The sequence below is a fragment of the Anolis sagrei genome, chromosome 11 (assembly GCF_037176765.1).
Source record: "Anolis sagrei isolate rAnoSag1 chromosome 11, rAnoSag1.mat, whole genome shotgun sequence".
Classification (NCBI taxonomy): domain Eukaryota; kingdom Metazoa; phylum Chordata; class Lepidosauria; order Squamata; family Dactyloidae; genus Anolis; species Anolis sagrei.
Window position 1 is genome coordinate 19356423 of NC_090031.1, and position 60285 is coordinate 19416707.

General features: G+C 44.1%; 1 protein-coding gene across 2 annotated transcripts; it reads right to left on the minus strand.

Moving 5' to 3' along the window:
* Nucleotides 1-7741: 7741 nt before the first annotated feature.
* HEATR6 (HEAT repeat containing 6) lies at nt 7742-44025 on the minus strand. 2 transcript variants are annotated; one of them, XM_067472005.1, is made up of 20 exons: nt 43718-44025; nt 43519-43626; nt 39423-39563; nt 37387-37502; nt 35709-35823; nt 35081-35182; nt 34352-34489; nt 32081-32328; nt 30375-30552; nt 28724-28930; nt 25964-26063; nt 25439-25776; nt 21199-21321; nt 20914-21000; nt 20614-20748; nt 20301-20423; nt 15141-15265; nt 14833-14929; nt 12557-12761; nt 7742-9482 (listed from the first exon to the last, which is right to left on the minus strand). In XM_067472005.1, the coding sequence occupies exons 1-20, from the start codon at nt 43937-43939 to the stop codon at nt 8926-8928; spliced, it is 3465 nt and encodes a 1154-aa protein (XP_067328106.1). In that variant the 5' UTR covers nt 43940-44025; the 3' UTR covers nt 7742-8925. The 2 variants fall into 2 exon arrangements, with proteins under 2 accessions (XP_067328106.1, XP_067328105.1); XM_067472004.1 differs by having other exon boundaries at nt 32081-32331.
* Between the last annotated feature and the right edge of the window lie 16260 nt (nt 44026-60285).

A 60285-nucleotide genomic window follows, 5' to 3' on the forward strand; every position in this document is an offset into this window, starting at 1 on the left:
ACGTAATAGTTTAAATAATGTACCAGTAAGGCCTTCTTGCGGGCCACCATGAGAATTTTGGGGGGGGGGGGGCTGAACCCCCACAAGCCCCCCCCCCCCCCCCCCGGCTACATGCCTGGCTACAGTAAAGTCTCACTTATCCAACCTTCGCTCATCCAACATTCTGTATTATACAACACAGTCTACCTCCCACCTGGATCCACTACTGTTTCAATACATTGCGATGTTTTGGTGCTAAATTCGTAAATACAGTAATTACTACATAATGTTACTACTGTGTATTGAACTGCTTTTTCTGTCGAATTGTTGTAAAACATGATGTCTTGGTACTGAATTTGTAAAATCATAGCGTAATTTGACATTTAATAGGCTTTTCCTTATTCCCTCCTCATTATCCAACATTTTTGCTTATCCAACGTTCTGCCTGCCTGTTTATGTTGGATAAGCAAGACTCTACTTCAATGTTCCACCTCAACCAACATTATTATTATTATTGGGTTACTTTGAGTTTTCCGGGCTGTCTGCCCATGTTCCAGAAGCATTCTCTCCTGATGTTTCCCCCACATCTATGGCAGGAATCCTCAGAGGTTGTGAGGTCTGTTGGAAACTAGTGAGTTTTATGTATCTGTGGAATTATGTCCAGGGTGGGAGAAAGAACTCTTGTCTGTTTGAGGCAGATGTGAAAGCTGCAATTGGCTACCCTGATTAGCATTTAATGGCCTTGCAGCTTCAAAACCTGGATGGTTGCTGCCTGGGGGATCCTTTGTTGGGAGGTGTTAGCTCGTCTTGATTGTTTCCTGTTTGGAATTCCTGTTTTTTGAGTGTTGCTCTTTATTTACTGTCCTGATTCTAGAGATTTGTTGTTGCTGCTGCTGTTATACTGCTATGCTTTCTTAAAGACTCAAAGCGGCTGCCTCAAGATTCCACCTCAACTAGCTTTATTGTTGCTGTTATACTGCTTTCCTCTCTTAAAGACTCAAAGCAGCTACCTCAAGGTTCCACCTCAACCAGCTTTATTTATTTATTTACTGTATTTGTATACCGCCTTTCTCAGCCAGTTGGCGACTCAAGGCGGTTCCACCTCAACCAGCTTTATTTTTGTTGTTGTTGTTGTTGTTGTTGTTGTTGTTCTGCTTTCCTCTCTTAAAGACTCAAAGCAGCTGCCTCAAGGTTCCACCGCAACCAACATTACTAATATACTGCTTTCCACTCTTAAAGACTCAAAGCAATTGCCTCAAAGTTACACCTCAACTCTTATTATTATTATTATTATTATTATTATTATTATTATTATTATCTGAAACACAACTAGATGAGTCCACAGCAGACACTCTGCTGCATGTTGTAATGGATCACACATCAGACCCTTCCCAGACTGTGTGATGTATCAGCGAATAATGTGTGCAGATCCCAGTCAGGTGGTCTTCTGCAGCTGGCAGATGGTAATTTTGTCGGTGCCAATTGTGTTTAAGTGCAGGCCAAGGTCTTGAGGCACTGCACCCAGTGTGCTGATCACCACTGGGACCTGGCTTGTACCAGAGTCTTTGCAGTTCGATCTAAATCCTCATATCGTGTCAGCTTTTCCAGTTGTTTCTCTTCAATCCTGCTGTCACCTAAGATTGCAACATCAACAATCCATACTTTATTTTTTGACGCGATCATGAGAGTATTGAGAGTATTGTTCTCCAAAACTCTGTCTGTCTCTGAATTTGGAAGTCCCAGAGGAGCTTGAAGTGTTCATTTTCTGTAACTTTTTCCGGCTTGTGATCCCACCCGTTCTTTGTCGCAGGCAGATGATATTTATGGCACAAGTTGCAATGAATCATCTGAGCAACGGTGTTATGCCTCTGCTTGTAGTCTGTCTATGCGATCTTCTTGCAGCAGCTCAGGATGTGATCTCTTGTTTCATCTGCTTCCTTGCAGAGTCTACATTTGGGAACTGTTGTCGACTTTTCAATTCTGCCTTTGACGGCATTGGTTGTAATGGCTTGTTCTTGGGCTGCTAGAATCAGGCCCTCCTTTGTCTCCTTTTCAGAGTTCCATTTGTGAGCCACAGCCATGATTTTTCTTTGTCAATTTGGCTCTCAGTGTTTCCCAGGAAGTGTCCATGGAGAGCCTTCTTTTGCCAGTTTTCTCTTCTGCTCTGCATTGTGTTTTGACAGTATTCACTCTTTGTCTTTTGCGCTTCGAGCAATTTTTTACTATTGACTTCCCTCAATGTTGGTTCTTGACTGCCTTTCCCATCTTCTGCCAATGCATGTTTCTCTTCTTCTACTGTTTGTTTCACTTGCAGAAGCACTCTCTCTGCCTCCTGATTTTCTGGGCAGGTAAAGCCTGTCGACATAACTACGCGAGTGTCATGAGTAGTGGATTGTCATCAGTTTTCTTGTTTTTCTGTCCAGATCATCCAGCTCTGCTTGTGTCCAGTTCACAATTCCAGCCGTGTATCTAATGACGGGGATGGCCCAGGTGTTGATAGCCTTGATTGTATTTCCGCCATTTAATTTGCTCTTCAAAACCTTTCTGACTCTTTGGATATATTCTTTGCTAATCACAGTTTTCACATGCCCATGCTTGATATTGTCCAGCTGCAGTATGTTTATAGACTTCAGGCTGATTCAGGGTCTGGGGAACAAGCCCTATGAGGAGCGGCTTAAAGAGCTGGGCATGTTTAGCCTGATGAAGAGAAAGCTGAGAGGAGACATGAGAATCATGTATAAATACTAGAGAGGAAGTCACAGGGAGGAGGGAGTAAGTTTCCTTTCTGGTGCCCTGGAGACTAGGACTCGGAACAATGGCTTCAAACTACGAGAAAGGAGATTCCACCTGAACATCAGGAAGAACTTCCTGACTGTGAGAGCCATTCAGCAGTGGAACTCTCTGCCCTGGAGTGTGGTGGAGGCTCCTTCTTTGGAGGCTTTTAAACAGAGGCTGGATGGCTATCTGTCGGGTGTGCTTTGAATGCAATTTTCTTGCTTCTTGCCAGAATGGAGTTGGACTGAGTGGCCCATGAGGTCTCTCCCAACTCTAGGATTCTATAATTCTATGATTGCATTTTATGGTTTGTCCGTTTGGCATCTCTATGCCCTCGCTGTGAGTAATTTCCCCTTTTTTTAATGCTACTGTGGCACATTTGTCTAGGCCAAACTCCATACTGATAATAATAATTATTATTATCCATACTGATTAATTATTATCCATACTGCTTTCCTCTCTTCAAGACTCAAAGTGCTGCCTCAAAATTCCACCTCAACCAACACTCATTTTTCTATAGTGAGTAAAGACAGGCAACTTGACAGGTACACATACATATATAATGGCAGTTCCTCTCTCTGCAAGCCAAAAAACAATCGCAGCAAGCCATCAAGCATGCAAGAATGACTATATTTCCTTATGCTGAGCTCTGCAGATTCCCAGTTTAACCCCATGTAGGGTTAGACTTTGGTCCCATACCAAAACCTCCCTAAACAGCTGGCCACCATTTCTTTTTTAAAGCTCAGGTTTGCTTGATTTGAGATTAGCTGCTTGTTTGTTGCTCGGCCAATGCGAACCCCTTCCCAGTGCATCCCTCCTTAAATCGGGATGGGGGGGGGGGGGTGTAATCTCCTAAAGGGTCATGCCTTGCGTTTCCCGGATGTATCCTTTATAGGCTTTGAGGGAGGAGAAAAGACAGGGAAGCAATAGATTCCAACCTGACCTGTCTTCTTGATCCTTTTATGACTCTCTTTCCCCAAAGTCAGTCACATTTCATCGCAGGCCAGGCCTTAATGGACAGCAATTCAGGAGACCCCAAATACCACGGTAATCTCACTCTGGCAGGTGATTATTAGCATTCTGGGCCTCTCCGGGGGCACTTCGTACATTTGAGATAACCAGGCTCTTTTATGGCTTTGCACTGCAGGTGGGAAGGCAGTTGTTTCAAAAGTTAGTCAAATTGAAGCAAGACTTCTTTCAATCACCCCAATCTATGCACATAATAAAAGTGACAATATGTATGTGTGTATGTGGCTGGAGTGTCCACTTACACAGACAAGTTCATGCTTCCATAAACAGCTCTAGCTCCCAAGACTCAGGAGCAGAAACACCCCTAGGTAATTTTCAACGATAAGCAAACAGTATAACCGCCCCCCCCCCCTCCAAATCAATCACTGATATATATTTTTGTTTGTTGTGGGAGTTCTGTGTGCCATATTTGGTTCAATTCCATCATTCGTGGAGTTCAGAATGCTCTTTGATTGTAGGTGAAGTATACATCTCAGTAACTACAACTCGCATATGTCAATGTCTATTTCCCCCCAAGAGCGCCTCAAGAGCGCCCCTGCGCAAAATTAACTATACTGCAAATGCTTACTTTGCGTAATGGGTTGAGTCGCCCCTGCTCAGGAGACACCAATGGTCCTCCATCCAATGACATTCCAGGTTATAGTGTGCACCATGAACCTGTCCAAGAACCCTGCCAGTGGCCTCCAGATACACCATCCTGCCCACCACCCAAGTGAAGGCTTTCATTTGGTGACAATTTCATCCTAGATTTTCTGTTTTTTCTTCCGCCACAGGCATCCCAGTGTTTCTTACTCTCTCCATTGGTGTAGAATTAGCATCACCCCACTCACTGCCTCTCCCTTTCCTGTTCTTTTCTATGGCACACAGCAAACAGAGGAAATGATCAGCAACTGAACATAGTAAAGAGGTTTGGATATTGGATGACATGCAAAGTGAATTCTCTTCCGTAAAATGTATTCCGAGTTTCTTGTGCAATTCCTATAATAAATTCATGGAGTTGGGAGAGAGGCCATCCAGTCTAACCTCCTTCTGCCATGCAGAAGGCACACAATCAAAGCCCTCCCGACAGATGGCCATCCAGAGATACTGCGAGGCAGCATCTTCCCCTGACAAACGTTTCCCACTGTCAGGGCATTCTTCCTAATGTTTCGCTGGGATCACTGTTCCTGCACCCCCAGTAAATGTCGCACTCTCCAACTGTCCCAATTTGGGTTGCCCATCCCCAAGATAAAACAAGCACTGAACTTTCCCAGCATCTGTATGCTTCCATTTTCCACCTCCCAGTTTCAGTGCCATTTCAGAACATACTATAGAGAGGTTTGGGGAGACATCACCATGATTGATAGGGGTTGTCCACTTCATAATTCTGGCCATTGGTATTTTGAATCCTGTCTGATGGAGTAAAACTGAAACTGGCTTTTATATGTTGTGATGGTTTTAATAGGATTGTGTTTGTTTTTATAATCTTTCATTTTTGTATAGTTTTTGTGTCGTTTGGCAGTTTAATGTTTTGCCCTATGTTGGTAACCGTCCTGAGTCCTCTCAGGGAGATTGGACGGTATAATAAATAAAGTATTATTATTGTTGTTGTTGTTGGACCTGGGATGTATAGTTCATCTGCACTCGAAGATCACTCTGAACTCTACCAACGATGGACCTGGAACTAACGTGGCACACAGAACCCCCATGACCAACAAAACATTTTGGAGGGATTTATAGAGTTGTAGTTCACCTACATCCAGAGCAATCTCTGAACCCAAACAATGGATCTGGACCACACTTGGCATGCATACCCGATATGCCCAAATTTGAATACTGGTGGGTTTTGAGGGGAATTGGCCTGGGCATTTTGGAGTTGTAGGTATTGGGATGTATAATTCATGTGCAATCAAGGAGCTGGAGTGTCCACTTACACAGACAAGTTCATGCTTCCATAAACAGCAATAGCACTCACAACTCAGGAGACACCAATGCTCCTCTCTCCAATGACTTTGCAGGTCATAATAGATCATAGAATCCTAGAGTTGGAATAGACCTCATGGGCCATCCAGTCCAACCCCATTCTGCCAAGAAGCAGGAAAATTGCATTCAAAGCACCCCTGACAGATGGCCACCCAGCCTCTGTTTAAAAGCTTCCAAAGGAGCCTCCACCACACTCCAGGGCAGAGAGTTCCACTGCTGAATGGCTCTCACAGTCAGGAAGTTCTTCCTCATGTTCAGATGGAATCTCCTTTTTTGTAGTTTGAAGCCATTGTTTCGCGTCCTAGTCTCCAGGGAAGCAGATCGCCGTAAACATGTGCAAGAGCCCTGCCAACGTCCTCCACCAACACCATCCTGCCCATCACCCAAGTGAAGGCTTTCATACGGGGACAATTCCTGGGATGTATTGTTCATCTGCACTTGAAGATTACTCTGAACTCCACCAACGATGGACCTGGAACTAACTTGGAACTAACTTGGTACACACAACCACCACCCCGCTCCCCCATGACCAACAAAACATATTGGAGGTCTTTGGAGGGATTTATAGAACTTGTAATTCACCCAGAGTGCACTGTGAACCCTTAACAATGATGGATTTGAACCAAACTTGGCATGCATACCCAATATGCCAAAATTTGAATACTGGTGGGTTTTGAGAGGAATTGGCCTGGATATTTTGGAGTTGTAGGTACAGAGATTTATAGTTCAACTGCAATCAGTGAGCACTCTGAACCCTACCAAAAATGGAATTGGACCAAACTTGGCACACAGAGCTCCCATGACCCGCAAAAAATACTGGAGGTCTTTGGGGAAATTTTACCTTGATTTGGGGGAGTTGTAGTTCACCTACACCCAGAGAGCATTGTGAACCCAAACACTGATGTATCTGGACCAAACTTGGAACACGCACCTGATATGCTGAAATTTGATTTCTGGAGGGGTTTGAGGGGAACTGACCTTCCTTTCTGGGAATTGAAGTTCACCCACCAGAGAAACTGTGACCTCCACTGATGATGGACCTGGACTAAACTTGGCACGCAGAACCCCCATGACTAACTCAACCTACTAGAGAGGTTTGAGTGGACTGACCATAGTGGGAGTTGTAGTTTACCCTACAGCCAGAGAGCACACTGAACCCCACCAATGACATATCTAGAGCAACTTGCCCAAAATAACAAACTTTAAATACGGATGGAATTTCTTGGGGCTAACCTGGCCTGATGTGCCCCTGGTGGCGCAGTAGGTTAAACCCCTTTGCTGGCAGGACTGAAGACCGACAGGTCGCAGGTTTGAATCCGGGGAGAGGCGGATGAGCTCCCTCTATCAGCTCCAGCTCCTCATGCGGGGACATGAGAGAAGCCTCCCACAAGGATGATAAAAACATCAAAAATCATCCGGGCATCCCCTGGTCAACGTCCTTGCAGACGGCCAATTTTCTCACACCAGAAGCAACTTGCAGCTTTTCAAGTCGCTCCTGACATGACAAAAAAAAACTGGCCTGATGTGCGTCGTAGTTCACCTACAGCCTTATGTATTTTGTACAATTAAAAAATGACTTTTTCAAATAACCTGGGCAATGCAAGGTACCCAAGCTAGCATAGGTATATAATGCAGTAGCTGTGTTTCCAGGGATTATTTTCTTAACAGAAAAGGGGAGGATAGTGAAAGAAAAAAAATTAATCCTGAACACATTCCAGGGAAAAAAATCTCGAAGTAGTTTTTTTTTTTTTTGGTTGTTTCCTTATGCAAGGCTGATCCTGATTTGGCTATTTCATTTCCTAGACTCATTGTGGTTTTGAATGAAGTCTTGCTGACATATGTTAAACTACTCTTTTTCGTGGTGCAGGAGACTACACCTGATTTCCCCCCATGTTAGTTCTAGCCCCATATTTTTAGATTTCAAAAGGAGTACTTAGGACCTACTGAACACACTGAGGCTGGGAGGACAAGCAGGAGAAATTGTGAAGCATGCAGCTAGTGATGAAACCAAGGGGATTTAATGGAAAATATGGACTGATGGCTCCCACACAGGCTCCAGTGAGTGATATAAGAGCTATGATTTGTGATCTGTCTTGATCTGACCACGCCTGGAATCACAATGTGTCCAGCTCTGAGCACCACAATTGAAGGGAGATGTCGACAAGCTGGAATGTGTCCATAGGAGGGTGACTAAAATGATCAAGGGTCTGGAGAACAATCCCTATGAGGAGCGGCTTAAAGAGCTGGGCATGTTTAGCCTGAAGAGAAGGCTGAGAGGAGACATGATTGTTGGCTATGAGGAGATGTGTGTGTGTGTGTGTGTGGAGAAGTCATAGGGAGATAATACCAATATATGGTGGAGCAAATGGAATTTTAAATTATGAATGTGAAATAAAATGATTCAAAAATCAATGAAAATAGAATAAGAGAAATGGAAGAAAGATGGACAAGGCTAAAGAATTATATCATGAATCAATCCGGAGATCAAGCCGTGAGAAATAAGATACAAATGTTATATAGTATATAGGATGGAAATGTATAAAGATAAAGATATAAAGATTGTCTAAAAAAGAAATGAATATGTAAAAGAAAACAATCCTCATGTTAGTGGTGGGAATTGTAAATGTTGTGTGTGTGTACAATATGTATTTTTTTTAAAAAAATTTAAAGAGAAGTCATAGGGAGGAGGGAGCAGGCTTGCTTTCTGCTGCCCTGGAGACTAGGACACAAGGGAGCAATGGCTTCAAACTACAGGAATATTAGGAAGAACTTCCTGACTGTGAGAGCCATTCAGCAGTGGAACTCTCTGCGTCCTAGTATCGAGGGCAGCAGAAAACAAGTTCGCTCCCTCCTCCCTATGACTTCCTCTCACGTATTTATACATGGTTATCACGTCTCCTCTCAGCCTTCTCTTCTTCAGAGCTTTTTAAGCCGCTCCTCATAGGGCTTGTTCTCCAAACCCTTGATCATTTTAATCACCCTCCTCTTATCCACAGAACAAACGTAAAATGAAGTTGATACACTATTGGTAAGCAGAGAAGGTATTCTGCAAAAATCAAGGCTTCCTGATAAAAATAAAATGTACCCAAAGCCTCGCAAAGAGCCAATTGTGGAAAGAGAGAAAGAACAGAAAATGGACAAGTTTCAGATACGGCTTAAAGCCCCAAACATAGACCTTCCCTAAGCTTCTGCAAGTCCCATGGAACTGTGGTGGGTTTTCAAAATGTCCTGCAGGTAAGCCACCATTCCACTTTTCATGGGGCAACCTTCGTCCCCTTCTTCCTCCAGGGCTTGAATGTGCTCAAGGGCCTTCCGCAGGATCTTGTCTCTTTCCAAAAAGGGCTGGCCAGGCCCCAGATCCTTGTCCTCGCCTCCCGATTTTATGTACTGCAACAGGTAGGACCCTATGGTCTCTCCATGCTCAGCCACCGACATCCGGAGAGACAGCAGGTCCACCTCCTCAGCCAAGCTCAACAAGTGGAACAGTGTGTGGCAGAGCTGCGTCCGCAAACTGGCGCTGTATTTGAACTCCAGGAAGTCCTCTGACTCCTCACTCCGTCGTAAGGCAACCACCAACGCACTCCAAATCTGGGAGAACTGCTCCGGAGTCCCGTAACGCTTTCTTTCGGATGGGATTGCGAGGGCAGAGGCAGATTTGATGCGGACTTTGAAATTCTTGCAAGCCTGGATCGCCAAGATGAGGGCACGGTAGGCTTGGGCGCTCCAAGGGGCTTCACCTACAGGATTTAAAGTAAAATAAATGGTAAAGGTCAGGGGTCCTCAAAGTAAGGCCCGGGGGCCGAATACGGTCCTCCAAGGTCATTTACCCGGCCCTTGCTCAGGGTCAACCTATGTCTGAAATGACTTGAAAACAAACAACAACAACAACAATCCTATCTCAACAGCCAAAAGCAGGCCCACACTTCCCATTGAAATACCGTATTTGTTACAATTTGTTAAAATTATTCATTTTAATTATTGTATTGTTTTTAAGTGTTTTTTGCACTACAGATAAGATACGTGCAGTGTACATAGGAATTCATTCATGTTTTTTTTTTCAAATTATAATCTGGCCCTCCAGTTTGAGGGACTGTGGCCTGGTCCTCTGTTTAAAAAGTTTGAGGACCCCTGGTAAAGGTAAAGGTTTCCCCAGACATTAAATCTCCATTCCTAAGCTGAAGAGCCAGCGTTGTCTGTAGATACCTCCAAGGTCATATGGCCGGCATGGCTGCATGGAGCACCGTTAGGTAGGTAGGAAATGATATCACATTTGCCGTTTTCAAACTGCTAGATTGGCAGAAGCTGGGGCTAACAGCAGGAGCTCACCCTGCTCCCTAGATTTGAACCTGCAACCTTTTAGTCAGCAATATACATACAATATACATACAATATGCCATCACTTGGGGACCCCCCCCCCCCCCAGCACCAACTGCTGCTCTGGGCCAGAGTGAAGAGAGGGGGGGCAGGGGACAGTTCCACCTTGTCTCCTGTGCTATTCTAATAATATAATATAATATAATATATAATATATTGTATATACATATAATATTTATAATATTATAATGTAATGCAATATAATAGTAATACTAATATAATTATATATTTATATTACATGTAATATTACTAATATTATTACAGTATAATTGATATAGTACAATATAGCAATACTTAAAACTGATATTGTACTATGCTAATAACATATTGTATGTATATATACCTTGTAAGCCGCTCTGAGTCCCCTTCGGGGTGAGAAGGGCGGCATATAAATGTCGCAAATAAATAAATAAATAAATAAGTTCAGCAGCTCAGTGGTTTAACCCACTGTGACACTGGGGGCTATAGATAGATATAGATATAGTCAGTTAAGGAGCCCCTGGTAGCAAATAGAGAAGAATGGCTAAATGAAGTCAACAAAATAAAAGAAATGGATAACCTGACATATGCCTTGAAAGACCCGCAGGGAGGACTGATCAAGAGGACAGATTGGAAACTATTCAATGACTTTATGATAAACGTCCAGGATTGAGAAGAGACAGGAAGAAAGGAAAGAAGCAGGGACGAGCCATAAGGAGAGATAGGAGATTCGGGAGTCAACAACAACTCCCCCCACTACCCCCACCCAACCCTATATTTTTTACCTAAAACCATTCCTGCATGTCCCCATACTGACCTGATAGAATAATACTCTGAATTTTTTTGAATTAGGCAATCTCTTGTTGGACGAGTAGGATAGTCTTCCATGATCAGTATTCTTGTGGGTCCGTAGGTGGCTGTGGAGCCCTATTCTTGACCTTCTTCTTCCGCAGTGAGGGCATTGGTTTCCAGGTGGAAGGCGATCTCAGTCAGGGTTGACTTGACACGCCTTCCTCCTGGCACGTTTCTCTTTTTCACCCTCCATTGTGCCTCTTCAAATTCTGCAGCATTGCTGGTCACAGCTGACCTCCAGCTGGAGTGCTCAAGGGACAGGGCTTCCCAGTTCTCAGTGTCTATGCCAGAGATTTTAAGGTTGACTTTGAGCCCATCTTTAAATCTCTTTTCCTGTCCTCCAACATTCCGCTTTCCGTTCTTGAGTTCGGAGTAGAGCAACTGCTTTGGGAGATGGTGGTCGGGCATCCGGACAACATGGCCAGTCGAGTGGAGTTGATGGTGTAGGAGCATCGCTTCAATGCTGGTGGTCTTTGCTTCTTCCAGCATGCTGATGTTTGTCTGCTTGTCTTCCCAAGATATTTGCAGGATTTTCCAGAGGCAGTGCTGATGGAATCGTTCCAGGAGTTGCATGTGATGTCTGTAGACAGTCCATGTTTCGCAGGCATATAGCAGGGTTGGGAGGACAATAGCTTTATAGACAAGCACCCTGGTATCCCTACGGATGTCCCAGTCCTCAAACACTCTCTGCTTCATTCGGAAAAATGCTGCACTCGCAGAGCTCAGGTGGTGTTGTATTTCGGTGTCAATATTGACTTTGGTGGAGAGGTGGCTGCCAAGGTAGCGGAAATGGTCAACATTTTCTAATGTTACACCATTAAGCTGTATCTCTGGCATTGGAGAGGGGTTGGCTGGTGACTGCTGGAAGAGCACTTACGTTTTCTTGATGTTCAATGACATAATAATAATACCCTACCCCTTCCCCAATCATACCTAAACCTTTTACCTAGAATTACCCGTCCCTAAACACACATCCCCTCCTTTCCCCAAGTTTTATTCTGTAAACACTGAAATACATTCAATAAAAATTACTACAAAAAAAAAATCAAGTTCAAATAAATATTAAAAAAGAAGCCCCCAGTGGCGCAGTGGGTTAAAGCGCTGAGATGCTGAGCTTGTTGACCGAAAGGTCGCGGGTTCTAATCCGGGGAGCAGCGTGAGCTTCTGCTGTCAGCCCCATCTTCTGCCAACCTAGCAATTCGAAAACATGCAAATATGAGATCAATAGGTACCGCTCCGGTGGGAAGGTAACGGCACTCCATGTGATGCTCATCTCCATTTCTAAGCCATAGAGCCGGCGTTGTCCTTAGACACCACCAAGGTCATGTGGCCACTGGCATGAGCCAGTGGCCACATGACCTTGGTGGTGTCTAAGGACAACGCCGGCTCTTTGGCTTAGAAATGGAGATGAGCACCACACCCCAGTTGGACATGACTGGACTTAATGTCAGGGGAAAACCTTTACCTATAGTCAGTTAACTAATAAATAAACAGATCTATCTATAATCTATAATAATAAAATAAAAGGTGGGAGAATCAGGAAACGAAGGAGGCCACTGTGCCTTGTTCTTCTGTTTTCTCTCAATATGCTAATATTTTTACTCACCAAGGGGCAAGGCAGGGTTTTTAAAGACGTTCCCAAGTGCGTAACAAGCATTCCAGCGCACTTTCATGGTGGCTTCACTCTGGACTGTAGAAATGAGGGCCTGTATAGCGTCCTCAATGGGTTGGATAAACCTTGGGTTAGCGATGTGGAAGGGCTGAAGAAAATGGAGGAGGTTGCCTAAAGCTCGGACAGCATTGCTCTTCACCTGCAAGGCCAATTTGAGAACTCTTGTAAGGTGTTACAATTTGTACTGTTTTAAATAGGTCGTTCACTGCTTTGATACCCATTTATTAAGGTGTACATTTTTCTAGTTCAGAAAAATTATAGATCATAATTGAACTATAAATCTCAGCAACTACAACTCTCAAATGTCAAGGTCTATTTTCCCCAAATTCCACTAGATGCTCTTTGATTGTAGGTAAACTATAAATCCCAGCAACTGCAACTCCCAAATATCAGGATCTATTTTCCCCAAACTCCACCAACATTCATATTTGTGTATATTGAGTATTCGGGCCAAGTTTGGTTCAGATCCATCATTGTTTGAGTCCTTGGTGCTCTCTGGATGTAGGTGAACTACAACTCCAAAACTCAAGGCTAGTATTTCCAGTATTTCTGTTGCTCATGGGAGTTCTGTGTGCCAAGTTTGGTTCAATTCCATTTTTGGTGGAGTTCGGAATGCTATCTGATTGTAGGTGAACTATAAATCCCAGCAACTACAATTCCCAAATGACAAAACCAATCTCTCTCCCCAACCCCACCAGTATTCAAATTTGGGCACATTGGGTATTTGTGCCAAATTTGGTCAGGTGAATGAAAATTCACCCTGCGTATCAAGTCTGGTTACATCCCGTATAGACTACTGCAACGGTCTCTACGTGGGGCTGCCTTTGAACACTGTTCAGAAACGTCAATTGGTCCAGCGGACAGCAGCCAGGCTGTTAACAGGAGCGGCACTCAGGGAGCGTACAACTCCTTTGTAGTGCCAGCTCCACTGGCTGCCAGTTTGCTACCGGGCACAATTCAAAGTGCTGGCTTTAGCCTTTAAAACCCTAAACGGTTCTGGCCCAGTTTACCTGTCCGAACGCATCTCTTCCTATGAACCATCTAGGTCAGTGGTTCTCAACCTGGGGTCCCCAGATAGTTTTGGCCTACAACTCCCAGAAATCACAGCCAGTTTACCAGCTGTTAGGATTTCTGGGAATTGAAGGCTAAAAACATCTGGGGACCCCAGATTGAGAACCACTGATCTAGGTGTTTAAGATCATCTGGAGAGGCCCTGCTCTCGGTCCCGCCTTCTTCGCAGATCCGATTGGTGGGAACGAGAGACAGGCCCTTCTCAGCGGTGGCTCCCCAGCTATGGAATGCCCTCCCTAGGGACATTAGATTGGCCCCCTTCCTCCTGACATTTCGAAAGAGAGTTAAGACCTGGCTGTTCGAGCAGGCATTTGCAGACACAGTATAACTGATTGCGACTCATGGAACAAGAGGACGATGCGATGGGAAACTATTGTAATGATGATGATTATTATTTTTTGTCATGTCAGGAGCGACTTGAGAAGCTGCAAGTCACTTTTGGTGTGAGAAAATTGGCCGTCTGCAAGGACGTTGCCCAGGGGACGCCCGGATGATTTGATGTTTTTTTTATCATTCTTGTGCGAGGCTTCTCTCATGTCCCTGGCATGAGGAGCTGGAGTTGATAGAGGGAGCTCATCTGCCTCTCCCCGGATTCAAACCTGCGACCTGTCGGTCTTCAGTCCTGCTGGCACAGGGGTTTAACCCACTGCGCCATCGGGGGCTCCCACATTTTAATGATGAGACGCTGAGAACTGTATTTTATGGTTTTGTTAATTGTTTATTGTTTTTATATGTTTTATACTATATGTAATTTTTTTCCACTGTATTTTATCTTGTGGGGCATTGATTGCCAAATGTAAACCACCTCGAGTCGCCTCCGGACTGAGAGGGGCGGTATACAAGCAGAGGAAATAAATAAATAAATATTTACATGACGATTCATAACAATAGCAAAACTACAGTTATGAAGTAGCAACAAAAATAATGTTATGGTTGGGGGTCACCACCACAAGGGGTCCGGTCCCAGCACGAGGAAGGTTGAAAAACACTGCCTTAGAACCTCTAAACTGCATTGGAATCTCTTTCATTCCTATGACATGTTTTGCTCTGGAATAAAACTCAACACTCCAACATTTCCAAAATTTCCTGTATCTCAACCCAATAATTGCAATTGTGACAACACGCAATCTTCATGTTACCTTGTCTTTGTCTTTTGAGGCCACAGTAGCCGACCACAACATTTTGAGCAACAGAAGATCTGAAAAGTCATCCTGGAAGCTTGGTCCCATTAGTTCCCTGCAACAAAAGGTTTTTGAGAAAGCTCAACCTCCATCTAAGAATCTCAGAACAGATTCCCATTTGCAGGCACTTTGGATGACTGCTGGAATCAAACACTTAAGAGCAGAAAGGCTTCAAGGATTAATTCTCCGCTTTTTTCTCTTGGGTGGATTTTCAAAATGGGGATGCTGTTGCTAACTGGAGGAAGAAGCACTCAGAAGCCACTCACATATTGATGATCAGGGTGTCCGTCAGGTTGCCCAAGGACCATGCAGCTTTGGCTCGGACGTTTGGAGAACTGTCACCCAGCGAGTCCAGGATGGCATTGGCCGTGTCAGCAACAAACATAACATCCTAAGAATAGAGATTGAGCGTTACTAGGTGGCACTTTTCCTCTCCCTGAGCAATGCTCAGACAAAGACCAAGATCCACCCAAAGGAAAGGTGTTCTTATCATACCTCAAGGGAACCACTGACTGCATAGGGAAGCTGATGAAGAAACACAACCGACAAACTATCTACAGACCCACTAAGAAAATCCAATAAATGCTACATTCAGCAAAGGACAAGAGGATTTATCTCACTCCTATGCAGGAGTCTACCATATACCATACAGCTGTGGACAAGTTTACATACGAACCACCAAACGCAGCAGCATTGCCCAGACACAAATCAAGGAACATCAAAGGCACTACAGAATAATTCAACCAGAGAAGTCAGCCATAGCAGAGCACCTGATTAACCAACCCGGACACCACATATTATTTGAGGACACAGAAATGCTGGATCATTGTCACAACCACCGTGTCAGACTACACAGAGAAGCCATTGAAATCCATAAGCATGTGGACAATGACAACAGAAAGGAGGAAACCATAAAAATGAACACAACCTGGCTGCCAATATTAAAAAAACTCCACAATCAGGACAGTAAACAAAGAGGAACACTCAGAAAACAGGGTAATTTCAGACAAGACACAATCAGGGCCATCTATCACCTCCCAACAAAGGATCCCCCAGGCAGGAAGCAGCCAGGCTTTAAAGCTGCACGGCTTTGCAATGCTAATCAAGGTGATTAATTGCAACATTCACACTTGCCTCCAACAGACAAGAGTTCTTAGTCTAAGCTGCCCTGAGTCCCTTCAGGGAGTTAGTGGCGGGGTACAAAAACAAAGGTATTATATCATTATTTATTATTCATTCTCCCACCCCGGACATTCCACAGGTATATAAACCCCACTTGCCTAGTTTCCAACAGACCTCACAACCTCTGTGGATACCTGCCATAGATAGGGGTGATCCGGTTGCCTACCCTGGATGGCGTGACATTATGCCTGTCATCCTTGGTAAAGAGTCTGGGAGTCCTTTTAGACCCTCTGCTGACGATGGAGGCTCAGGCCTCCGCTGCGAGCAGAGACACACTTTTCCATCTGCGTCAGGCTAGGCAGCTGGCTCTCTATCTGTCCAGGGACGACCTGGCCACCGTGATCCAGGCTACGGTCATCTCAAGGTTGGACTACTGTAATGCACTCTACATATTTATTTATTTATTTATTTATTTATTTATTATTTGCATTTGTTAACCGCCACTCTCAGCCCGAAGGCGACTCGTGGCGGTGTACAGAACACAGAACATGAAGACAACAGTTACAGTAAATCAGGATCATAACACACATCTTACTAACACACAGCTAATTAAGCTAAAAATCCGCTTCGTCTTGTTTGGGTCATAATCAGTCTCGTCGTCTTAGTCCATTCCGGTGGTCATTCCAAAACATAGCACTTAATCGAAGGCCTTTTCGAAGAGCCAGGTTTTCAGGCCCTTACGGAAGGCCATGAGGGAGGGCGCCTGTCTAATTTCAGCAGGGAGGGAATTCCACAGCCGGGGGGCCACCACCGAGAAGGCCCGCTCTCTAGTCCCCGCCAAGCGTGCCTGTGAGGCAGGCGGGACCGAGAGAAGGGCCTCCCCGGATGATCTCAAGGTCCTCGTGGGCTGATAGGCCGAGATGCGGTACTCAAGGTATTTTGGGCCGGAACCGTTTAGGGCTTTGTAGGTTAGCACCAGCACCTTGAATTGGGCCCGGTAGCTAATCGGCAGCCAGTGGAGCTGGGACAGCAAGGGCGTTGTGCGCTCCCTGCGTCCCGCTCCGGTTAACAACATGGCTGCCGCGCGCTGGACTAGCTGGAGCTTCCGGGCCGTCTTCAAGGGCAGCCCCACGTAGAGAGCGTTGCAGTAGTCGAGGCGGGATGTGACCAAAGCGTGTACCACCGTGGCCAAGTCAGACTTCCCAAGATACGGGCGCAGCTGGCGCACGAGCCGAAGCTGTGCAAATGCTCCCCTGGCCACCGCCGAGACCTGGGGATCCAGGCTCAGCGATGAGTCCAGGGTCACACCCAAGCTGCGAACCTGCGCCTTCAAGGGGAGTGCGACCCCGTCCAGCACAGGCTGTAACCCTATACCCTGTTCGGCCTTGCGACTGACCAGGAGTACCTCTGTCTTGTCTGGATTTAATTTCAGTTTGTTCGCCCTCATCCAGACCGTCACAGCGGCCAGGCACCGGTTCAGGACTTCGACAGCCTCCTTAGTAGCAGGTGGGAAGGAGTGACAGAGTTGGACGTCATCTGCGTACAGGTGACACCGCACCCCGAAACTCCGGATGATCTCACCCAGCGGCTTCATGTAGATGTTAAACAGCATGGAAACATAGGCCTGCCTTTATCGGTGATCCAGAAACTTAAACTAGTGCAAAATGCTGCTGCCTGGCTTCTCGCAGGAGTTCCAGCGAGGTGCCACATCACTCCAATCTTGCAGCAACTGCACTGGTTGCCGATTGAGTATTGGATTATAATCAAAGTGCTGATTCTTACCTTCAAGGCCTTATATGGTCTGGGGCCAGAGTACTTGAGGGACCGCCTCACCCCTTACCAATCCCCGAGATCACTTTGTTCAGACGATCAGAATCTCCTTGAAGTTCCTAATTTTAGGACCATTCGCCTGATGTCTACTAGGTGTAGAGCTTTCACGGTGGTGGCTCCTTATCTATGGAATGCTTTGCCAGCGGGAACACGAGCTCTCCAAGATTTACTTGCTTTTCGTAGAGCTTGTAAAACTTATTTATTTAGGTTGGCATTCGAATTTTGTTGATCAAAGTTTTTCTTGATCTTATATGTAATGTATCACATGTGTATTTTGTAAACCGCGGCGAGCCTTCGGGGAGTGGCGGTATAGAAAATTGATTTATAAATAAAATAAAAATAAAATAAATAAATGTAGGCGAAACATCAGGTGAGAATGTTTCTGGAACACGGCCATACAGCCCAGAAAACTCACAGCAACCCTTTTGACAAGTAACTGGAGCAATGCAAGAAGTGACTATGAAACAATGAGACTGACCAATGGAACAGCCCTAGGATTATGTTTTGGTTGGTGAGATTTCAATTGTCACTTTTAATAATTCTGGTTTAAATTGTAATTGCTAATTTGATCTATATGTGTATGGCAACAAATTGCTGCCTGTTTTAAGGCCGCTTTGAGTCCCCTCCGGGGTGAGGAAGGTGGGATATAAATGCAGTAAAAAAAATTAATAAATAAGAACCCGCAATAAAGCCATACCATTCCTTTTATAACATAATCTTAGTTCTTCCAAAAACCCATCTTCCACTTCAGAGAACACATGCTAAATTTCAATACCCAACATGTCCACCACCTTGACTGGGCCTTATTTACCGAGTTTTATTAGTGCTGAAGAGGGTCTTGGTGTACATTTTCTTTCCACTGGCATTCCCACTACTGCAAAAATTGCTTACTTCGGCCTACTAATCTTATACTTGCACTAACTGCGCCCTATCGTTAAATTAATTGCTTCTCTGTACTCCCCGACGGCCCTGCAACTCTTTGCAGTCATGCTCCACTTGTCTTCTCCTTTCTTGCCAGGTTAATTTCCCTTTTTATAACTTGTCTAGCCAACTGAGTTGCCACTTGGTTGAGGCCAGCAGCCTTTCTCATAAAGAGGAATTTACTTGGGAAATAAGAGAGCATGCTTGAAAAAAGCGGTTTGGAGATTGAAGGGAGAAAGAAGGAGAAGGAAAGAAGCAAGAGACAAGAAAAGAAAGGGAGAAGAAAAGGAAGTAGGAAAGAAAAATAAAGGAGGAGGAAGGAAATGAAAAAGTTATGAGGTGAAGGAAAGAAAAAGTAAACGAAGTGGGGAAAGGGATGAAAGAAGTGAGGGAAGAAAGAGAGAAGGGAAAAATAAGGAAAAAAAGAAGGAGAGACAGGAAAAAAGGGAAGAGATATGAAGGCAGGTAATAGACAGGAAGAAGAGACTAGGAGGTGTATGAGGAAAAGCAAAGGAAGAAGGAAAGAAAGGAAGAAAAGAAAGAGGGAGAAGGTGTATGAGAGAAAGGAAGGAAATAAACAGCCACAAAGAAAATGCAAACAAGGGCAACATCAGGTATGTACGCTAGTATGCAACTAAAAGTTGAGCCTGTGCTAGTAAAAAGTCACACAATCACAAGCCAGATCTCTTCCTTTTTCTACAGACAATAAGAATGAGGAGAAGGCTCCTTGGGCTATTTATTTATCGTGTCAGGAGCAACCAGACAGTTGTACTGCATTTTTAACAAAACAAACAAACAAACAAACAAACAAACAAACAAGCAGACAAAACACAAAGTTTGCAAGCTTGATTAAATGTCCTTTGACCAGCAGCTGGCCACTTGGAGTGTCTCTGGTGTTGCCGCAAGAAGGTCCTCCATTGTGCATGTGGCAGGGCTCAGGTTGCATTGCAGCAGGTGGTCTGTGGTTTGCTCTTCTCCACACTCGCATGTCATGGATTCCACTTTGTGGCCCCATTTCTTAAGGTTGGCTCTGTATCTCGTGGTGCCAGAGCGCAGTCTGTTCAGCGTCTTCCAAGTCACCCAGTCTTCTATGTGCCCATGGGGGAGTCCGTCATTTGGTATCAACCATTGATTGAGGTTCTGGGTTTGAGCCTGCCACTTTTGGACTCTTGCTTGCTGGGGTGTTCCAGCAAATGTCTCTGTAGATCCTTGGGCTAAAGGTTGGGATTATTTATTTATTTATTTTATGATATTTCTATCCTGCCTTTCTTGAAACCGAAGGTAACTCAAGGCGGCTTACAACCAGGCGGCAAGTTGATACCTAACAATATCATTATGGTTATGTGATCATCTTTACTTTCTGCCAACTTAGAAACAGGTCAGGTACCATCTCACAACTAACAAAGGAGAGGACAGGACAGGAAAAAGGAAAGGAGAGGAAAGGAAAGGAAAAGGAAAGAAGAAAAGAAAAAGGAAAGGAAAGGAAAAAGAAAAAGAAAAAAGAAAGGGAAGAGGAAGGAAAAAGGAAAGGCGAAGGTGCCTCAAACTCTCACCTGCCGAAGACATGGGAAGACCACATAAACTCCAAGGGCTCGCGCGGCAGCAGCTTTCACCAGTGGGTTCTCACTGTGGTTGAGTCCAAGGAGGATGGTGATGCAGAGGATCTTTTTATCATTCTGCCATCAGCAATGGGGAGAATGCAAGTCATCAAATTCAGAGGTATTTCCTTAAAGCCTTGCATGCCAGGACATGCCAAAACTTTTTTCCTGCCATTGAAAACCAAGCTATTTTCATAGCTCCAAAAACTGTATTTCACTTCTCATTTTATATTTCGGTATGTTCAGTGAACACCACATACATACATACCGAGAGGCCACTGAAAGCTTCTGGTAAGATGGAGGAGAGTGCATTGCAGGTGCTGGTCTGAAGCGTTGGATGCTGGGAGTTTTGGAGTGCTGCTGGTAATGGCCCATTCAGCATCCTGGTCCAGAATGTTACAACCTATGGAGCAGACAAGGATTTTGCTGAGTAGTTCTACCCACTGGGAATGGAAGAAGACAAGGCAGATCATACAGTGAACGAGTCAGCTACTGTCTCTCCCTGTTTTCCTTATTTCTCAAAACAAGGATGGGCACAAATGGAGTGAGATCAACAGCATTTACATACCAGGTCCACAGGCACCCGCTGATCTGGACCATCCACTAGGTCTGGCTTATACTGTTGTATTATGCCTACACCCAGTTCATCGAGGAGCTGCCAAAAAGAAGAAAGGGTGAACTGAGTCAGGCAACACAGAGGATACATATAGCTTTCGTAGTGCTTCTTGTTTTCTCCATTTGGAAAAGCAAAAGGTCTGCTCACAGTATCAACACCTTTGCACTGAATGGGGAAGATTGGACAGTGTGTTGTTTTGGATTGTTTGTTTTTCATGACAAAGAAAAAAACTCTTACTTTTGCTCCATGGAGCTGGATAGCAGGATCGGCCTCTTCCATGCATTGATAAGCCACTTTGCCAAGCTCGAGCAAAGAGTTTTGGGCAACAGAGAAATAGCCCTTGACCAGAAGCACTAAGACCTGTAGACAGAAAGAAAGAAAGAAAGAAAGAAAGAAAGAAAGAGGGGGGGGGGAGGGGGGAGGGAGGAAGAGGTGGAAGAAATTAATTACAATAACATACCATAAGAATAAAGACATATTTATTAAGGACACTGCTCTTACCCAACAAAATTTATAAATGTTTATAAAGTAAAGACAGGATAAAGCATTACTATATTGTCGAAGGCTTTCATGGCCGGAATCACTGGGTTGTTGTAGGTTTTTTCGGGCTGTCTGCCATGTTCTAGAGGCATTCTCTCCTGAAGTTTCGCCTGCATCTATGGTAAGCATCCTCAAAGGTAGTGAGGTCTGCAGGAACTAGGAAAATTGGGTTTATATATCTGTGGAATGACCAGGGTGAGACAAAGAAGTCTTGTCTGTTGGAGCTAGGTGTGAATGTTTCAACTGACCACCTTGATTAGCATTTGATGGCCTGGCAGTTTTTTGGTGTGGCTTGTTAGTGCCTGGGGGAATCTTTTGTTGAGAGGTGATTAGCTGTCCCTGATTGTTTCCTCTCTGTTGTTTTGCTGTTGTAATTTTAGAGTTTTTTTTAATACTGGTAGCCAGATTTTGTTCATTTTCATAGTTTCCTCCTTTCTGTTGAAATTGTCCACATGCTTATGGATTTCAATGGCTTCTCTGTGTGGCTACATGGTGCTTGTGAGAGTGGCTCACTACACACTACATCAAGGACTCAGCCCACTTCATAGAAAAAAATCAGCAATCTCAAGCTAAATACCAATGACAAACTGATCCGCTTCGATGTGGTGTCTCTATTTACCATGGTCCTGGTAGCAGACACCATTGCACTAATCAACCAGGAGTTCCCAGAGGACATCACAGTTCTGTTTCATCATTGCCTCACTACCAGCTACTTCCAGTGGGACAATGAGTTCTACGAACAGAAAGATGGAGTAGCAGTGGTGAGCCCCCTCAGCCTGGTCATAGCTAATTTCTACATGGAACACTTTGAAAAACAAGCCCTTGAAACAGCAACCAAAAAGCCCAACTATATGGTTCAGATATGTGGATGACACTTTCACCATTTGGAGCCACGGAGAAGAAGAACTAAACAGGTTCCTGGACCATCTTAACAGCATCCACCCAAACATCCAATTCACCATGGAAAAAGAAAATGAAGGAAGACTGCCTTTTCTAGATGTCCTAGTCATCCGCAAACCAGATCAACAACTGGGTCACACCGTTTACAGAAAACCCACACACACAGATAGATATCTACATAAAAACTCCAAACATCACCCAAGTAAAAAAAGAAGCACCATTTAAGCCTTGGCTGTTGTTCATTCGTTCAGTCGTCTCCGACTCTTCGTGACCTCATGGACCAGTCCACGCCAGAGCTCCCTGTCGGCCGTCACCACCCCCAGCTCCTTCAAGGTCACTCCAGTCACTTCAAGGATGCCATCCATCCATCTTGCCCTTGGTCGGCCCCTCTTCCTTTTGCCTTCCACTTTCCCCAGCATAATTGTCTTCTCTAGGCTTTGCTGTCTCCTCATGATGTGGCCAAAGTACTTCAACTTTGTCTCTAGTATCCTTCCCTCCAGTGAGCAGTCGGGCTTTATTTCCTGGAGGATGGACTGGTTGGATCTTTTTGCAGTCCAAGGCACTCCGTGCAAAAAGAATCTGCGAACCTCACCTCCTCCAAGATGAACTGAACCACCTCAACTGGGCTCTACAGGCCAATGGAGACTCCACCTCAGACATCAGAAGAGATGCAAGACCAAGAACAAGCCACGAGAATAAAGACAAAGATCCACCCAGAGGAAAAGTGTTCTTGCCATACATCAAGGGAACCACTGACCGCATAAGGAAGCTGATGAGGAAACACAACATACAAACCATCTACAGACCCACCAAGAAAATCCAACAAATGCTACGTTCAGCAAAGGACAAGAGGGATCCTCTCACTTCTGCAGGAGTCTACCGTGTACCATGCAGCTGTGGACAAGAAGTCTCCACAGGGACCACCAAACGCAGCATTGCCCAAACACGAATCAAGGAACATGAAAGGCACTGCAGACTACTTCAACCAGAGAAGTCAGCCATAGCAGAGCACATGATGAACCAACCTGGACACAGCATGTTATTGGAGAACACAGAAATGCTGGACCACTCTCACAACGACCATGTCAGGCTACACAGAGAAGCCATTGAAATCCATAAGCATGTGGATAATTTCAACAGAAAGGAGGAAGTTATTTATTTGTTGTGTCAGAAGCGAGTTGAGGGTGCAGCTAACATGTATTTAAAAACACAAACAAAAGTTTTAAAAGTTAGTATGCTCAATCTCCTTTGACCAGAAGCTGGCCACTTGGAGTGCCTCTGGTATTGCTATAAGAAGGTCCTCCATTGTGCATGCGGCAGAGCTCAAGTTGCAATGTAGTAAGCTGTCTGTGGTTTGCTCTTCTCCACACTCACATATCGCGGACTCCACTTAGTAGCCCCATTTCTTAAAGTTGGCTCTACATCTCGTTGTGCCAGAGCACAGCCTGTTCAGTGCCTTACAGGTCGCCCAGTATTTTGTGTGCCCAGGAGGGAGTCTCTCATCTGGTCTCAGCCACTGATTAAGGTGCTGGGTTTTAACCTGTCAATTTCGGATTCTCACTTGCTGAGGTGTTCCTGCGAGTATCTCCATAGATCTTAGAAGGCTTTTTCTTGATTTAAGCCATTGGCCTGCTGGCTAATATCCAAACAGAGGATGGGCCTGAGATGTCAATACCTTGGTCCTTTCATTACAGGCTGCAACTTTCTGACGGATGTCAGGTAGTGCAACAACAGCTGAACAGTATAATTTCTCCAGCAGTGTGGTGTAGACATCCTGTGATAATGCAGCATGTCACATTAAGAGCCACATCCACTGTTTAAAGCAGTGAGATGTATTCCACACCGAGTATGTTTAGTTAGCAGCAGAGTGGCCAAGCACAAGGGCAGATGCCTTCACTGTGTCTGGTAGTGATCTCCAGGTTGTGCCAGTCAGCTTCCTTACAATGTTATTTCTAGCGCCCATTTTTTGCTTGTTAGTCAAGCAGTGCTTCCTTTTAGTCAGAGCACAGTCCAGATTGACTCCCAGGTATTTAGGTGTGCTATAATACTCCACTGGGATTCCTTCCCAGGTCATCCTCAGAGCTCGAGATGCTGGTCTGTTCTTAAGGTGAAAAGCATACATCCGCATTTTAGATGGATTAGGAATCAGATAGTTTTTCCTATAATAGGCAGTAAGAACACCTAAAGCTTGGGATAGCTTCAACCATCTCAAAGCTCCCTTCTTGAGTGATGATGGCACGATCGTCAGCATAGATGAAACACTCTGTCCCTTTTTGCAGTGGCTGGTCATTTGTGTAAATGTTAAACACTGATGGAGCAAGCATGTTCCCCTGAGGCAGGCCGTTCTTCTGTTTTCACCATCTGCTTCTCTGGCCCTAGAATTCAACAAAAAAGCTCCTGTTTTGTAGCAGATTTCCTATGGGTGAGGTGGTATTCCTTTGTGATATTGTAAATTTTTCTCAGGAGAAAGCTATGATTTACAGTATCATATGCTGCTGACAGGTCTATGAAGAGAGTGCCTGTAATCTGTTGCCTTTCAAAACCATCTTCTATGTGCTGAGTGAGCTTCAGCACGTGATGTGCAGCTTCACGTTTATCTCGCTTCCTCCTCTGCCACTGAACATTACCACCTACAAAAGCTCGATATGTCCACAAACCTTTATGCCAGCCTGGTGCAGGCCCATAGCCAGGATTTTGATTCGGGGGGGGGGGGGGGGTGAGTCTGAGTTAAAGGGGGTCTACCCTAGCAAACCTTTCATATCGTTACCCCAATACCCCCATGCATATGAGATATATTAAGCATGGTGATCAGATCATGATATGAATAAACATAACAGTTTAAATAATGTACAAGTAAGGCCTTTTCGCAGACCACCATGAGAATTTCGGGGGGGGGGGGGGTGAAGCCCCCCGAGCCCCCCCCCCCCCCCCCCGACTACATACCTGGCCTGGTGTTTCTTTTCTGCAGGATTAAATTAATTAACCCTCTGGCTTTTATGTTAGTCACTTACTAACAACCTAAGCCTCCCCTCCATACCTGTAAGGACTCCAGCCGAACTGGCGATGGTTCATAGAAGCCCATGGTTGTCTGGCAGGCACTGTCGCTGTCCAAGCAGCCTTCCTCCCTGGGCAGAATGACCAGAGACATGCAGAGGTGGAGAAGCCAACAGGGCTCTTCACTGCCATTCTCTGGCATCAAAAGGGGCTGCCCTGGGCCATCGCTATGGCACTCAGGTCCCCCAGGTGTGCTGGATGCACCTTCACCAAGTCCAGATGAACCAGTCTGCTGCAAAAGGAGGCGCACTTCTGGCAAAGGGGCTTGAGTAGAAACTATGGCACCGAGCAATGTCAGACTTGACACTCGAACATTGACATCTAGTTGAAAGAAAGGTTGAGAAAGTTAGATAGTGATAGGAAGCAAATCAACAAATTTGAAATGCCTTACTGGAGGAGAATTCAGCAGATACCAAATCGTAGTAGTTCCAAACATTGTTACCAATATGTTTACACATACTGCCCAAAGACCAAAATTTATACAACACAACAAAAAACCTCTTCATACCTTTGTGTCGAATGTACGGCTTGATCTGGTTCCAGACTTTTGTCAGCAGCCCAGGCTTTAAACGGCTGTATGGCACATTCAGCACCAGATTGGCAAGGCACTGTTAAAAGACCAACATTTTTTTTATCAAAACTTGTTTAATTCCTGGGATTAATTTCACAAGCTCATCTAATATCTCAGATAAATGGTGACCAAAATGATCAAAGGTTTGGAAATCAAGCACTATGAGGAATGGTCGAGGGAGCTGAGGATGTTTATCTTGGAGAAGAGAATGTTGAGAGGAGACATGAGAGGTAAGTGTTTACGTATTATTACATTACATTACATTCTATACACACACATACATGTTTTCACTTTTATTCTTTTATTCGACTTACACAGACAGGCTCCTGCCTCCAGAAACAGCTATAGCTTCCACTACTCAAGAAACACCAAAGACCCTCCCTCCAATGTAATGATACGTAAACATGTACACGAGCCCTGCTAATGTCCTCCAAAAACACAATACTGCCCACTACCCAAGTGAAGGCTTTAATCCAGGGACAATTTCATCCTAGATTTTATGTGTTTCCTCCACCACAACATCCCAGTTTTTCTGACTCTCTCCACTGGAGTGGAATTTGCACAATCCCACCCGCTGCCTCTCCCTTAACCCTTTCCTAGGGCGCACACATACTGAGAGGAATTGATCATCAACTGAACATACTGCAGAGGTTTGGGAAACTGACTCAACATGATGGAAGTTGTAGTTCCCCTGGATCAAGGCACAGCTCTGTGACCCCCAACGACAATGGACCTGGACCACATTGGTACAAAGAACCCCCATGACCAACGCAAAATACTGGAGAGTTTTGGTGAGAATTCACCAAGATTTATAGGAGTTGTAGGCACTGGGATGTATAGTTCACCTGCACTCAAAGATCACTCTGAACTCCACCAGCAATGGATCCGGAACTAACTTGGCACACAGAAGACCCGTGATTAACAAAAAACACTGGAGGTCTCTGGAGGGATTTGTAGGAGTTGTAGTTCGTCTACATCCAGAGCACACTGTGAACCCAAACACTGATGGATCTGGACCAAACTTAACATGCACACCCAATATGCCCAAATTTGAATACTGGTAGATTTTGAGGCAAATTGGCCTGGACATTTTGGAGTTGTAGGTTCCGAAATTTATAGTTCACTACAGTTAAGGAGCACTCTGAACTCCACCAAAGCTGGAATTGTACCAAACTTGGTACACAGAGCCCCCATGACTAGCAAAAAATACTGGAGGTCTTTGGGGAAAATTTACCTTGATTTGGGGGAGTTGTAGTTCACTTACACCCAGAGAACACTGTGTTCCCAAACACTGATGGATCTGGACCAAATTTGGCATGCATACCTGGTATGCCGAAATATGATTACTGGAGGGGTTTGGGGGAAAACTGACCTTCTTTTCTGTGAGTTGTAGTTCACCCACAACCAGAAAAATTGTGACCTCCACCGGTGATGGACCTGGAGCAAACCTGGCACACAGAACTCAACCTACTGGAGGGATTTGAGGGGACTGACTCACCATAGTGGGAGTTGTAGTTTACTCTACAGAGAGCACACAGTAACCCACTGACAATGCATCTAGAGCAAACATAACAAATGTTAAGTACTAAGGGAGATTTTTAGGGTTAACCTGGCATGATGTGAGTTGCAGTTCACCCACAACCTTAGGCATTTTGTACAATTAAAAATTGGCTTTTTTAAATTAACCTGGGCACCGCCAGATCCCCAAGCTAGTGTTTAAATATTTGAAAGGAGGTCACATTAAGGAGGGGGGAAACTTGATTTCTGTTGCTCTGGAGATTAGGGCATAATGTAGCCATGAAGCCAAATTGCAGGAAAGAAGATTCCACCTCAATGTTAGAAAGAATTTCTTAACAGGAAGAGCTGTTTGGCAGTGGGATATGCTTCCTGGGAGTATGTTGAAGACTCCTTCTCTGGAAGCTTACAAGCAGAGGCTAGATGGCCAGCTTTTGGGGGGTACTTTGAATCTATATTCTTGCCTGACTGAAGGGGTTTGGGCTAGATAACCTTTTGGGTGTCTTCCAACTCTATGATTCTATGATTGAAACCAATTAAGCCCTTGCACAATCTCTATAGATTGAGTATCTTGCAAGTAACTAGCACAAATACTCGCTTATCCAACATAAACGGGCCGGAAGAATGTTGGATTAGCAAAAATGTCGGATAATAAGGAGGGATTAAGGAAAAGCCTATTAAATGTCAAATTACTTTATGATTTTACTAATTAAGCATCAAAACATCATGTTTTACAACAAATTGACAAAAAAAGCAGTTCAATACATGGTAACATTATATAGTAATTACCATATTTACAAATTTAGCACCAAAACATCACAATGTATTGAAGCAGCTGGATGGGAGGCAGACTGTGTTGGATAATACAGAACACTGGATGAGTGAAGGTTGGATAAGTGAGACTCTACTGTACTTCTAGCAGCCTTAGCAGTTAAGGCTGATTTAGGTGTGACATATGAATTACAGCCTGACAATTGCGAACTCTCAAGCTGTGAAGAAAACCACAATCTGTCCCAAGAATCTCTTCCAAGGATTCCAGCTGGCTCGAAATAGTGCAAAATATCCCTCAAGTTTTGGTAGAACTTGCATGAATGAAAATGGCAATTCTGGAACTCAAGTTCTTTGTGAGGCAAGTATTACTTTGCAGGCCCAAGTAATAGCATAAATAAATGCTGTTTATACCTTAATGATCTGGGTGAGGGTCTGGGAAGAGGACTCAGCGACTAAAGCCAACAGCAGGCAGCGATGAAGCTCTCGGATGCTGGTGGCCAGAGTAAACGAGAAAGGTGTGAAGGCTCTCTTGTGGTCACCCACATCCTCTGCAATGCAAAGAAACTGTTTGGAGCCTTCCAAGATGGCCGAGAGAACCTGGAGAGCACAAGCTCGGGTCTGCAGCAGAAAGAAAGGACGTTCCTAGCTCAGAGGAAGGCAAGTTCTCTTTAGGAACACCCTAAGTCAGAAATAGCTTGAAAGCACACAACAACAACAACAACAACAACAACAACAACAACAACGAGTCAGTATCAGATTCAAGGAAATTATTCTTGACCAAGATCATGTCTCTCAGAAAAAACAGTATCACGTAACACCAGACCTTGGAACTTTACTTTTGTTACAGTTACATCTTCCAGAAAGAGCAACTTCTTATGCTGCTCATTGGTAACATATTGACTTTGTTTTTACATCCACGGCTATATTAAAATGCGAAACAATGTTTATTTATTTATTTATGACATTTATATGCCGCCCTTCTCACCCCGAAGGGGACTCAGAGCGGCTTACAAGTAAAAAGTAAATACAATATATTATTATCATAGCACAATATTAATATTATATATTACATTGTACTATAACATTATCCTGTAATATTATTAGTAATATTACATTTACTATGAGAGCGATTTCCTGAACTTGCTAACTTTCACCGAGATCTTTGCCCTTATTAAAAAGAGGCTGCTAGAAAAGGACCATAATCAATTGTTGAGCTTGGCCAATAAATCCTGTTCACCTATGAACATGGCAATTCCATTCATACAGGGAAATCCAGCCTTTTATATTGCAGCACTCACTAACCTCTCTTACAGGAGAGCCTACATGCTGGCTAGATTTAATATTATGCCATCTCTGCTCCATACAGGAAGACTCAACAGTCTACCAAGCAATAAGAGGCTTTGTCCCTGTAGCACAGGACAGCTGGATTCCATCCAGCATCTTCTTCTGCACAGCCCACTTTACCAGGATCTAAGATCTAGCTTACTACCACACATTATAGATTCCTTGAAAAACTACAGTGACTTAGACAAAGTAATTATGCTTTTAAATTGTCACGATTTTAAGTGCTGCCTTTCAGTGGCAAGATTCCTGAATGAAGTCTGTAAACTGAATGTGTAGCAAATGTGAAGTTCCCTTTTCTATGGTTTGTACTGTATTTTATACCTCTTCGGTATGTATATGGATTGGAAATCTGGATGCCAACCTTTGCACCAGTTGCAGTTTCTGGGCTGTCTTCAAAGAATGCATTGCAGCAATCCAATCTGGATGTAATTAAGGTGTGGACCACTGCGACCAAGTCAGGCTTCTCGAGGTATGGTTGCAGCTGGCGCACCAGTTTTAGCTGTGCAAAGTTTCTCCCAGCCATTGCGAACACCTAAGCATCAAGTACTGAATTGAGAAGGACCCCAGACTGCGGACCCATGTTCTCAGGGGAATGTAACCTTGTCGAACACAGGTTGCCACACTATGCTTCGATCGGCTTCATGACTGACCAAAAGGACCTCCGCCTTGTCTGGATGAAGCTTCAACAAGAAAACAATAGCAGGGGGCATGCACTTACCTTTGGAGAAGGGTCTTTTAAGGCAATAGTAATCAAGGATACCGACTGGGGGCTTCCAATTCCAGGTACGTCAGGAATAAACGCCGACCAATAGCCAAAAAGGACTTTCTTCTCTATAGACTTCACAGTAGAAAGGAAGCAGGTCAGAGCCCCTTGGCGAACCTTTGCTTGGAAGGACCTTGCGTGAAACGAAGATGACACAAAAGAATTAATTGGCTCAGTATCAGAATCAATATCTTACAAGCCTGCCATCTTAGTAGAAAACTAGCTGTCCCCTGCCACGCGTTGCTGTGGCCCAGTCTGGTGATCTGCAAAATAATGAGAAAGTGTTGGTTTCTAATATAAGTAATTTCTTTATGCTTGTGGGTAAACAGTATTTCTTGCTGTTTTTTTGCCAGTGTTGATGTGGAGATTGTCTGGTTTCCCTTTAAAATCTATAATATTATATCTGTGTGTGTGTATGAATCATATATATCTATATCTATGCGTGGATGGCTCTTTGTCAGGAGGGCTTTGATTACGTTTTCTTGCCCTGGTGAAGGGAGTTGGATTAGATGGCCTTGAGTATTTTGGGTTGGTCATGGGGGTACAGTGTGGGAAGTTTGGCCCAATTCTGTCGTTGGTGGGGTTCAGAACGCTCCTTAGTTGTAGGTGAACTATAAAGCCCAGTAACCATAACTCCCAAATGTCAAGGTCTATTTCCCCCAAACTCCATCTGTGTTCATATTTGGGCATATGGAATATTCGTGCCAAGTTTGGTCCAGATCTATCATTGTTTGAGTCCACAGTGCTCTCTGGATGTAGGTGAGCTACAACTCCCAAACTCAAGGTCAATGCTCATCAAACCCTTCTAGTGTTTTCTGTTGGTCATGGGAGTCCCGTATGCCTCGGTTGGTTCAATTCTATCATGCTATTTGATTGTAGGTGAATTATAAATCCCAGCAACTACAACTCCCAATCTATCTATCTATATCTATGACTGGATGGCTCTTTGTCAGGAGGACTTTGATTACATTTTCTTGCCCTGATGAAGGGAGTTGGATTGGATGGCCTTAAATATTTTCTGTTGGTCATGAGGGCTCTGTGTGGGAAGTTTGCCCTGATTCTGTCGTTTGTGGGGTTCAGAATGCTATTTGATTGTAGGTGAACTGTGAATCCCAGTGACTACAACTCCCAAATGTCAAGGTCTATTTCCCCCAAACTCCATTCATATTTGGGCGTACTGAGTGCTTGTGCCAAGTCTGGTCCAGATACATCATTGTTTGAGTCCATAGTGCTCTCTGGATGTAGGTGAACTACAACTCCCAAACTCAAGGTCAATGCCCACCAAACCCTTCCAGTATTTTCTGTTGGTCATGGGAGTTATATGTGCCAAGTTTGGTTCAATTCCATCATTGATGGAGTTCAGAATGCTCTTTGATTGTAGGTGAACTATAAATCCCAACAACTACAACTCCCAAATGACAAAATCATAATTTTTGAGTAATGGTCACTCTTTGTGTTGTGAGACGTTTTGTTGCCAAATTTGGTGTGATTTTGTTCATTGGTTCTTTTGTTTTTAAGGTACTCATTATGCACAGAGCATTTTTATATATATAGAAAGATGAGGAAACTCCAGATACTTGTGGACTCCCATAAAAGTGGACACTCGAAATGCTGGGTGCCATGTATAGGAGAAGGACACTGAGGATGTCTTTGTAACAAACCTTGTTTTGCTTTGCATGCCGCCTTCAGTATCGGAATACTCTGAGTCACTGCTGCTGATTCTTTTCCAGCCCAGAGTGCAGAAAGGCAGGTGGGCCTTTGCAAAGGTTGGGCGAGGGTTGGAGAGATCTGGACTAGGATTGTACTGCTTGTCTCCATGGCAACTTGATTCCCTTGTTCCGCCTCCTTCGCTCTCGTCGTCTTCTACCAGCTCTCCTTTTTGCTTTCCCTTGGGCTTTTTCCTCCTGGACTGCTTTTGGGAGGAAGAATTGTCAGAAATATTAAAAATTAACTAGATATTTATTATTACACAAATGTGAGTCAAGCACTGAAAGGGTTAAATGGATGTAATGTCTCAGCAAAAGCTGCAGTTCCATATAAGCAGGCGTGCCTGTAGCTTAGTAGGCCTTTGTGTTAGTTTACCTCAGTGGGAAAAAGATCTCAGTCTGTGAGAAGGCCTGACAGTGTGAGGTAGGCCTTAGCCTGTGAGAGAAGGCCTCACACTGCGTGAGATAACCCTTGGTAAAAGAAGGCCTCGTTTGTGAAGCTCCAGTGTGAAGGTTGAACTTTATTTCTGTCGTGGAAACTTTATTCTTGTAAATAGTGCAACCCCAAATTGGGAAACAAGTCGTCCAGGAATACCTGGCCGCTCTAAATGAGTTCAAGTCCCCAGGGCCAGATCAACTACACCCAAGAGTATTGAAGGAACTAGCGGAAGTCATTTCGGAACCATTGGCAACCATCTTTGAGAGTTCTTGGAGAACGGGAGAAGTTCCAGCAGATTGGAGGAGGGCCAATGTGGTCCCAATCTTCACAAAGGGAAAAAAGGATGACCCAAACAATTACTCACGTCGATACCAGGCAAAATTCTGGAAAAGATTGTTAAGGAAGTGGTCTTAAAACACTTAGAAAGAAATGCGGTCATTGCTAATAGTCAACATGGATTTATCAAAAACAAGTCATGCCAGACTCATCTTATCTCTTTTTTCGATAGTTACAAGCTGGGTAGATGCGGGGAATGCCGTGGATGTGGCGTACCTGGATTTCAGTAAGGCCTTAGGACAAAGTCCCCCATGACCTTCTGGCAAACAAACTAGTCCAATGTGGGCTAAGAAAAACTACTGTGAGGTGGATCTGTAATTGGTTAAATGAATGAACCCAGAGGGTCATTCTCACCAATGTTTCTTCTTCATCCTGGAAAGAAGTGACGAGCGGAGTGCCATCAGGAGGGTTCTGTCCTGGGCCCGGTCCTGTTCAACATCTTTATTAATGACTTAGATGGAGGCTTAGAAGGCATGATCATCAAGTTTGCAGACAACACCAAATTGGGAGGGAGAGCTTTGGCTCCAGAGGACAGGAGCAGGATTCAAAATGATCTTGACAGATTAGAGAGATGGGCCAAAACTAACACAATGAAGTTCAACAGGGACAAATGCAAGATACTCCACTTTGGCAGGAAAAACGAAATGCAAAGATACAGAATGGGGGACAATGCCTGGCTCGAGAGCAGTACGTGTGAAAAAGATCTTGGAGTCCTCATGGGGAACAAGTTAAACATGAGCCAACAATGTCATGTGGTGGCAAAAATATCCAATGGGATTTTGGCCTGCATCAATAGGAGAATAGTGTCTAGATCCAGGGAAGTGATGCTCCCTATGCTCTATTCTGCCTTGGTTAGACCACACCTGGAATATTGTGTCCAATTCTGGGCACCACAATTCAAGAGAGATGTTGACAAGCTGGAATGTGTCCAGAGGAGGGCGACTAAAATGGTCAAGTGTCTGGAGAACAGACAAATGGAAGAGACTCCACTTAGGCAGAAAAAAACGAAATGCAGAGACAGAATGGAGGACGATGCCTGGCTTGACAGCAGGACGTTTGGAAAAGATCTTGGAGTCCTCGTAGACAGGAGGGCGAACATGAGCCCACAATGTCATGTGGCAGCTAAAAAAGCCAATGGGATTTTGGCCTGCATCAATAGGAGTTTAGTGCCTAGATCCAGGGAAGTCATACCCCAGAATGCAGTGGAGGCTCCTTCTTTGGAGGCTTTGAAACAGAGGCTGAATGGCCATCTGTTGTGAGTGCTTTGTATGCAATTTTCTTGCTTCTTGGCAGAATGGGGTTGGACTGGATGGCCCACGAGATCTCTTCCAACTCTATGATTCTATGAAAAGCAAGAGCTCCACAAGTATACATACACATTAGACTACTTTTATGCTAGCTTTACAGTTCAAATAAAATATACAAGAACTGAAGTCAATGCGAAGGTTTACCCCATTCACTTTAGTGCTGTTCAGTTCCAATTTCTCCTGTGTCCCGGGTGACCTGCTGTCATACTGAGAAAGAACTGCAGGGTATAAGATGGACGGCATTTCGATGTTCAGTCCAGGAAGTCCGTAGAACATACACTTCTAGAGTCAGCAATTTTAAAAAAATCAGAATATTTAGTTGTTTGGGGCATTATTTGGCAGATTTAAATTAAAAAGAAAACCTTTTCTTCATCAACACTATGTTCATGCATCGCTAAACTCCCTTCCCAGTTCATTCAGGTCCTATCTATTGTATATTAGAAGCTATCAGCTTTGCTACTCTGAAATGTTTTAAGATGTATTGTATCAGTTTTACTGTACAGTGCTTTGTGTCTCCTTTTTGGAGAGAAAATGAGGGGGGGGGGGGACAACAACAATCGTAGTAGTAATAATAATAATATGTCATCTGAGATTTTTGTAAATGTCAGTCAGATGTATCTAAAAGAGAAGGGGGAGCATGCATGTCTACAGGAAAATTAGACTCATTCCTGTAAAATACAGGACGATTACTAAACATGAATAGAGAAATCCAGTTCAAGAACATAGCTGTGTTCCAAAAGCTAAGAATAAAATTGGAGAGTGTTGGGAGACAAGCACACAATATTTTCTGTGTTATTTACTCCCATGGCCAAAAAAATTAACTTCCTTTATGAAAGAAAAGTCAAATTTCCATTTGAAATCTGAAAAGGTCACCTTTAACACAGCAAGAAGGGAACCAAGCTGATCCGGCTGTTTTAATTTCATCTTTCCCCCGTTTAAGAGTGACTGGATTCCTTTTAAGGCATTCTGTAACAACTGGAGAGGAAACAAAAGGCAACAGCAGAATTCACTCCTCTCTCCATCAACTTGGCATCCTCTGAAGTAAACACTTAAGATGGTTAAAATCAATAGGTAGTGATTTCCCAAATGAACCAAAGCTGGACAATTCCTACGAGGTAACAACCAAAACTTGAGTAATTCAGCATGCAGTTTTGGCCAAACAAATAGTTTTTGTTCAATGTGTTGTCAAAGGCTTTCATGGCCTGGGTTGCTGTGAGTTTTCCAGGCTGTCTGGCCATGTTCCAGAGTCATTCTCTCCTTATGTTTCACCCGCAATCTATGGCATGCATCCTCAGAAGTTGTGAGGTCTGTTGGAATCTAGGCAAATGGGGTTAATATATCTGCATATTCTTTCTTTCCCACAGGGCTATCCAGCATGAAAAAAGAAGCTGTAAATTAACAATTGTGCGTGATTTTTAAAAATTCTCCACAAATGACTCAGGTGTTTTGATAAACATGTTCTGACCATGGCAGCTCCCAAATGGGCCACCCTTCTGCCTACCATACAAAAAGTGATGTCGTCGATCCCGATTGCTTTGGAAGACTGCAACACGTTGAGAAAAGTCTGAAAACAGAGCTCCCTGTAAGGTTCCTCCAAGTATGGCTGTCCAGGTATGCTAAAAAAAGGAAGCAGGTTTTTATTTGTTGCATGTCAAAAACCTTGCATAAAATAAGCTTAAAACTGTTAAAATAAAGGGATCACAAGCAGCTCAAGAGTTTTAGACCAAAAACGGGCAACAGCAGTCACACTGTCTGTAGCTTTAATTAGTTCTTCCTCTGTGCATGAGGCAGGACATTGTGGGCAAGCATACAGATGCAGAGTTGTTTGTTCTGCTCCACAGTCACACAAGGTGTGGGATTCTTTTAGGTCGTGCCATTTGGCCAAGTTGCCCATTCTTGGTTTGCCCCTGGAGGAAGACCCTCGGGGGGGGGGGGGGATCCAGTGGGATTTCCTGGTTTAGGTGCCCAGAGGGACACTCATCCTGTTGCTGGGGGAATGTTAAGAGAACATGAAGTTCTCATGAAGCTTTTCCTTGGTTTGAATCTACTGGGAGAAGGCTAATAGGCGAAGGCTGCGGTGGTTCGTGTTCACAGTGTTCAACCTTATTTCTCTCACAGTTGGCAGCAACTTCCTGTCGCACATTGGGGGTGGGGGCAATGCCAGCTAGTTTGTAGAGTCTATCAACAGGTGTGGGTTTGAGACATGCTGTGATTATTCTACAGTGCTATATTCACCTGCTTCACGTGGACAGACTTGTACCAAACAGGGCAGACATTCTTGGCAGTTGAGTAAGACAAGGCCAGGGCTGCTGTTCTTATTAAAGTTGGGTCTATGCGCTATTACTAAGTTTCCATAGGATATTATCGTGTGCAGCTACTTTCGGATTGGTGTCCATGCAGTGTTTCCTAAATGTTAGTCATGTTACCCATACTCTATTCTGCCTTGGTCAAACTACAAACTGTGTCCAACTCTGGGTACCGCAACTGAATGGAGATGGTAACTCTAAGCTGGAATGTGTCCAGAGGAGGGCGACTCAAATGATCAAGGTTCCGGAGAACAAGCCCTATAAGGAACAGCTTACAGAGCTGGGCATGTTTAGCCTGCAGAAGAGAAGGCTGAGAGGAGACATGATGAGGGCCATGGATCAAGAGGTGAAGAGAAGTCATAGGGAGGAGGGAGCAGGCTTGTTTTCTGTTGCCCTGGAGACTAGGATGCGGAAAAATGGTTTCAAACTACAGCAAAGAAAGGAGATTCCACCTGAACATTAGTAAGAACTTCCTGACTGTGAGAGCTGTTCAGCAGTGGAACTCTCTGCCCCAGAGGGAGTGTGGTGGAGGCTCCTTCTTTGGAGGCTTTTGAACAGAGCCTGGATGGCCATCTGTCGGGGGTGCTTTAAATGTGATTTTCCTGCTCCTTGGCAAAATGGAGTTGGACTGGATGGCCCACAAGATCTCTTCCAACTCTAGGATTCTACTATTCTATCTGCATTGCCATATAATGAAGTTCTAATTTTTTTTGTAGCCCAATACATTCTAAAGCCTAAATTATGGTACACTTCAGGTTCCCAGATAAAGTAGATTGCATCATACAGATTGCGTATCTCTTAAGTTCTACACTCAGAACAAAAATAAGACACAAGACAAATAAATGGACAGAAAAATAGAAGGACAAGTCATACCTGAGGCAGAGGTTAGCCATGCTGTGCACTGCGGCCCTTTTGAGTTCAGTGTCAGTTTGAGCTGCGCTACTGAGCTGAATCAGAAGTCCACCTTTTCCTAGCAAGGCTGGGAGGTACTAGCACAGGATCAAATAAACAAAAACCATCAGCCACACTTGCTACTTGTAATATAAAAAATGAATTTGCATCAACGAACCATTATAAAAGGAGGAATCTTGAAAGCTAGGAGGCCATATGGGGGCAGGGAATAAGTACGAAGCATTTTCCTACTATGAATAATAATAATATATTCACACACACACACACATATATCAGCTAATTTTGGCGATAAGGTTTTCAGCCCCTGTTTTTGGGCTGAAAAATACCTCCCTCAGCTTATAATGGAGTCAAGTTAGGCAACAGAGCCTGGAGGCCATTGTTTGCAATATATGATATATTTCTCTCTCCTCTTCCCTTCCCTTATCAATGTGTTTTCTTTTCCAAATACTCCCTTACTCACTGGAGGGGGAGAGAAGCCCTTGCAAGCCAGGAATATTTGTTAATCTCTCTTAAAGACATATAGGCATTTTCCTCTGCAAGCCTTTGCAATCCCTATGTGCCTATATATTATCTGTATCTATCTATATACATTAATTTTATATATGAATTTTCCCCTCATATGTTTGCAGGTCTTTGCAAATCCTATATTCAGATCAGATATTTCCATTAACCTGTATATCTATATCCATATGTATCCATTATTGTAATATATGAATTTTCCCCTCACATGTTTGCAAATCTCTGCAAATCCTATATCCGATATATAGATAAATATATAGAGGTACCTTTGCATCTCTCTCTCTCTCTGTGTATATATATGTGTGTGTGTGTGTGTGTGTGTGTATGAATTTTCCCCTCACATGTTTGCAAGTCTCTAAAAATCCAATATATAGATATCAATAAATATATAGAGATATCTATATATCTGTTTGTGTTTATGTATATATGTGCATATATATATACATTTTTTACATATTAATTTCCCCCTTACATGTTTGCAAGTCTTTGCAAATTCTATATAGATACAACTTGCTGAACTTGCTTACCACAAGTTCGAATCTGGGGAGCGAAGTGAGCTCCCGCTGTTAGCCTCAGATTCTGCCTACCTAGCAGTTTGAAAACATAAAAATGTGAGTAGATTAATAGGTACTGCTCTGGCAGGAAGGTCACGGCACTCCACGCAGTCATGTCAGCCACATGACCTTGGAGGTGTCTACGGACAATGCTGGCTCTTTGGCTTAGAAATGAAGATGAGCACCAACCGCCAGAGTCAGACACAACTGGACTTAATGTCTGGGGAAAACCTTTACCTTACCTATCTATATATAGAGAGATGGCCAGATAGATATATATGACTTTTGTTCCTTCCCAAATAGAATAATAGAATCAAAGAGTTGGAAGAGACCTCATGGGCCATCCAGTCCAACCCCCTGCCAAGAAGCAGGAACATTGCACTCAAATCACCCCTGACAGATGGCCATCCAGCCCCTGTTTAAAAGCTTCCAAAGAAGGAGCCTCCACCACACTCCGGGGCAGATAGTTCCACTGCTGAACGGCTCTCAGTCAGGAAGTTCTTCCTCATGTTCAGATGGAATCTCCTCTCTTGTAGTTTCCTCTCTTCACAGAGGATAGCTTTTTTCCCCTTTGTTGCAACAGTATACAAAGTATATACAAAATATACAATCTTTAGAGCTTCTTAAACTACTCACAGCAGCAATTCTCTTAACACACCATCATTAACCGCCACACTCTAATTACAGCGGCTTAACTCTTTTACAAGTGGTTAAGCCAGATGTATCAACTCTGCTATCACTTAGAAAATGCCAGGAAATTTCCTCAGATCTCAGGAGGAAATGAATGGATAGGTTTCAACACACATTTTATTCTCCATCTTTAGTATCCAATTACTGTGAAGAGTAATTGGGGAAAAAACAACAACCGCAACAGAGCATTTTGTGGGAATGTAGCAAAACATTCTCAAAGACATCCCTACCAACCTTTTGACATTTGGGTCCATTCTTGTAGACAGAAGCTGCCAAAGCTTGCAAGATTTCAACATGTGTCCAAGTGCTGCATTGCTCTAAGGCAGAGATAAAGTAGGGCAGGAGATACTTCAGACTTTCTTCATCCACTATAACCTAAAATTGAATAAAGATAATAGCAATTATGTGGCTGGTAAATAAATAAATAAATTAGGGATTATTCATTGTCTCCAGACCTTTGATCCTTTTAATTTCCTTCCTCTGGACACCTTCAGCTTAGAGTCAATCTCTCTTCTAAATTGTGAGGCCTAGAATTGGACAGAGTCTGGTTTTTATGACCTGACAGCATGTTGTTCATTTGCTTTGCTCATTCGAATTAAGTTGGTACATCCCGAATAGACTACTGCAACGCACTCTACGTGGGGTTGCCCTTGAAGACGGTTCGGAAACTTCAACTGGTCCAGCGAGCGGCAGCCAGGCTGCTCACCGGGGCGACATACAGAGAGCACACCACCCCTCTGCTGTGTCAGCTCCACTGGCTGCCGGTTCAGTTCCGAGCCCAATTCAAGGTGTTGGTTTTGACCTACAAAACCCTGTACGGTTCCGGTCCAGCGTATCTGTCCGAACGTATCTCCCTCTATGTCCCACCACGGAATTTAAGATCATCTGAGGGGGCCCTGCTCTCGACTCCACCGCTTTCCCAAGCGAGGCTGGTGGGGACGAGGAGCAGGGCCTTCTCAGTGGTGGCCCCTCACCTGCGGAACTCACTCCCAGTGGATATCAGGGCATCGACATCACTCCTGTCCTTCAGGAGGAAGGTAAAGACGTGGTTGTGGGACCAGGCCTTCGGGCAATCTGCTAACTAGGAAGGACAACCAGACAAATAGGACCGGCAGGACTGATAAATGTGGAAGGAAACTCTGAACTATGAGATAGCGAACATTGACCGGCATTAAGAAGTAATTGGTTTGTATCAGTTTGTATGAAATTTTATTGGTTTTATTGGTTTTAGCGGGTTTAGATGTAATGTATTGTTGTTGTTTGCTAATTTGCGTTATTCTGTTTTATTGTTGTATGTTACGGGCATCGAATTGTGCCTTGGATGTGTAAGCCGCCCTGAGTCCCCTTCGGGGTGAGAAGGGCGGGGTAAAAGTAAACCAAATAAGTACTGATGAGGGTGGAGTGGTTAGGCCAAAGCTCTGAGAGCTCCTGCCTTTGCTGTGGAGTTCCCCAGGGTGCTATCCTCTCGCCCCTGTTATTTAACATCTACGTCCGGCCACTTGCTGGACTGGTGCGGAGCTTTGGCATAGAGTGCTACCAGTATGCAGATGATACCCAGCTACTCTTGCGTCTCGAACCTGGGACAACCGAGATTCCTGAGAACTTTAAGCTGTGTTTGGAAGCAGTGATGAGTTGGCTGCGAGTGAGCAGACTAAAAGTGAATCCTGCAAAAACTGAGATACTCTGGCCCGGCCAGCCGCCAGAATTAACCCAGTCTCTTCCTGATTTCGATGGGGAAGCTCTGGTTCCGTCTGCCACTGTTAAAAGCCTTGGGGTTGTGTTGTACTCAATGCTGACGATGGAGGCCCAGATCACTGCCATAAGTAAGCAGGCCTTTTTTCATCTTCGCCAGGCAAGGAAATTGGCATCCTACCTTTCAGTGGAAGCATTGGCAATGGCAATCCACGCAACAGTCACCACTAGGTTGGACTATTGCAATGCCTTATATGCCAGCCTTCTGAAGTCAACAACCCAGAAAATTTGGATGGCCCAAAATGCGGCAGCCAGGCTGCTAGCGGGATCATCTATAAGATCCCATATTACACTGATTCTGCAACAACTGCATTGGCTACCAATAGAACATCAGATCTCTTACAAGATACTGATCCTGACATTTAGAGCTCAAAATGGCCAGGGACCTTTATATCTCAGGGACCGCCTCATTCCTTTTCTCCATCAGTGGTCACCTCGATCCACCCAGGAAAATCTCCTATACATACCAGGCCCTAGGGAGGCACATTTGGAACCTACAAGGCGTAGAGCTTTTTCGACCTATGCTCCAATTCTGTGGAACTCATTGCCTCCATATGTTAGAGCAATGTCTGAGTTGCGACCTTTTGTAAAAGGGCTCAAGACTTGGCTGTTTGGTTGTGCATTTAAGTAATCAGACCTAATTTGCCAAATAGTCACTGTTGAATGTTTTATGTTGAATGTTTTTATATTGTGAAATGCTATTTTAAATTGTACGTTTACAGGTTGAGGGTGAATCCAGCAAAGAGGGAGATCCTATGGCTGGGTCAACCAGGCAGTGGGGATATCTAGCTGCCTACCATGGATGGCAAGGCGCTACGCCCGTCATCATTGGTAGAGAGTCTGGGAATCCTTTTGGACCCTCTGCTGACGATGGAGGCCCAGGTCTCCGCTGTTAGCTGAACCGCCTTTTTTCATCTGCGGCAGGCTAGACGGCTGGCCCCCTCCCTGTCCAGGGACGACCTAGCTACGGTGATCCAGGCTACGGTCATCTCAAGACTGGACTACTGTAACGCCCTCTACATTGGCCTTCTTCTGTTGGTGATCCGGAAGCTCAAGCTGGTACAAAACACAGCTGCTCGGCTTCTTGCAGGAACTCTGATGAGATGCCACATAACACCAATCATACTGCAGCTGCATTGGTTACCAATTGAGCACCGGATCACTTTCAAAGTGATGGTACTCACCTTTAAGGCCTTGCATGGTCTGGGGCCGATGTACCTGAGGGACCGCCTCTCCCCTTACCAACCCCAGAGATCCCTCCGTTCTGAGGACCAAGATCTATTGGAAATTCCCAGTGTCAAGACCTTGCGTCTAACAGCAACCAGATGCAGAGCCTTCACAGCAGTGGCACCATCACTCTGGAATACTCTGCCACCTGAAGTCCGTTCTTTGCGGGACTTACCAGCTTTCCGCAGGGCATGTAAGACATACCTGTTTTGACAGGCCTTTGATTTTTAATATTGCTGTTTTTAAATTGTTTTAAATTGTTTTAAAATTGTGTTCGATTTTACCCTGTTCTTGTAAGCCGCTCCGAGCCCCAGGGGAGTGGCGGCATATAAGTTCAAATAATAAATAAATAAATAAATAATTGCTCGGAGCACCTTGGTAGAGAGCGACTAATTAAGAAGTGAAGGGATGGAGTTTTGCGGGTGAACCTGGCATGATGTGTGTTGTTGTTCACTCACAACCTTACGCATGTTGGACAATTTAAATGACATTTTCAAATAACCTGGGCAACGCTGGGTAGCCCAACTAGTCAATAATATAATAACCCCACTCTACGTGGGGTTGCCTTTGAAGACTGTTCGGAAACTTCAATTAGTCCAGCGGGAGGCAGCCAGATTGCTCACCGGAGTGTCATACAGGGAGCATACCACCCCCCTGTTATGTCAGCTCCACTGGCTGCCGATCCAGTTCCGAGCACAATTCAAAGTGCTGGTTTTGACCTACAAAACCCTATACGATTCCGGCCCAGCGTATCTGTCCGAACGCATCTCCCTTTACGTCCCACCTCAGAGTCTGAGATCCTCTGGGGAGGCCCTGCTCTCGACCCTGCCTGTCACAAGTGAGATTGGTGGGGACGAGGAGCAGGGCCTTCTCAGTGGTGGCCCCTCACCTATGGAATTCTCTCCCTGGGGAGATCAGATCAGCAACATCCCTCCTTTCATTCAGAAAGAAATTAAAGACGTGGATGTGGGACCAGGCGTTTGGGCACTCTGGCAGATGAATAAGGGACTGTAACGATGGACAAGAGTTGGACAAGGTGGAACGAAATATGAACCCTGAGTTGGTGAACGCTGTGTCTGAGATTGGCTATTGATTGTGTGATATATTGTTGTTTTTACTGTTTGCTTTTAACTGTTTTAATTGTTGACCATTTAATTGCTGGTTTTTATATGTTATTGTATTTGTGCAGGCACCAAGATGTGCCTTTTGTAAGCCGCCCTGGGTCCCCCCTTGGGGGTTGAGAAGGGCGGGGTATAAGCACACGAAATAAATAAATAAATAAATAATGATGATGGTGATGATGAGTTGTCGCTCCCTCGCTCTCGAGCCTGGGCACCCTTTCTCTCCTCACCTGGAATCTGTTCAGCAGCTGATGGATGAGCTGGCAGACCTTGTTGAGGAGATGCTCCTGATTCAACTGAACCAGCTGACAAGCTTGGACGAACAAGTCGCAAACGCCCTGCCAGGAAGAAGAGAGAGAGATGCCGTGTGGGAAACTGCGCCCTGAGCCCCACCCGCTTCTCTTCCCGGTCAAGCCCCTTCCTCCTCACTTGCGGCCTAAGCTCCGCCGGCGTCGGGGCTCCAGGCCCGCTGCTCTCGGACAAGAGCTGGTCGAAGAGCAGGTGCAGCTCCGTCCGGCGCCCGCTCTCCCCTCCCGGGCATGGGCCGGCCTCCGGAGTCAGCCGCAGGGCCTGAAGCCGGCTTCGGTAGCGCTCCAAAAAAGCCTCGCCCGATGCTAGGCCTCCCTCGGCTGTCAAGGCCTCCGCCGCCATTTTGCCCCCCTCCCTTCAACTTTTTTTTCCCGCTCTGGTCGCTTTACTAACTCCAGTCGCGAAGGACGCATGCGCAAGGGCTGGCTCCGCCCTCTATTGCTTCTCGTACGCATGCGCGTCCGTCGTTGCCATAACGACCTGGGAGGAAAAAATGGCGGGCGAGGCCTTGACAGCGAAGGTAGGCAGGGAATTCTGGAACCCCGGCGCCGCCGGAGCTTAGGCCTTAAGTGAGGAAGAACGAAGGGGAAGGGATTTGAAGGAGACGTAGTATAAATGAAGAATAAATGAGGGAATATGAAAGGGATTTATGTCACTTCAATAACGTCTGCCACAAAGGACGCATGCGCAAGGGCTGCCTCCGCCTTCTATCGCTTCGGCTAATGCAGGGCTACTGCGCATGCGCGTCCCTCGTTGCCACAGTGACCTGAAGCGGGGAAAATGGCGGCCAAAGCCTTGAGGACGGAGGGAGGCCTCGGGCCCTAGAACCCTGGCGCCGCCGGAGATTAGGCCTCGAGTGAGGAAGAACGAAGGGGAAGGGATTGGAAGGAGATGTAGCCTTTGACTGTGTGGATCATAATAAATTGTGGCAAGTTCTTGGTATTTATTTGTCGTGTCAGAACAACCAGTCAAATTATATTACATTTCTAACAGAGCAAGGCAAACAAGCAGATTACAAAATTTGTGAGTATGAGAGTTGATTAAATGTCCTTTGACCAGTATCTGGCCACTTGGTGGGATGGGCATACCAAGCCCCCTTGTCTCTCTCCTGAGGAATCTGTACAAGGACCAAGGAGCAACAGTCAGAACTGACCACGGAACAACAGACTGGTTCAAGATTGGGAAAGGCGTACGGCAAGGCTGCATACTCTCACCCAACCTTTTTAACTTGTATGCAGAACACATCATGCGATGTGCGGGGCTTGATGAATGCAAAGCTGGGGTGAAAATTGGTGGAAGAAACATTAACAACCTCAGATATGCAGATGACACCACTCTGATGGCCGAAAGCGAGGAGGAGCTGAGGAGCCTTCTAATCAAGGTGAAAGAAGAAAGCGCAAAAGCCGTGTTGCAGCTAAACGTCAAAAAAACCAAGATTATGGCAACAAGAATGATTGACAACTGGGAAATAGAGGGGGGAAATGTGGAGGCCGTGACAGACTTTGTATTTCTAGGTGCAAAGATTACTGCAGATGCAGACTGTGGCCAGGAAATCAGAAGACGCTTCCTTCTTGGGAGGAAAGCAATGTCCAGTCTCGATAAAATAGTAAAGAGTAGAGACATCAGACTGGCAACAAAGATCCGCATAGTCAAAGCCATGGTATTCCCTGTAGTGACCTACGGATGTGAGGGCTGGACCTTGGGGAGGGCTGAGCGAAGGAAGATCGATGCTTTTGAGCTGTGGTGTTGGAGGAAAGTTCTGAGAGTGCCTTGGACTGCAAGAAGATCCAACCAGTCCATCCTCCAGGAAATAAAGCCCGGCTGCTCACTGGAAGGAAGGATACTAGAGACAAAGTTGAAGTACTTTGGCCACATCATGAGGAGACAGCAAAGCCTAGAGAAGACAATTATGCTGGGGAAAGTGGAAGGCAAAAGGAAGAGGGGCCGACCAAGGGCAAGATGGATGGATGGCATCCTTGAAGTGACTGGACTGACCTTGAAGGAGCTGGGGGTGGTGACGGCCGACAGGGGGCTCTGGCGTGGACTGGTCCATGAGGTCAAAGACGACTGAACGAATGAACAACAACAACTTATGATATAATAATCTATATATATATATATATATATATAAATGCTCTGTGCATAATGAGTACCTTAAGAACAAAAGAACCAATGAACGAAATCACACCAAATTTGGCAACAAAATTCTTTCACAACACAAGGAGTGACCATCACTCAAAAAATTATGATTTTGTCATTTGGGAGTTGCAGTTGCTGGGATTTATAGTTTATTTATTTATTTAGAAGTTTTCTATACCAGCCTTCTCACCTCAACGAGGGACTCAGGTCAGTTTACAGCATATATGAAAGTACGATAATATATAAGTACGACAAAGTGCAAGGTCATTCCATATTAAAATAGTACAATAAAGTACAATAAAACATCGCCTACAATCAAAGAGCATTCTGAACATCAACGATGGAATTGAACCAAACTTGGCACACAGTTCTCCCATGACTAACAGAAAATACTGGAAGGGTTTGGTGGTTGACCTTGACTTTTGGAGTTGTAGTTCACCTACATCCAGAGAGCACTCTGGACTCAAACAATGATGGATCTGGACCAAACTTGGCACGAATACTCAATATGCCCAAATATGAGCACAGACGAAGTTTGGGGGCAATAGACCTTGACATTTGCGAGTTGTAGTTACTGGGATTTATAGTTCACCTACAATCAGAGCATTCTGAACCCCACCAACGATGGAATTGGGGCAAACTTCCCACACTGTATCCCCATGACCAACACAAAATACTCAAGGCCATCTAATCCAACTCCCTTCACCAGGTCAAGAAAACATAATCAAAGCCCTCCTGACAAAGAGCCATCCACACATAGATATAGATAGTTAAGATTTACACACACAGAGGTATAGTATCATAGATTTGATCTATGTGGTCAAATTTGATCTATGTGGTTGTGTGGTCGTCCTCACAACCATTATCTTGTGGGGTCCCGCAGGGTTCAATACTGTCCCCCATGTTGTTTAACATCTACATGAAGCCGTTGGGAGAGATCATCCGGAGTTTCGGGGTGCGGTGTTATCTGTACGCAGATGATGTCCAACTCTGTCACTCCTTTCCACCCACTACTAAAGAGGCTGTTCAGGTCCTGAACCGGTGCTTGGCCGCTGTGTCGGACTGGATGAGGGTGAACAAATTGAAATTGAATCCAGACAAGACAGAGGCACTCCTGGTCAGTCGAAAGGCCGAACAGGGTATAGGGTTACAGCCTGTGTTGGACGGGGTTACACTCCCCCTGAAGACGCAGGTTCGCAGCTTGGGTGTGATCCTGGATTCATCGCTGAGCCTGGAGCCCCAGGTCTCGGCGGTGGCCAGGGGAGCATTTGCACAGCTCAGGCCCGTGCGCCAGCTGCGCCCGTACCTCGGGAAGTCTAACTTGGCCACGGTAGTCCACGCTCTGGTCACATCCCGCATAGATTACTGCGCTCTACGTGGGGCTGCCCTTGAAGACTGCCCGGAAGCTTCAGATGGTCCAGCGTTCGGCAGCCAGGTTGCTAACAGGAGCGGCACTCAGGGAGCATACCACTCCTCTGTTGAGCCAGCTCCACTGGCTGCCAATCTGCTACCGGGCACAATTCAAGGTGCTGGCGTTAGCCTACAAAGCCCTAAACGGTTCCGGCCCCACTTACCTCTCCGAACGCATCTCCACCTATGAACCGACGCGGACACTAAGATCTTCCGGGGAGGCCCTGCTCTCGGTCCCGCCTGCGTCACAGGCACGGTTGGCGGGGACGAGAGACAGGGCCTTCTCGGTGGTGGCCCCTCGGCTATGGAATGTCCTACCCATTGACATCAGACAGGCCCCTTCGCTGCTGGCGTTTCGGAAGAAGGTTAAGACCTGGCTCTTTGAGCAAGCGTTTGGCTAATCAGTGCAATTGAACATAGGAAGACGGTAAAATTGAACATAGGAATGGCACAAGGATTACGAGAATGGATTTTGCTTTGTTATCGAGGCATCATGAATTGATAATAATTGTGTATTTTGTTATTGTGTATGATGTGTTTTAACTGTTATTGTTGTGATAATTTACATTGTGTAAACCGCATTGAGTCGCCTAATTAGGCTGAGAAACGCGGTATAGAAATAAAGCAAATAAATAAATAAATAAAGGGACCCTTAAAGAAGGACAATGATATGTTGCATGTTCCAGGGTGGGCAAACCAGACACTCTCCACATCAACACTGACAAAGAAACAGCAAGAAATACTGTTTACCCACAAGCATAAAGAAATTACAACAACACTTTCTCATTACTTTATTTTCCAAATCAACAGACTGGGCCACAGCAACACGTGGCAGGGGACAGCTAGTACAATATATTACATAATACTAATACTAACCTATACTGGTGAATTATGTATTGTGGTAAAATAATATAGTGCAATATATTAATATAATGTTTTATAGGATTTTAATGGTTTATTTTATATTGTAATTAATAATCTAGTTTTCATATATTTATTTGTTTGCCTTATATGTGAAAGACCAATGGTCTAAGCATCGAATAAACCTGGATAGTACAATATAATAGTATATAATAATATGATATATTATAAACAATATTACTATTAATATTGTAGTATAGTTGTTCAGTTGTCTCTGACTCTTTGTGACCTCATGGACCAGCCCACGCCAGAGCTCCCTGTTGGCTGTCACCACCCCCAGCTCCTTCAAGGTCAGTCCAGTCACTTCAAGGATGCCATCCATCCATCTTGCCCTTGGTCGGCCCCTCTTCCTTTTACCTTCCACTTTCCCCAGCATAATTTTCTTCTCTAAGCTTTGCTGTCTCCTCATGATGTGGCCAAAGTACTTCAACTTTGTCTCTAGTATCCTTCCCTCCAATGAGCTGTCGGGCTTTATTTCCTGGAGGATGGACTGGTTGGATCTTCTCGCAGTCCAAGGCACTCTCAGAACTTTCCTCCAACATAGAATAACAGATTTGGAAGAGACCACATCGGCCATCTAGTCCAACCCCCTGCCATGCAGGAAAAGCATAATCAAAGTATCCCTGACAGATAGCGCCAGTCCCGATGCCTCATCAAACTACAACTCCCAACAGCACTGACAGTTAAAGTGGAATCCAACTTCATTTATTCAACAGTTTGTAGGAATTAAGCGGCTACCTCCATGTTGGTGTGCCTGTGTCTATTTTTCTCACAAGCTGCTTTGAGGGGTTTTTTAAAGTATTGAAATTGCATAGAAGTGCTTGAATACATAAATAGGAGCCTGAGCCTCATTTCAATGGCATTTCAGTTTTTAAAAATGGAGTACATCCAGCCCAAATTAAACCCTTATCTCTCTATTTCCCCCTTCAGTTTCTCAAGATTGAAGTAGGCACTTCATGTTCCCATTGAAACACAAAGTGCTTCCTTTGGGAAGGATTGTGGCCGCTGGTTGTGAAGCCGACACAGCTGTAAGGCATCAGTTGAGATAAAATACCAATAAAAACTCTTGGATGAGGCATCATGCAGCATTGTGAAAGCAAAATATGGCAGCTGTTTGGCAAATAAATATTTGCAAATCCATTCGACAGGCACAGCCTTTTTCTTGCTCTTGCATTAGTGCCATTGACTCTGGGGGGTCTAATATGGAGCAGGAAAAGACAAAAAGGGAGAAGACCATTTTGGATAAAAATATTGAATGTAACCCGAGGGTAATTTCAGGCCAAGCAGATGTAAGAGGGATTAAATGGGAAGATTAATCTGAAATTCATGTCAGCTTTGACACCTCAGAAGGGAAGCTTATGTTACACATTTCCAGATTATGAAAGGTATAGGACAGGGGTCCTCAAACTTTTTAAACAGAGGGCCAAGTCACAGTCCCTCACACTGTCTGAGGGCCTGATTATAATTTTGAAAAAACCATGAATGAATTCCTATACACCCTGCACATATCTTATTTGTAGTGCAAAAAAAAACAAACAAACACTTAAAGCAATACAACAATTAAAGAACAATTTAAACAAATATAAACTTAGTATTAAAATCTTAAAAGATGATGCTGTCAAGGTGATGCATGCCATATGCCAGCAAATATGGAAAACACAAGAATGGCCATCAGAAAAAAATCAACTTATATCCCCATACCAAAAAAGGGAAATGCGAAAGACTGCTCAAACTTCCGTACAGTGGCCCTTATTTCTCATTCCAAGTAAGGTAATGCTCAAGATCCTGCAAGGAAGACTCCAGCAATACATGGAGAGAGAGTTGCCAGATGTTCAAGCTGGGTTTAGAAAAGGCAGAGGAACGAGAGACCAGATTGCCAATATCCACTGGATAATGGAGAAAGGCAGGGAGTTTCAGAAAAACATCTATTTCTGCTTCATTGACTACTCTAAAGCCTTTGACTGTGTGGAACATAATAAATTGTGGCAAGTTCTTGGTGGGATGGGCATACCAAGCCACCTTGTCTCTCTCCTGAGGAATCTGTACAAGGACCAAGGAGCAACAGTCAGAACTGACCACAGAACAACAGACTGGTTCAAGATTGGGAAAGGCGTACGGCAAGGCTGCATACTCTCACCCAACCTTTTTAACTTGTATGCAGAACACATCATGCGATGTGTGGGGCTTGATGAATGCAAAGCTGGGGTGAAAATTGCTGGAAGAAACATTAACAACCTCAGATATGCAGATGACACCACTCTGATGGCCGAAAGCGAGGAGGAGCTGAGGAGCCTTCTAATCAAGGTGAAAGAAGAAAGCGCAAAAGCTGGGTTGCAGCTAAACGTCAAAAAAACCAAGATTATGGCAACAAGAATGATTGACAACTGGAAAATAGAGGGAGAAAATGTGGAGGCCGAGACAGACTTTGTATTTCTAGGCGCAAAGATTACTGCAGATGTAGACTGTAGCCAGGAAATCAGAAGACACTTACTTCTTGGGAGGAGAGCAATGTCCAGTCTCGATAAAATAGTAAAGAGTAGAGACATCAGACTGGCAACAAAGATCCGCCTAGTCAAAGCCATGGTATTCCCTGTAGTCACCTACGGATGTGAGAGCTGGACCTTAGGGAAGGCTGAGCAAAGGAAGATCGATGCTTTTGAACTGTGGTGTTGGAGGAAAGTTCTGAGAGTGCCTTGGACTGCGAGAAGATCCAACCAGTCCATCCTCCAGGAAATAAAGCCCAACTGCTCATTGGAGGGAAGGAGACTAGAGCCAAAGTTGAAGTACTTTGGCCACATCATGAGGAGACAGCAAAGCCTGGAGGAGACAATGATGCTGGGGAAAGTGGAAGGCAAAAGGAAGAGGGGTCGACCAAGGGCAAGATGGATGGATGGCATCCTTGAAGTGACTGGACTGACCTTGAAGGAGCTGGGGGTGGTGACGGCTGACAGGGAGCTCTGGTGTGGGCTGGTCCATGAGGTCACGAAGAGTCGGAGACGACTGAACGAATGAACAACAAACTTAGTATTTCAATGGGAAGTGTGAGCCTTCTTTTGGCTGATGAGATAGGATTGTTGTTGTTGTGTGCTTTCAAGTCATTTCAGGTTGACCCTCAACGATGGCTGGGTAACTGACCTTGGAGGACCGTATCCGGCTCCCAGGCCTTAGTTTGGGGACCCCTGATCTAAACTCTCTTTTCTACTTCTGTTGGAAACAGCAACCGTCTACAAGCCTCCTATACTGTTATTGGTTATGTGTATAATTGTGATTGCTTACTATATTGTATGTATATTTTGATATGCAGTTTTCCCTTAACTCTATGTTGTTAGGGGGTTGTGGGAGGGACTACAGACCATGTGACCAGATTTGGGACTATTAGGACTGAGACTCCATTTTAGAAGCGAGTTTGCATCAGAAGCAGTACAGTTTAGAAATAGTGTCAGTATGCTGCAGTGTTTAGTTAGTCTTTATTGAGTCAATGTTCAGTAATGTATTAGACCAGTGATTCTCAACCTGGGGTCCCCAGATGTTTTTGGCCTACAATTCCCAGAAATCCTAACAGCTGGTAAACTGGCTGGGATTTCTGGGAGTTGTAGGCCAAAAACATCTGGGGACCCAAGGTTGAGAAGCACTGTATTAGACTGAAAAGAGTGTTAGTCTGTATGCAACAGAGAAGATACTAAAACTGAATGTTTTGGAGAACTTACTGTTTAAACTCTCAACGAATAAGAAATGTTGCTGTATGCTGAATACATGAAGTTTGTAAGTAAACCAACTATGTTACTTTTAACGAAGATTACATCTTTTTTGGTCTCTTGAGAGCACAAGTTTAAATAAAGTAATATATTTTATAGGAGAGTTGATGTCTTTGGGCAACTGAAAAAACACTTCTGAAGATCTGCTATATATTTTGAGCAGTTCAAAGAGACTGAGAACTGAGAAACCTAATTTGCCTTGCATGAATATTAGTGGATATTTACCACTAAAGAGAAGATTTACTCAAATGAGTATTTAACTCTTGTCAGGAAGACCATACTTTACAAAAAGGTTATGATTATTCCAAATAGTTGAATGCCACTCTAAAGAAGGGTCCCGCTTCCAAAAGGCTATGGAGATTTCTGATTTCCCAAAAGGTTATGGTCTCTAAAAAGGCCATGTCTTTCCAAAACCGCCTGCCTCCAAACTTTGGCCATTCCTGCATAGATAGCAGAATGAGCATGTGTCAATGCATCTTAGGGTTCTCCATAGGGCCACTGTGATGTCATGGTCTTTTTATGAAAAAAGCACAGGCAGCCCTGGTATTCTGAAAGCAAGCAGAATTCTGGGAAATGTAGTTTAGGGTGAGGTCCTTTGAATTCTCTGCCACAGGGGTCCTCGCCTTCCTAAACTACATTTCCCAGAATTCTGTTTGTACAAAAAGAACAGGGTTGTCTGCATTAAAACCTTATAGGACATACTATGTGACCGAGATGCTGGGATTAAAAATGTATATATAATATTTTAGAGGGGGGGAGAGAGGACCCGCCCCCCCCCCCCGGTGGCACAGTGGGTTAAACTGCTGAACTTGCTAACCAAAAGGTCTGAATCCAGGAAGCAGGGTGTGCTCCCGTTTTTAGCCCCAGCTTCTGTTAACCTAGCAGTTTGAAAACATGCAAATGTAAGTAGATTAATGTGTAAGTAGATTTCCCGCACAGGCGGGAAAGTAACAGCACTCCATGCAGTCATGTGGGCCACATGAGCTTGGAGGTGTGTACGGACAACGCCGGCTCTTTGGCTTAGAAAGGGAGATGAGAACCACCACCCCAGAGTCAGACACGATTAGACTATGTCAAGGGGAAACCTTTACCTTTAGATATATATATATAATTTAAAATATTAAATATATATTATACATTTATAATATGAGATATATACTATATACATATTAAATATATACTGTATAATATTAAGTATGTATTAAGTATGTATTTCTAATATTAAACACATATTATATATTTGCTTTCCTACATACCTAGAAGAAAATGTTCCCTTTCATTAACTGGATGTGCCAGCCAAGAGTGTATCTACAATGTAGAATGAATGCAGTTTGACACCACTTGAACTGCTGTTCAAGTGGGTCCTCAAACTAAGGCCTGAGGGCCGGATACAGCCCTCCAAGGTCATTTACCGGCCCTCGCTCAGAGTCAACCTAAGTCTGAAACAACTTGAAAGCTCACAACAACAACAACAGTGCTATCTCATCAGCCAAAAGCAGGCCCACACTTCCCATTGAAATACTAATAAGTTTATATTTGTTAAAATTTTCTTCATTTTAATTATTGTATTGTTTTTAAGTGTTTTTTGCTCTCCAAATAAGATATGTGCAGTGTGCATAGGAATTCATTCATGGTTTTTTTTCCAAATTATAATCCGGCCCTCCAGCAGTTTGAGGGACTGTGACCTGGCCCTCTGTTTAAAAGGTTTGAGGACCCCTGCTCAATGCTGTGGAATCATAGGAGTTGTAGTCTTGCACGGTCTTTAGCATTGGGGATCACTGGAAGGTCATGTGGGAAAAGCCAGCTATTACCCCAAGAGACCATTAGAGGATTACCATGTGCTCACTTACTGAGGGACAGAGAAAGTATTGCTTTGTGTTTCAGTCTGGTGAGAGAACCATCACCACAATCATAACACTAACAAGGCAATGCCTAGTACCTAAACTAGTACATATACAAAAGTCAAAATATGTATGTATGTAAGTAAGTATGTTGGTTTGTATGCCAAAGGCTCCTCCATGGCTTGACAGATCTGGAACATATTTGGCACACAGACCCTTCATCATCCAACTTAAAATAATTGGACTATTTTTTTTAAAAAAAAAACACCCCTTTCAGACGCAGAGCTCTGGAAAAGTAGATTGGTTGTGGCTAGGTAGAGTGGCTTCTGTGATTATGTCACTAGGAAACAAAGGGCGTGAATTGGATTGGCTGTTGCTAGGTGAACTATGTATGAGGAGAAGGAAAGACAGAAAGGAAGGAAGTGAAAAAGAAAGGACAGGAAGAGTGGGAGAAGGAAGGAAGGGAAGAGGGAAGGAAGAAGAAAGGAGGAAAGGAAGAAAACGAAAGTAAAAGAGATAAGGAGAGGGAAGAAAAAAGGAGAAAGAAAAAGAGAAAGCATGGGAGGGAAAAGGGACAAAGGAATAGAAGAAAGAAAAAGAATGGAAGAGGAAGGAAGGGAGAAGGTGTATGAGGGAAATGGAGAATGAGCCCCAAAGAGAGCCTGCCCAAAGAGCGTTGCCAGCGCATTTGCCATTGTGAGGTAGGGCTTCTCAGAGCTGGAGAAGGGAGAAAGCAGGCAAGCAATGCTGTGGATATATGGATAGTATCCTTCTAATTCCCAATGTTGTGATCATATATTATGTATTACAGGCTTTAATGCTCATATATGTCATAGGGGTAATGGCTAATGAGGAAAAAAGACCACAAAAGTGTGACGTATATTGTGTTTTGACCAGTGAGGATGCTTGTGATGCTTGATGCTTCAGACAATAAGCAGGATATAGTGGCTTGTACCTGTCTTTCTCATATGAAGCTTTCCTACTTCAAAGTAGGGAGTCCTATCTGACAAGTGTATGGTATTGGTTTGGTATTGATTTGCAATGTCCTTTTACAGGTAATGAATTGAATGCCACTTGTTTTAAAAGTAAACTCGCAAAGAGATCCACCGGCCTTAGTTCCATACATAGGTACTTTTATGATTTTATGAATGAACAACTGAATGAGGAAGGAGCCATTCATTCAACAAGTCACTGCTCCCTGCTGTGTGACTCAATGTGATGAATCCTTGCCATCTTCCTGCCTGTATGGCAGCTTTGCATTTTAATCAGGCAATTATCTTTCAGATAATTGGTTGTCGTGCAGGCGTGCATTTGCAGGCTGGGCCGGGATTGTGTTGAGCGGCACCAGAGGGAGCCTTCCTGCCCATTGAAGTGGGATGCCCACGATTTCCTTTGTAGGAACCGAAGACATGAAAAGATGTTTTCTATCATGCCCAGGCCTGTGTATAACATAGGAACACCACCACCAGAATGTGCCATCTCTTAGAAATGAAAGGACAGTATTGTAATAGGGAGAAAGGAGAGGCAGGAACAGCTCACCTATTACTAGGTCTAGAAGTAGATTCATCCCAACTGCCACTGCCCTGCCCTCAGAGGGGGAGAAGAATGGGCAGGTACAGCTCCAGTATGCCTAAGCCCAGGAACAAATAAAAGGTCCATCCTCCATTCTAACTGCCACTGCCCAGACCTCAGAAGGAAAGAGGAATGGACAGGTGCAGCTCCATTATTCCTAGCAACAAATAAAAGGCCCTCCATCCATCCCAGCTGCCACTTCCCTGACCCAAAGGAGAGAGGAGTCAACAGGAGCTCCATATGCCCAGGAACAAATGAAAGGCTCTCCCTCAATTCCAACTGCCACTGCCCAGGCCTCAGAGGGAAAGTAAGAAAAATGAAAAGGTGCTCAAAAAGCCCTCTTCCTTCTCTCTGGAGTTTTGGAGTTGTGAACTACAACTCCAAAACTCAAGGCCAGTGTCCACCAAACCCTTCCAGTATTTTCTGTTGGTCATGGGAGTTCTGTGTGCCAAGTTTGGTTCAATTCCATCATTGGTGGAGTTCGGAATGCTCTTTGAGTGTAGGTAAACTATAAATCTCAGCAACTACAACTCACAAGTGTCAAGCCCCCCCCCTCCCCCCAAAACCAAACTCCACCAGTGTTCACATTTCACCATATCGAGTATTCATGCCAAGTTTGGTCCACATCCATCACTGTTTGAGGCCACAGTGCTCTTTGGATGTAGGTGAACTACAACTCCAAAACTCAAGGTCAATGCCCACCAAACCCTTCCAGTATTTTCTGCTGGTCATGGGAGTTCTGTGTGCCAAGTTTGGTAGAGTTCGGAATGCTCTTTAATTGTAGGTGAACTATAAATCCCAGCAACTAAAACTCCCAAAGGAGAAAATCAACCCCACCAGTATTCAAATTTGGGCATATTATTTGTGCCAAATCTGGTCCAGTGAATGAAAAGACATCCTGCACATCAGATATTTACATAATGATTAAAAACTGTAGCAAAATGACAAGTTACAAAGTAGCAACTAAAACAATGTTATGGTTGGGGGTCACCACGACATGAGGATCTGTATTAAGGGGTCACAGCATTAGGAAGGTTGAGAAACACTGGGAATCTAGCACAAGGTATCCAGTTTGCAAGGGTGGCAAACAAAAAACCCAAAAAACCAACCCCCCTGTGTTGAAGCATTGATTTTTAACTGTAAGTTAAGTGTAGTTATGTATATGTGTCTCTACAGTTAAATATGATTGTGTGTGTGTGTGTGTGTGTGTGTGTGTGTGTATATATGCTTAGATGGTTGAATATTATTATATGTTATTATATTATTATATGTTCAGGAGGTAAGAGACAGTTATGGATGTACATAAAGGGTTAACCATTTAGAAATGACAGAACTAGGGGGATGGGATCAAGCTCAGCACTCTGAGTTAGGTTGCCATGGAGAAAGGGGTGGAGCCAACTGCACTTACCAGAAGCAGACATTTTGAGGCTTCAGTCCTTTGGTCATCGAGCCAAAGGGAAGGTGGTTCAAACGTGTGGTGGATCAAACTGAGGGAAAGCTTTTAGCCTGAGTGATTTAAATAAATCAAGGGGACTTATATAGGTTTGTGGTTTAGCTGTGTGCTAATAGAAGAAATCCCACTGGGAATCTTTACTTCAGCAGGAAGCTGAAGGGAGACAAGGGCATTAGCTGACCTTAGTTAATCTGTCAAATAAGGAAACATATTTAGAAGTGTAACAACTAAAGAACTAGTTGGTGAAGTCAGGGGTGATTTGAATGCAATATTCCTGCTTCTTGGCAGGGGGTTGGACTGGATGGCCCATGAGGTCTCTTCCAACTCTTTGATTCTATGATTCTATGAAGTAAAAGACATCCAAAAGTTATATTAAGATTTGTTGAAACTGTAACTCGTAAAGCTTTATACCTCAGGAGAAGAGAACTCTGAAACCATTAAGACCCTTCCATACTCCAAATAAACTTATTCTTGTTTTAGTAACTCAAGTCTCAGTGTACTATTTTTTTAAAAAAACAAACCTCGCTACACACCAAAAGAAACACTACAGAGTGGTAGCAGTGAATCTATTTGAAAATAGGGGAATCCATTAATAAACTAAATAGGAAACCCTTTATTAATTGGTGGCAGCATAACCTAGTACCTCACAGATGGTGGCAGCATACTAGATTAAATAGAATATCAGACAATGAAGAGGAAGCCTTTACACCCCCCCCCCCCCCCATCCTTAGTTTTGCAATTTCAGAATAAGCAGTTTTCACTGCAGACTTCAAAGAACAAATGTGCCATTCAAAATGATGTGTTTCAAAGGGAAAATGTGAGCAAAGCAGTGCAAGGCAACTGACAGGGAAGAAAAAAAAATAGGTCTCCCTCTTCCCCGTTACTATGCAAACATTTTAATTCTTCTCTAAGAAGGTCTTTCAATGCTAAGCAGAGTATGTGATTACTTCAGCAACACAGAAAAAAGGAAATTGGGGTTAAAAAAGAGAAAATGGCAGCTTGAAAGGTTTATGCCAAAATTACAAAATCATGTTTGAAAGTAACCCAAACCTAGTTGGTAATGCCAGTGATGTACTTTTATTCATCCATGTTTCCTTATTTCTAAGGAACACATCACTTCTGTTGCCCTATGCCATTTTACTAATATGGACTTGATCGTCTGCATTTTTGGTACCTGTCCAGAGTTAGGTTTGACACCAGTTTAACTGCCATTATTGTTATTATTATTAATCTGCTTTTTCTCTCTTAAAAGAGATTAAAAGTGACTGGTTCCATGCTATAGCATCCTGGGAATTGTACTTTGGTGAAAGACACCAGCTTTCTTTGGCAGAGGCTAAAAATCTTGTAAAACATGAGTTGATTCTACAGCAGTGGTTCCCAACCTTTTTTTTTTTTGACCAGGGAGCACTCTCCAACATTCGTACCAAAAGGGTTATGAATCAGTTTTTGGTCAACTTTAGATTCGGTTTGGTTATTTGGTGTGCCGATTCAGAAAATTGCATTGGATAGACCACATTAGCTCTAGTTTCTGATACAGAACATATGCCATCCAGTAGTCGCCATCTGCTCACTCACAGAAAACCATATTTAATATTCTAAAGCTGATGTGTTAGTAGTAATCTTTCGTGGGTCATCACCCTCTCCCTTCCCCACATCCCTGTTGCCTTGGCACTATAAGAAGGTTTCGCAAAACCAGTTGCTCTCGTTGCCGTGTGGTTTTGAGGCAAAGGTGTAGTAATGGTGAGGCCGCGAACCATATTGCGGATCACTGGTGGTCCATGGACCACAGGTTAGGGACCACTATTCTACATCCTTTTTTTAAAAAAAGGAAAAATTGCCTTTCCTGACCTACATACCACTCAGCTGTATAGGTTTCTGAAATCCAATCTCTTTCACACACTAAACTATTTTGCTGCAGATCTCTGGCATCCGAGTGAATAAATAATACTCAGATTTATCTCCCTGTGCATACGCAAATCTGAAATAATCAAGGCAATCAGAGATAATTAGAGTTATTTTGAGGTGAGAATTTGAGCTGGATTCCAGCTAGGCCTGAGAGAGGGTGAAAAGGAGGGAAAGAAGGGAAGAATAAAGGATAAATTCATTTGGGGAGTGTAAGAGCCATACTAGTCACTGTAGGCTCAGATTAAAGGTCCCATTCCTTCATCCCTGGTCACAACAGTGACCACAAGGGCTCCTTTTTGTAGTCATGACAGGTTTACAAGGTCTTGAAGAGTGTTAGTGCCTCACCAAAGTACGATTCCCAATATCTTATAGCATTGAGCCATGGTAGATTGTAGTTCAAGATATGCCAAACTGAGTTAATTCTGCAGTGTAGATGGTACTCCTAATTTCAAACACCTCCTAACACATTTGAGATAGGCCACACTGAGACCAGAGGCAGTCCGGACAAAGCATTGCGTCCCAAAAATTCTATCCTAGTTATATTTCACCTGGTCATGCTCAGCATTATTTTTAAAATTACATTTGGCCCAGTCATAGGTTTTTTAAACATTGTTGTGTTATTGTTGATGTTTACTGCTTATTTTCTGTTTGAGTTTTATTTTATTGTTTTGTATTACTGTTGTTTTTTGCTGATGTATTGTGGGCTCGGCCTCATGTAAGCTGCACCGAGTCCCTTGGGGAGATGGTAGTGGGGTACAAATAAAGTTATTATTATTATTATTGCCACTCCTGTCAGTTCTAGAGGATTTTGGGAGTTATTTATTTATAGTATTTATATTCTGCACTTCTCACCACAAAGAGACACAGAGCGGATCACAGAACACATATATGGCAAACTGACTAGACAGACAACTGTACGTAAAGGTATATATATAGGCTTTCCCATTGTCGGCATATTGGAGGCTGTGCTCAGTTCCAACCATGGGGTGTATGTGTGTGCACGTGTGCTGTCACTCCACTTTCCCTGCCAAAGAGCTTTGTTCGTAAACTTCCTCTTTGAATGAATTGCCAAAATTTTTCGGGCCTTCCCCTTATGCATGCCTTGAATACCTCCCCGCTTAAGCAGTACCTATTTATCTAGTACTCACATTTGTTTTCAAACTGCTAGGTAGGCAGGAGCTGGGCTAAAGGCCGGGTGCTCACCTAACCCAGGCTTTGAACTGTCAACCTTTTGATTGGCAAGGTTTAACTGCAGCTGGCAATTAACCTGCTGTGCTAAAGCCCAGCTCACAAGTTGCAGTTCATATTCTGGAAGGCCACACTGGCCCACCTCTACACTAGACAGATCCAACTCTTAACCTATGCGGCTGATCCAGGAGCAATAGCAAAACCATTCTCTTTGGAATTCTACATACATGGGTTATCTGTAAAGTAAGGTTACAGGGCACATAGCTATCACAGGGAATTTTTGCGGAGGAAGTTGGTATCACTGCCATGTAGCGGGAAGTGAATGAGCAGTGCCAGTCGTCAGTAGCTCATTGACTGGTGCAGTGGTGAAAAGATGAGCGTCCTCATTCCATTCCCCTCCAAGTGTAAAGTTCACGCTGGAATACACTACCTAAATGTTAAGGGCATGAACACTCCTGGGATTCATCGCGAAATCATTTCAGTTTATGGAGAGGACATAATGTC

Bases quoted from the DNA above. Each gene is read 5' to 3' on its own strand.
- HEATR6 (XM_067472004.1), bottom strand. From the start codon at position 43,939: ATGGCGGCGGAGGCCTTGACAGCCGAGGGAGGCCTAGCATCGGGCGAG. The intron at 30,553-32,080 runs GTTTGTTACAAA...GTTTCACGCAAG, and splicing joins GGCATGCAAAGCAAAACAAG to GTCCTTCCAAGCAAAGGTTC. The intron at 28,931-30,374 runs GTAAGTGCATGC...TTTCTGCTGCAG, and splicing joins TAAAAGACCCTTCTCCAAAG to ACCCGAGCTTGTGCTCTCCA.